We start from the raw sequence: 72089 nt of genomic DNA on the forward strand, positions 1-72089 counted from the left end.
TTGACATTTTTGACATTGGACGTTTCTTCCCTTTGAGGACACTTGGGAGAACTTGTCATCCCTGTCTGAGACTACCTTTTCCTCTTCATAGTAGGCTTGCATGGTATCCTCCTCTCTAAGAGAGGGGGGGGGGTAAAGGCTTAATATAAGGAGATTCTTCCCATAAACTAATGCCATTGACATGTAGAATGTTAGAACTATAACTTGAAATGTACATTGCCTTACCAAACCACTTACTGATAAATGTCTTTGGATCCTGGTGAGTTAACATGATAGATTCTTGGGGATAGACACATGGTATCCCTGATACATCCCAAAGTCAACATGCACAAACTATTTTCTCTTTGTTGACTCCATATGATTCAAAGCCATTTCTAACTTCAAATTCATTTTTCCCACTAGGGTGTACCCTCCAAAACCTACAAATAAAAGTTATTATTAGTAAGTTAGCATAAAAGATATTAATAACTTAGCATAAATGTATACAAAACATGGAGAACTTACTTCAAATCTTCACTAAATTCCTCCATTTTCTTAATTGCACATGGACACACATCACATTCCCATTTGGTCTGAAATTACACAATTCCATTGTATACTTTCCTGAAGTTAGCATAGATATGCCTTGCATACTGTCTGTGCTCAACATATGGTAACACCTCCTTTGTTGCCTCAAGCAGACCCTTATGTTGATCTAAAAATACACACATGCCCCTTCCTGCATCCATTCCAAGGTCAACCTCTAACAAATGAAGGAACCACTTCCATTTATACTTATTCTCAATGTCAACCACAACCCAAGCTATGGGTTAAACTTGATTGTTTGGGTCCCTACCTATGGCAGTTAATAATTCTCTCTTACACTGATCTTTCAGAAAAGATCCATCAAGCCCTATCACCATTCTACAACCCATATTCCACCCTTCTTTGATTGACATGAAACATATGTACGTCCTCTTGAAAGTAGTTGTACCATCATTGTTGTCTTCAACAAAAATTTTAATGGTGTTGTCTGGACTGGATCTTAGCAATTCACCACCACACCCTTGCATAGTGATCACTCAATTTTCCCTCAATCATGGACATTGCCATACATATATTCCTATAACTCCTTACCCATGCAATCTTAGTGTGAAATTTGTGTTAAACTTTTTCTTGAATTTCCTTAGCTTTTAGATTAGGTGTCCTAGTCAATTCTCTAAGGAATTGTCTAGCTAACCATGTTGGTCCCATAATTTTCCATTGTTAACATTCTTGACACATATATGATGTCGATACATTTTCTTTATTTGGAATGACTATTTAGTGCTCATCCAAGATGCTTTAATATAATAAGGATAACTGAAGTTCTTAGGATCACTAGCACACACAATGTAGTCTAACACTATCATATTTATTAAACCTAATCTGATAACCTTTATATATGGCATGATTTGTTAAACAGAGTTTAAGTTACTGTGGAGATTCATACCTTTCTCCCTCTTGAGGTTTCATTCTATTCCATTTCACGTTTGGATAATGGGTGGAATATTTAAATTCAGCCTAACTATCATTTGTCTCTTCAACCATTGCTTCATCTACATTTTCTTCCTCTTCCAATTCCTCATCCAAAGTTGCTTCTTCCATATGTGCTTCATCATCTTCAACATTCTCGAATAAAGGGATGAGGAAGTCTTCATCTTCATCGTCAAGACACAGTGAGTTCAATAAATCATTTGTACATCTGCTGCTCTGTTTCTTTAGAAGGTCTTCATCTAGTTCCACGCCTATTGTGCCAACGTCCAACACAGCTTCCATATTCAAGGCTCCAACTCGTATCTTCGTCAGACTCGAACTCGTATCTCCTTCACAGTAAAAATCCAAGATTCGTCGCAGTAGAAAGAGAGGGTTTTCCTTCTCGATTAACCCTTAGTCACCATCCAAGTAAATGTTAGTAGCCACATCAGCTCGATTATCGGCTACTAAATGAGTTACCGGCAAAAAAGGGCAATCTTGTCAATAAATGTCAGTACTTATGACTTTAGTGTAAAAAAATTAGTTTAGGACTTTTGCATCAAATCCATGAAAATATTGGGACTTTACTGTACATATCCCTGATTATAAACCAAATTACTCGGGTAAAATCCACTTAGATGATTAATACCAAAAAATAATTTGTTGTCATATTAAAAAATTAAAAATTAAAAAGACTAGTCACTTAGAGTGATAGTACCCATAGATTTGGCGCGTAACATTTATTTCATTACTGGCATTGGGTAGCGATCATCAATATATTTTGGTTGAAATATGGGCCTTGTGCTCTTCGACCTCTCCGACTTCTAAACCCGGGGCTTCCATCGATCTTAACCAACAAGCGTCTCCTCCAATCTAGTCAAACCATGTTTCAGTCAACCCATGTTCTCCCACTATTTCTTCGTCTTTTTTCTCCTCTGAACGGTCACACACTGTGAATGTCGGAAACAAATTAGGTTTCAAATTGACAAGGGCAATGTTGCGCTTTTAGATGTTGTCAGTGGAAGTGGTGGTAAAAAAACGGTGTCATGAATCTAATTTCCCTTAATATCAGGGGTTTGAGCAGTTATCATAAAATTGAGTGGCTCAAAAGACTTAAAATGGAGCATCGACTCTCTTTCTGTGGAATTCAAGAATCCCGTATGACCTCTTTACCTAATGAATTTGGTGACTAGCCGAGATCTTTAAATGTGGGTTTTGACTTTGTGGAATCTAATGGAAGATCAGGCGGTATCATCAACTTATGGGAGAGAAGCCTATTATAGGAAATTTCCATCATTAAATCTCGCTTCTTCCTAGCGGTTGTTGGTTATTGGAATGGTGTTGCGGGCGAGACGATTATTGTCAATGTGTATGCCGTTAAGCTCTAGTGAATGTGAAAAGTCTTTGGAAAAACCTCATCAATTTGATAAACTCCAGACCCTGTAATTGGGTAATCTTTGGCGACCAGTGTGTTCTAAATAACGCGCCATGGCGCTGATGGGTTTTGAGCATTACATCATTCCTATGGTGCACATGCAACCCAAATTTCTTTGGATCTAGGTTTTTCTCAAGTTATACAATAATTTTCCAAAGCATAACCCTAATCTAGCATACATATTTTTGAAATCAATAACTAAACCAAAGTTAGAAGAATACCTTTTCCTTGTTGATTGGTTGATCTTGACCTTCAAGAGCTTAATTCCTCAATTGTTGCACCTCTAATGGAGTCACAAACACCACAAGCAAAAGATGAACAAGATAGAGAGAGGATGGAGGCTTATTGAAATCGGTTAGGGTTCTCTTAAAAGCATAGGGGCTGAATTCTATAAGCCATGGGGTCTATTTATACTTGTGGCTGCTAGGGTTTTAGGTGGAAACCCAAATTTGATTGCTTAAGCCTTAAGTAACCCATGGACACCTTCTAGAATACTCCTTGGACGAATTCTCTATGAGCTTCCCATAGATTTCGTCCAAACTTATTCCAAGGTGATCCATCAGCCCAATTACAACTATCAGTTATTTGTAATATCAGTCTCCGTTCTTTTAATCATTCTCTTTTGATCACTAAATTAATTCCAAATTAATTTTTGATCAATACTAAGCGAATAATATGATTTCTCAATTAATATATTATTCTTATAATATATTAATAAATCGTTTATCAACCTCTTTCTCTTAATTCATCCTGTCGAGTTGCTATGGTGAAGGCAACCTAAAAGGACCATGCTATTATCGGGTCAAGTACATGCCAGTTATAGTTATGGACTTAGACACCTAATACAATAGTCTCCCACTTGGATAAGTCTAATAACTATAACTGCAAGTACGACTTCAAAATCCAATTAACAATTGTAGCTCTCAAAAGCTGCTGTCGAACTCTGACCTAGTCAATGACGCGTCCTTTAGATAAGTGATCATATAATCCTCCGTTCTGCAAGATATCGTGTGGAAAAAGAGATGGAACATAATCATTCTTAATGTCCAACAATTTGTTTCCTGACTTCTGATTTGTTTGAAATAGAACTTAATTGAACACATCGATTTAGTTCTGACCGGGCCCGGCACATAAGTCAACACAAAATCATCGAGGGTCCTAAGATATCGCTTCTATCCTCCTAGGATAAAAGGAACAAATAAACTTTGACTTATATGCTTGTACTATTTACTCGTCAAACCATACACAACAATACATTTTATAACATCAAGTTACTGATGTGTTTACGCATAATCAATGCACAACCAACTCGTAAACAACAACTCATATATCTTGGTTTAAAGATTATATGATATTATCATCTCATAATCACTCGTGATAAATTCCATGAAATGATTCAAGTGAGCGTGGGTTTAATCCAATACTCAAATCTCATTTCAAGAGTACTCATGAACATTGCAACAAACTTTTTCTATGTCTAAACACTTAGACAATCTACAAACCAATTCATGACAATCTAACCTCATAACTTACTCCCAAAGTATGATCGATCGTGGATAATTTGAATAATCTAATTTTTCTGGAAGTAAAACATGAAAAAGTGAAACAATAGTAAACAATTGACACAAGATAGTAAACTTTACTCATAAATAAATCTCCATTACTTAATCGTCAAATGTCAATTACATTTATCTATTACAAGTTTTAAAACATCTATCTAATCACTAAAACTAATATCGTCCTTCAGACCAATGCTCCTCGCATGCGGTAAGTGCTTAACCCTGCTCAGACCCTTTGTAAGGGGATTTGTTGGGTTCTCCTCTGACGATACCTGACTACGAGGAGTTCCTCTTCTACCCGATGTCTAATGAAGTGGTATTTTCTATCGATGTGTATGGATCTACCATGATCCCTTGGTTCCTTGGTTAAGAAAACCGCTCATTCGTTATCACAGAAAATTTCCATAGGCTCCTCTATGGCTGGTACAACTCCAAGGTGTCCAGTGAAGTTCTTCAACCATATAGCCTCCTTCGATGCTTCGCTTGCTGCTATGTACTCTGATTCACACATTGAATCAGCCACGATATCCTGCTCGGAACTTTTCCAAGTAATCTCTCCTCCATTCAAGTTAAATACCTAGCCCGACTGAGAGCAGAAGTTATCTCTGTTGGTCTGAAAGCTAGCGTCACTGTACCTTGTCACTCTCAAGTCATCACTCCCACCAAGTGTAAGAACCCAGTACTTAGTCCTTCGCATGTACTTAAGAATGTTCTTAACTGCAATCCAATGAGCTCTACACGGGTTCCCTTGATATCGGCTAACCATGCTCAACGCAAAATCCACATCAGGGTGAGTACATGTCATAGCGTACATGATCGAGCCATCGGCGGAAGCATATGACACTCGACTCATTTCCGCTATCTCGACATCTGTACTAGGAATCCGAGTCTTACTCAACTTGGTATTGCTTTGGATTGGCATTTCCCTTTTCTTGGATTTCTCCATGCTAAAACATTTCAGCACCTTGTCCAAGTGTAACAACGTAAATTTCAAAACAATTTTTCACATTTAAAAAAACACACTTTCATTGATAATTGTTATAAAATGTCATTGTATCACATAAAAACTCATAACATCACATCCCGAGATCATAATATGTAAAACTCCTCATGTGTGTGTACTGATCAAGTTGGCGCCTTCCCGCGATCCTCACTGGTACCTGAAACACATCACACAACACTGTAAGCATAAATGCTTAGTGAGTTCCCTAAAATACCACATACAACACATACGCCTTTCCAGGCCATAACTCTATGGAACCTTCCGGTCCAAGTGTCTTAGGGGACTTCCATCCCGAATCCCGGTAGACCTTCCGTTCCTACCCGTATCGACCTTCCGGTCCGTAACCTGCTGACCTTCTGGTCCATGTCCTCTTGACCTTCCGAGTCCATACCATCTTGAACTTCTGGTCCTTATCATACATAGCATACATAACACATACATATCACATATCAGCATATAACACATATATCTCATATCATATAAGACCTTCCGGTCACACATAGGTACCCTTCCAGGTACAATATAGTGAGAAGACTCACCTCGGTATCTCGGATAGTCTCGCACTCGATCAAACTGGTCTAGCCCCCGCCTAAACACATAACAATACTCTCAAATATATAACGTCGCTCAAAGGCTAGATTAAATCCATTCTACAATTTCCATAGAAGGGTAAAAGACCATTTTACCCCTCCCTGACCCAAAAGTCCAAAGTTTGACCAAAACCCTAAAAGTCAACGAAATTCAACAGGAGGCAGTACACAGCGCGTACCTTCTCTGTACGCGGGGCGTACGCTGTCGAACCACAATCGGGGTCTCAACCCCTTACGCTGCGTGTACTGAGAGTTACGCCCAACGTAAGTCTCAGTTTCAGCCATTCCATGGATTTTGGTCTTAAACGGTTAAGACATTCCTTCAACTTCCAGATCTGACCCTCCTAAAGCCTCTTATCCCATAAAGTCGGAACCTTTAAGCCCTTGCATGGCTGTAAAGGTCCCTACACCCTCTAACACCTTTCCTTTCTCCTCCAAAGGTCTAGATCTCATGCATGGCTCAATATTTACGTCCAAGATTGCATTTTTATGAACATACAACTCATATAGTCCTAAAATGTCACACCCCAAAACCAAGAACGGCGGAAACGTTCTGGGGTGGAGGACGTCATGTGAAGTATCATAACAGTGTAAAGTAGTAAACAAGCAACAACGTCATCCATTGCATTAAAAGTAAAGTTTTAATACATGTGTGTTCTTTCATAACGTACAACAATAAAATGAATAATCAAAAGAAGACGAGTCTTGTCTGTGCTTGGTCTTCTCAATACATGGCCATCGTACTTGTCTAACTGATGACCTGAGAATACAAGTTATTTTGAAAGAGAGTATCAGCCTAAAGCTGGTGAATTCATAAGTATTTAAGTGTCATTGTCTTGTTTTGGAAAGCTATTATGAATGCCATGTAAATGTTTAAATGAAACAGTTGATATAAGTATGAAAAACCCTAGAAAATCCCATGTTTCCTACTAGTATGAAATGTAGTCTTCTACTAAGACCCGAATGTTTTGCTATGATAATGATAGTTTTTCCTTCTTTTTGACTATTACAAACAGTACTTAGTCTAACTCATTGTTTATGTGAAAGTATCACAAAATAAAGTAAATAGGAAAAGAATATAATAGTCTTCTACCAAGACCCGAATGTTTTGCTATGATAATGATAGTTTTTCCTTCTTTTTGACTATTACAAATAGTACTTAGTCTAACTCATCGTTTATGTGAATGTGTCACAAAATAAAGTAATAGGAAAAATATAATCATGTAAGTGTTATCCTTTTGTATTAGGATTAACACAACATCGTGGTTTGCGAAATGTATAACCTTTGAACATCCGTAGATTGTTCAATTGTCCTCTGTAGCTACAGCAGGGGGGAGGAAGGGTTAGTCCCGTAATCGATATCCTAATATAAGTATTAACCGTAGACATCCGTAGATGTTCATCAACCTCTGTAGCGAACAGTAGGCTCGAGGAATGGTTAGTCCCGTAAACGTATGCTAATATAAGAATCAACCGTAGGCATCCGTAGATGTTCATCAACCACTGGTGCTAACAGCTGGGCTTTGGAATGGTTAGTCCCGTCTAGATATCCCGTTGAACTGGGATAGGCAGGACAATTTACACAGAAGGTACTAATAAATCATCCTAATGAATCGAGGTACAAGTATCCATGTAAATGTATATAGGAAAATGTATCTACGTAAAGGTACTCAAGTAATGTATTCATGTAAGGTACTCATGTAATGTATTCATGTAAGGTACTCAGGGAATGTATTCATGTAAGGTAATCATGTAATGTATTCATGTAAGGTACTCATGTTATGTATTCATGTAAGGTACTCATGTAATGTATTCATGTAATGTATAGTGTAGACTCATGAATGAACTGACTCTGATGTAATTCCATGTAATAGGAATAATGTTATGTATCTCCTAACTATCCCTATAATAGTTAACTAGAAGGTAATTGATTGTCCAAACAGGTTTACACACCCTTGCTACACAAGAGTGTGGGAAACTGAATGAAGGATGAAAACTATAACATCAATACATATAAAAGAACATAAGTGTAAAGATATAGTTTTGTTCAAGAAGGTAAAAATTGTTTTGTAAGACATCTAAGAGTTTTGAACAATAATTAACAATGACTTGATGTTATTTTAATAAACATTTCAAAACTGATACTTTTACTATCAAGGTATTTTTAAGATATAAAACCATTTCATGCATCACATTTTGTAGTATGTGAAATCTGCTAAATGAAAACACAGTTATAAATACATATGATTAAATTAATAACATGTTGTTTTCTACCTGTATTCCCCCCATTAAAGAATTTAAAATCATTTAAAACATTGATTAAGGGGTATGAACTCACCTGTTGTGAGTGGATCTAACGGGTATCCGTGTAGGGATGAGAGGTTCCACGAATGAAGTCTCGAGACACAATAAGTCCTAAATGACATATAAGGACACATATTGACATGAATATAGTGTTTATAACATCTATATGAAAGGAAACACCTTCCGGGACTAGGAAACACCTTCACCAAGTGTTGGAATCACATGTGATTCAACATAGGAAGGTATAAAGGCACTCACATGAGTTTACTACCATGAGTTCATGGTCCAAGGGAGTTTATGGCCGTAAACTCATGGCTACTCATGTGGGAATGCAAGTTTGAAGGCTAGGGTATGATTTAGGGACATTAACTCTAACCTGTGATGAAGAAAAACTCACTTTCTTTGGAGTTTTAAGGAGTTCACGGCCCTAATGAGTTTACTGCAGTAAACTCATGGCCATTTATGTTTATGAGCGTCCTTAAAGGTCATAAGGAAGCATCCTAATTTGAAGGCTAAGCCTTAGGAAGTGTTTGTGGTATCAAAACACCCTTAATTTGAGTTTACGGCCCATGGACCATTTGGTCATGTGTTTGTGGCCGTAAACACTCATGGGTGTTGGTATTTTCATTGTTTTGGGTCCTAGACACATCAAGGTAAAGTGCTATGTTTTTCTCTTGGATTAATGAAGGAATTTTGGGCATTTTGGCAACCTAAAATGGAGTTCACGGCCCAAGAACATCCTTGGACGTGAACTCACTTTCAACCCTTGATTCTAAATGTTTTGGATGTCTAAACAAGCTATGGGTAGTCTCAAGGTTCATTTTCAAGGTTTGGAGGGACATTGGGCACACTTTGGCCCTCAATTTAGTGTTCACGGTCCAAGAAGATCTTGGGCCGTGAACACCATTTCCTTGGTGTTTTGAGGTTGTTTTCTATCACTAAACTCATTAGTGTACAAGTCCAAACTAGTTTCATGGCTTAAGGAAGGACTAGGCACCATTTGGCCCTTATAAAAGAGTTTACTCTACAAGTGTTCTTGGGCGGTAAACTCTCAAATCTTGGGGTTTTGATCCGATTTTGATGTTATTAAGCACAATCTAAGCTAAATAATACAACTAGATGGAAGTACTCACGATTTGGGATGAAAACCCGAAGATCCGTGAGAGAGAATTCGGCTTTTTTCTAGTTGGAAATGTAACTAATGAATAAATATGGTTCAAATTTCTATATATAGTCCTGGGATTTTTGGCAGAAAATATTTTATTCTCGGATTGAACTCTAATATCATAGAGTTTTGGAATAACAGTGTTGCACTAAACCCTAGTGCATCCACTCTCCTGATATCTCCTTAAGTGTAAATCCTAAAATACTCAAACTTATACCCAAAAGTCTAGAATATCACTGTAACTGTTCTAACTTCTATTGACTTGATATGGTTTGTTCAGAATTGAAATTTCGGGTTGTCACATCATCCCCCTGTTAGAGGGAATTTCGTCCTGAAATTAGAATCTATGTAAGGAAGTAGGTAGAAGTGATCGAGTTGTGAGGTGGAAACTTCCTAATCGATTGGTTCTCGCGCTCATAAGTGAATCCGGGTACTCGGTTGGTATTCCAACGAAGCTTCACTAACGGGCGACGACGTTGCTTCGATCGCTTGACCTCTCGGTCGAGGGTCATTACAGTTGTAATACGAAGGCGAGGATCTCGTTAATCTCGATCTCGTCGAGTGGCTTACGAGAGTCCTAACGGAAAGGTACTGTTTCAAGTTCAAGACGCGAAGAGTAAAATGTACGTTACTGAGTTCGCGGAGTAGGTCTAGTTTGTGTGATACATGAGCTATTCTGCTAAGAATCCCGGAGGTCCTAACAATATTGGATTTAGCTTTCCATGCTTTACGAAGCGTATTAAGCCATTCCCAGAGTGAGACTTCCTAAAGAATATGGTCTCTCACTTGGAATTCCAAAGGTTCCTTCTCTCGCTTAACTTCCCAGTCAAGGGCCACTCCTTGATAGGTCAAAGTCGAAAGGATTTCTGTGATTTGCGAAGAGTTCTGAATGGACTACGATTGTAGGTCTGCACGACCTAGAATTTGGTGAATTTCTGCCGGCGTCTCTGGTGTTGACAAATTTTCAACGGTTTTGACAAATTGAAAGAGTACTCAAAAGTTCCCACAACACTAAGAGTGTGTCTTAGGAATCTAACTCTTCAATTTCAAAACTCGTGTTTAGAGAACTTCGCGAAAGTTCCTCTGAAGGTAAAGTTTCCATGGGTTTTTTATTACTATGAGGGTAGATAAGTAAGTCGTTACATGGAGAAATGACGACCTAATCCCAGTAAGAAAGGCGTACCCTACTCATTTAGCTCATGAATATTATGGGCGTATTGGTCCTATTCGAGGGGTATCACTATGGACTTGAAGTGTCCGCATCGAGTTTGGAGGCTAGTCTTCAGGACATCCTTCCCTAACACTCGAACTGGTGATATTCGGATTTCAGGTCCATTTCTGAAAGTAATTCTTTCCCTGCGTTTGCTAAATCAACTTATCTATGCGAGGTAGACATAACGATTTCTAAAGGAAATCGTAACAGAGTCCCCAATTGCCGAGGTACATATGATGCAATCCGTCGACTTCTGGAAGAATAAGATCAGAGCTCTCAATGGTGAGAAGCCTGGTCTTTCAATTCTATTGCTGAGTAGTTCGTTGAGTTGTCCGGGCTGTTCTTGTATCTCTGTAGGTGTTTAGACTGTAAGGCGATCTGGTTATAAGAGTCTTACTGGGTTCTAAGTTTGTTCTTGTGCCAATGTAATTACTCGTACTCTTGGGCAGTCTCCGTCCTGAAGTTCATATTAGAATTCATACATGGTTCAACGATCACAATCTCGTGTATACGGGTCGTATATAATTAAGATTGAAAAGGTAGTTGAATAACTGATTCTTACTCAAGCTCACATCCCATCAAGGGAAAAGAAGTTAAAGTGGAATCATCAATTCTAAACCTGTAGAACATTGATTATATATCACCCGTATGTATACATTCTTCAGTGATAGATCAACCGTATGAATCTTTGGATTGAACTTGACGTACTGCACGAGTGATACTGCGGGGATTCCTTCGGAAAGGAAAAGAACTATAATGTACTCCATGTATGAGTACTTTAGTGTTCTGATATGACGGCTTCGCTAAAAGACGTTTACTAAGAATGAGATGTACTTATGAAGCAGTTTTTGCGAGGATCGAATTTACTCGAGTCGTATGATAAAGTCGGAATCATACGGAAACTAAAGACATTAGATTTGAACATAATGCGTTACAGAACAAAACACAACAGTGCAATCTCTAACAAAGTTACTGTACTTTTAGATTTACTACAAGACTATAGCTTCGAAAAAGGTATACTAAAAAAGACAAGTATACGCAGCACGAGCATCCCTAAACGGACGAGATCTCGCAAAAGATAAGACTCTGGTTGTACTAGTTTTGGACAGTTTATAAGTCTGTTAAAACGAAACTCCTTAATTACATTAACGTGGATCCGGAGTAGTCTCTCTTGCGGCGGTGGTCGGTAGCATACTTCCGTCTATGCCATCATTTGCTGCCTCTGGGCAGTTCCTTCTGTAGTGACCTACCTTGCCACAACCGTAGCAAGCCTGGTTTACACTGGTGTTGGGCGCTTGGTTGTTCGGCCTTGTTAGGCTCTTGCAGTAATGCTTGGTGCGCCCCTTTCTGTTGCAGTTTGAGCAATGCATCTCCCCACAAGGTCCATGGTGGTGATAACTGCATTGGATGCATTTTGGGAGATTTCCAACATATTGCCTGGCTGGGTTAAGGACAACTGAGATACCCGAAGGGATGGTAGTAGGAGGTACCGATGTCGTGGCTGTGAAGGTTGTTACTGGTGGTTGTTTCCTGTTCGCCCTTCGAAGCGATTTGTCCTTGGATTTAGCCCAAGCCTTCCGTTTGTTACACTTGGTCTTGGGACTCGGGGTGTCATGATAGTTTGCTGTTCGTTGAGGTGCTTGATTGTTACTCGGATTGGAATCTTTGTTAACAATCCCGCTAACATTTGCGTTTTTAGCGTTAAGGTGGGTCAGAATAGCTGACACGGCAGCCGAGACTGCAGCTTGAAAGGTAGCTGAATCAATCTGAAGAGTTGGTGTTTGGTTGAGGGGTTGATTGTTTTTCTTTGGCGACATGATTTTGTTACACGGAAAGAAAATGAATTTGTGAGCGAGAATGGTTGAACCTAGACGTAGTTCGATTGCTCATGTAAAGAATAGAAGTATGTTCTCTAATGTTCGACCTACATCCCTATGATGCAGTCCTAGTACGGAATGGAAGTATGTTCACGAAGGTTTGACCTACATCCCTATGGTGCAACCTTAGTAAAGATCAGAAGTAAGTTCGTATAATGTTCTCAAGATGTTTGTCGTTCTAGCCGAGGTATCGTTGGTTGGTGAATAACATGATCCAACCATTAAAAGAGACTTGGAGATGTCTCCGGAGTCAAATTGCTATAGTCTAATGACTTGACAAGAGCATGTTTCAAATAGACTTTAATGAAAGTATGATAAGAGTATTTGAATAAAGAATGACACAAAAGTTAGCCGACTGTCAATATCTTTGATATTCATGACGTACAAGTTCGGGAAAATGACCTTGTAAAAAGGTCTTACATCATATCCAGAGAAGATAGTTCTTGACAGCATAAAGACCTAACCAAAAGTACTTACAATACAAGATAGTTTCATAGAAAATGCCACATCGGGCATAGACAGAAACACGATTCCTTTCTAACATGGAATATAAAGTAAAGTATCTACTACTAGCGACAGTCATCCCTCTGGTGAACTCTCAGTTCATCCAGTTGGCGTTCCACATCAAGTAGGTGTCTTTCGTACACCCCCTGGCGTACTCGAAGTTCTATGACTTCGGCTCGTGATTCAGCCAGTGCTTGCAGCAGGGCTTGATGGTTCCTCTTAGACCTCTCACGAGCATCTTCTAGACGAATGGTGCGGAGGGTATGCATTCTCGCATCGGCGACAACTTCAGTGATCTGATGTAGGGCTGTCCTGCCTTGAATCTCATTTCGGGCCACTCTGCGGACCAAGATTGACAAGATTCTGTCTGTTGAGCCCCCATTGCTCAGGTCATAGAAGCTTCGGTCAGCATTGAATGGCATGGGTTGATCTTGTCCTTGGCTCCATGTTTCCAAACATTCCACCCACTCAGGCGTCGGGCCATGAAAAGCCGGACGAGGGTTAGGAATTGGAAAGGGAGTTGTCTGGGGTAGGTTCTTAACCTCGTGTTCGGAGTTAGCACCATCATAAAGGTCTTCATCATGGTGATCATTCACAGGGATAGGATGATCATTCTCTGGTTCTTCTTCAAACCATCCAACAATGACCTCGTTCGGAAGGTACGGGTTGCCGTGGGGATGGAGTCCAACCATGTTATCTACGCGAGAATTTGGGTAAGGAAATAATTATTAGACGAACTATCTAGATAATTATTAGAAAAATCTTCATTAGTTATATTTCTATTTGTAAAGTGCATACCAGTTATATGTAATCAACACAGGATCGGCATTCGAATAAGTGACCTTAACTCCAAATTTACAAGGAATAGGGGTAAAGCAAAAATTTCATCGATTCTAAGTCTATAACATCCTAGTTACATACAGCCCTAGTGTATCCACTTAGCAACTATCAACTTAGTAATGAAGACCCGTTTTAGTTCTCAAGTAAGTAACTATGGTAACACAAAACACCCCTATGGTATTTTAAACTTAGGTTCTGTTATAATGTTCTCGTTGTGGTAATGTTGGTAAGTGTTTAGACTTGTTACCATATCACAACCATTCTTGGGCATGTGCTAATCACTCCTCGGAACAGCATAGTTGATCAGGCTATGCCATTCCCAAGACTGACCATACATCCCCGAGCTTACCTGTGATATTCAACAATCGTAATACTTTTGTTCTTGTCATTGTGACACTGATTTTAGTATGAGTGCAGGCACGTATACTTACTTAAATAATTTATTATTTAAAAGTATAACTCTTAGACAAAGTGTTTTAATCCCAATGTATTTATAGTTAGTATATCTATTATGGGTTGATATACTTAATTCACTATAAACAATGCTTTGATACCAATTTGTCACACCGCAAAACCAAGAACGGCGGAAATGTTCCGGGGTGGAGGACGTCATGTGAAGTATCATAACAGTGTAAAGTAGTAAACAAGAATCAACATCATCCATTGCATTAAAAGTAAAGTTTTAATACATGTGTGTTCTTTTATAACGTACAACAATAAAATGAATAATCAAAATAAGACGAGTCTTGTCTGTACTCCGTCTTCTCAATACCTGGCCATCGTACCTGTCTAACTGATGACCTGAGAATACAAGTTATTTTGAAAGAGAGTATCAGCCTAAAGCTGGTGAATTCATAAGTATTTAAGTGTCATTGTCTTGTTTTGGAAAGCTATTATGAATGCCATGTAAATGTTTAAATGAAACAGTTGATATAAGTATGAAGAACCCTAAAAAATCCCATGTTTCCTACTAGTATGAAATGTAGTCTTCTACCAAGACCCGAATGTTTTGCTATGATAATGATAGTTTTTCCTTCTTTTTGACTATTACAAACAGTACTTAGTCTAACTCATCGTTTATGTGAAAGTATCACAAAATAAAGTAACTAGGAAAAGAATATAATAGTCTTCGACCAAGACCCGAATGTTTTGCTATGATAATGATAGTTTTTCCTTATTTTTGACTATTACAAACAGTACTTAGTCTAACGCATTGTTTATGTGAATGTGTCACAAAATAAAGTAATAGGAAAAATATAATCATGTAAGTGTTATCCTTTTGTATTAGGATTAACACGACATCGTGGTTTGCGAAATGTATAACCTTTGAACATCCGTAGATTGTTCAATTGTCCTCTGTAGCTATAGCAGGGGGGAGGAAGGGTTAGTCCCGTAATCGATATCCTAATATAAGTATTAACCGTAGACATCCGTAGATGTTCATCAACCTCTGTAGCGAACAGTAGGCTCGAGGAATGGTTAGTCCCGTAAACGTATGCTAATATAAGAATCAACCGTAGGCATCCGTAGATGTTCATCAACCACTGGTGCTAACAGCTGGGCTTTGGAATGGTTAGTCCCGTCTAGATATCCCGTTGAACTGGGATAGGCAGGACAATTTACACAGAAGGTACTAATAAATCATCCTAATGAATCGAGGTACAAGTATCCATGTAAATGTATATAGGAAAATGTATCTACGTAAAGGTACTCAAGTAATGTATTCATGTAAGGTACTCATGTAATGTATTCATGTAAGGTACTCAGGGAATGTATTCATGTAAGGTAATCATGTAATGTATTCATGTAAGGTACTCATGTTATGTATTCATGTAAGGTACTCATGTAATGTATTCATGTAATGTATAGTGTAGACTCATGAATGAACTGACTCTGATGTAATTCCATGTAATAGGAATAATGTTATGTATCTCCTAACTATCCCTATAATAGTTAACTGGAAGGTAATTGATTGTCCAAACAGGTTTACACACCCTTGCTACACAAGAGTGTGGGAAACTGAATGAAGGATGAAAACTATAACATCAATACATATAAAATAACATAAGTGTAAAGATATAGTTTTGTTCAAGAAGGTAAAAATTTTTTTGTAAGACATCTAAGAGTTTTGAACAATAATTAACAATGACTTGATGTTATTTTAATAAACATTTCAAAACTGATACTTTTACTATCAAGGTATTTTTAAGATATAAAACCATTTCATGCATCACATTTTGTAGTATGTGAAATCTGCTAAATGAAAACACAGTTATAAATACATATGATTAATTTAATAACATGTTGTTTTCTACCTGTATTCCCCCCATTAAAGAATTTAAAATCATTTAAAACATTGATTAAGGGGTATGAACTCACCTGTTGTGAGTGGATCTAACGGGTATCCGTGTAGGGATGAGAGGTTCCACGAATGAAGTCCCGATACACAATAAGTCCTAAATGACATATAAGGACACATATTGACATGAATATAGTGTTTATAACATCTATATGAAAGGAAACACCTTCCGGGACTAGGAAACACCTTGACTAAGTGTTGGAATCACATGTGATTCAACATAGGAAGGTATAAAGGCACTCACATGAGTTTACTACCATGAGTTCATGGCCCAAGGGAGTTTTCGGCCGTAAACTCATGGCTACTCATGTGGGAATGCAAGTTTGAAGGCTAGGGTATGATTTAGGGACATTAACTCTAACCTGTGATGAAGAAAAACTCACTTTCTTTAGAGTTTTAAGGAGTTCACGGCCCTAATGAGTTTACTGTAGTAAACTCATGGCCATTTATGTTTATGAGGGTCCTTAAGGGTCATAAGGAAGCATCCTAATTTGAAGGCTAAGCCTTAGGAAGTGTTTGTGGTATCAAAACACCCTTAATTTGAGTTTACGACCCATGGACCATTTGATCATGTGTTTGCGGCCGTAAACACTCATGGGTGTTGGTATTTTCATTGTTTTGGGTCCTAGACACATCAAGGTAAAGTGCTATGTTTTTCTCTTGGATTAATGAAGGAATTTTGGGCATTTTGGCAACCTAAAATGGAGTTCACGGCCCAAGAACATCCTTGGACGTGAACTCACTTTCAACCCTTGATTCTAAATGTTTTGGATGTCTAAACAAGCTATGGGTAGTCTCAAGGTTCATTTCCAAGGTTTGGAGGGACATTGGGCACACTTTGGCCCTAAATTTAGTGTTCACGGTCCAAGAAGATCTTGGGCCGTGAACACCATTTCCTTGGTGTTTTGAGGTTGTTTTCAATCCCTAAACTCATTAGTGTACAAGTCCAAACTAGTTTCATGGCTTAAGGAAGGACTAGGCACCATTTGGCCCTTATAAAAGAGTTTACTCTCCAAGTGTTCTTGGGTGGTAACCTCTCAAATCTTGGGGTTTTGATCCGATTTTGATGTTGTTAAGCACAATCTAAGCTATATAATACAACTAGATGGAAGTACTCACGATTTGGGATGAAAACCCGAAGATCCATGAGAGAGAATTCGGCTTTTCTCTAGTTGGAAATGTAACTAATGAATAACTATGGTTCAAATTTCTATATATAGTCTTGGGATTTTTGGCAGAAAATATTTTATTCCCGGATTGAACTCTAATATCATAGAGTTTTGGAATAACAGTGTTGCACCAAACCCTAGTGCATCCACTCTCCTGATATCTCCATAAGTGTAAATCCTGAAATACTCAAACTTATACCCAAAAGTCTGGAATTTCACTGTAACTGTTCTAACTTCTATTGACTTGATATGGTTTGTTCAGAATTGAAATTTCGGGTTGTCACATGAAATATGATAGATCTAGGCCAATGTAGACCATTTGCTCATAAAGACTCCATCTTGGGACCAAAAACCCTAGAAATTTGTCCAAAAAGCACACAACACAAAAGACAAGGCAAGCTTTGAGCTTTTTACCTTAGGAAGAAGCTCAAACCTCTGAAAAGCTCGGATCTACTCTTTCCCACAAACTTCTAGCTTCCAAAATGGCCTCTTCTTCTCTTCCACCACCTTGAAATGACACTTAGAAGCTTAGAACACCAACACACTAGCTAGAAACGAAGGAGGACTCTCTTTTAGGGTTTCACTCTCTGGAATAGAGGCTGAGGTCAAGGCCATAGCATTCCTTTTACAGTGCACAAGCCCCAAATTAGGGTTTACACCTGGGCTCGATACGCCCAGCGTAACCCTGGGTACGCCCAATGTACCCAGGCGAGTGCGCGTCCAAATTAAGCGCGCGAGTACGCGCAGTGTACTCCTCAGTCTCCCAGCGTACACACAAGCCTAACATTTTACTTAAGGGACTTAACTTGACAACTTGGGAAAAGGAGAAGGGTTAAATAGCTTTACCTGAATTTCGGGATGTTACACCAAGTAAGTACTTTGACTAACTCCTATTAGTCTCCTACTTCTGTTTCTCAAAATCCTTATCCCAGAATATAAGCAGCTTCTCCTAGATCCTTCATAGGGAAACACTTCCCAAGCCAGGACTTAACCTCCTACAAGGTCGGGATGTCGTTTCCTATGAGCAGTATGTCATCAACATACAAAATGAGAAAGCTAACTAAACTGCCACTAGCCTTTACATACACACGTAACTCATATTCGCTTCTCAAAAATATAAACTCTTTGACTTTCACATCGAAACAAAGATTCCATCCGCGAGACGCTTGATTTAATCCATAAATGGATTTCTCAAGCACACTCTATTGGGATACTTAGAATATACAAAAACCCTCTGGTTGACACATGTAAACATCTTCAGCCAGCTACCCGTTAAAGAAAGCAGTTTTGAGATCCATCTGCCAAATTTCATAATCATGAAACACAATGATAGCTAACATAACCCTAATGGACTTGATCTTGGCCACTGGTGAGAAGGTATCATCGTAGTCAACCCTGGGGTTTGAGTAAAGCCCTTCGCAACCAATCGTGCCTTGAACATATGTACTTTCCCATCCATGTCGGTCTTCTTCTTGAAGATCCACTTGCACCCGACTGTCTTACGACCCAGTAGATTGTCAACCAAGTTCCAAATTTGATTTTTATACAAGGATTGAATCTCATTGTCCATTTATTCTTTCCAATTTGTAGACTCCGGGCCCGCCATGGATTCCTTGTAGTTGTTAGGTTCATCCAAATTTGTCAGTGTACTATCATTGATAAACGTATCAGCTTCAGCAGTTATATGGAAATCATACAACACAGGCGGAACACTAACTCTACTGGAACGTCTTAGAGGTAAGGACTCGTCAACTGGTTCAACAGGAATCTCTTTCTCAAGTTGAGCGCTAGTGTTAGAGGTTCCTTCATCGCTTGACTCTTTAAGCCCTTCAAGATCAATTTGCCTCCCACTGTCCTCTTGGTATACGAGTTCTCTTTGACGTAAAACCCCTCTCCTTTCTATGAAGACCACATTGTTACTAGGTCTGTAGAAAAGATATCCAAAAGACTTTTGTGGGTAGCCAATGAAAATACACCACTCACTGCGAGGTTTAAGCTTGTCGCGAGTCTCTCATCTTACGAAAGCCTCGCAATCCCAAACCTTGATATGTGCCAAAGAGGGAACCATCCCTATCCACATCTCGTGAGGTTTTTTTGCAACCTTCTTAGTTGGGACTAGATTAATGATATGGGCGGCAGTCTCTAACGCATACCCCGATAATGAGATGGATAACGAAGCTCAACTCATCATGAAACGAACCATGTCCAACAAGGTTCGATTGCGCCTGTCAGCCACACCATTGAGCTGCGGTGTTCTAGGTGGCATCAATTGTGAAACAATTCCACATTCCTTTAGATAGTCGTGGAACTCGATACTAAGATACTCACCACCCCTATCGAATATGAGCATCTCTATCTTCCTGCCCAATTGATTCTCCACTTCTTGCTTAAAATCTTTGAACTTTTCAAAGGAATCTGACTTGTGCTTGATTAAGTAGATATATCCATATTTGCTATAATCATCGGTAAACATAACATAGAAGCGGTTAGCATCCCTTGTGGAAGATCTGAATAGCCCACACACATCGGTGTGTATGAGATCCAACAATCCCTCACCTCTTTCACAAGAACCAGTGAAAGATGATTTAGTCATATTTCTAAGTAAACAAGATTCGCTCGTGTCATCCGACTTTAGGTCAAATGACTCCAAGACTCCATCCTTTTGGAGTTGGTCTATGCGTTTCTTGTTGACATGTCCGAGACGATAATGTCACAAGCATGCCTTGTCTAAACCATTAGACGAATCGATGTGCAACACATTATTCCCTAAGTTGTCTACAACCATCACAGTTTCATATACACCATTACAAGGCAATGCTTCAAAATATAAAGTACCATTATAGAAAGCATTAATAGAACCAATTTCATTATTAAATGAAAATCTAAAACCTTGTTTGTACAAACCATGAAAAGAAATAATATTCCTCGTCATATCTGACGAGTAGCAACAATCATTCAAGTCTAATCCTAACCCACTAATAAGAACTAAAGAATAAATATCGATCTTGGTGATAGGCGACGATTTCCTATTCCCCATTATCAGGTTCATCTTCCCATGCTCCACATCCCTACTTCTTCTTAGCCCATGCAAATCAGAACACATGTGAAAACCACATCCCGTATCAAGGACCTAAGAACTAGCATGTGATGATTTATTAAATTGAATAGTATAAATACCTGCAAAGGAGGGCTTTTTCTTCCCATCCTTGATGTCCTGCAAGTATTTTGGACAACTGCGTTTCGAATGCCCCTTCTCGTGACAATAGAAGCACATTGCTTCTTTAGGATCGGATGAGGGAGTGGCAGAACTGGCTTTACCTTTGGATCCATTTGAGGAGGAACCATCATGGGACTTTCCCTTGTGGTTCTTAGAGGCAGTTTTCCTATTCTTCATGTCCTATAGCGAGGACAGGGGCAACAACAGTAGGGGTGGACTTGACAGCTTTGCCTTTCAGTCCACATTCAACAGTTCTCAACAAACCTTGAAGTTTGCTCAAGGTGACTTCCTCCTTGTTCATATGATAAATCATCTTCTGTTGAACATACACAAGGAGGCAAAAAGTGGAGAAAGATATCAATCGCCAACTCTTCTTCATACTTGACATTCAACTTGAGCAATCAATCCACATACCTTTGCATTCTTTGCAAGTGGCTCGTGATGGAGTCTCCATCTTTCATCTTGGTTGTTATCAACGAGGTGACAATCTTGTACCTTTCTTGACACACACTTTGATGGTACTTTCCCATCAAATCTTGGAACATCTCGTAAGGCCACTAGTCCTCGTAGAACCACTAGAGCTCAGGAGTCATAATGGCTACCATTATACACGACATCTTTGTCGCATCTTTTTATGAGCCCTATACTCAACTATTTATTCAACAAAAGCTTTGGTTTCATCTATCTCTTTGAGCTTTTCGTCGAGGACGTATTCTTTGTCCTCATATCGAAGGGCCATGCGAATGTTGCGGATCCAATCATTAAAATTGGACCCATCGAAGGTGGCCCTCCCACAAATGTTCATAAGAGAAAAGGAGCTTGAGGAGTTCGAGCTAGAAGCGTTGTTTAAGCTAGACACCTGAAAAAGAAATGGAACAAAGTTTAGATTAGATAAGCAATCCTTAATATAACACCTAAATGAAATATTAAAGCTAGAAATTTACAATTTGGAAAAGGGATGTCGTAATCCAATTGCAAATTATATGAAGGTAGGTAAATGATGATTTACCAATTCCACCACGAAAAACAAAATGAACAATTAGGTTTTAAATGAAATGAAATTCCTATATTATTTTAAGATTCATTGAACTTTTCAATGGCATGCTTAATCTCGATTCTTCCCTTCAAGTTTGTGACTGGGATACCGAGGATCACAAATAAGCTGTCAATAACCATGCAAATTAGCATGGTACTCTCGTGTCATTTACCACCGAATCATTGTGCCGGTTAACCATAAACGCTCTATTAACCTATGATAATTCTCGAGTACCCTTCTCTAGCCTTGTTAGTCCAGGTTAGTGTGCTAGTTAACTACACACTCTCCATTAACGACTTGACAAGGTGCAAAGTGTATATTCATGGACTAGCATCATTTTCACATTTCCTAAAGTAACTAAGATTGGGAATTTATGAAACACTTAGTTACTTCATAATATTCATTATACTTATTAATGAGGAATTAATGTCTTATCCTACCCGTTCGGCTAACGATTCTCCACCAATCAAGGAAGCGGTGGGTGAGAGTGGACACCCATTCAACTGCCATTTTATAGGAAGTTTCCTTATACCCCCTTATAGATCATCTTCATTAATGAGACCTACTAACGGTAAGGCTGACTCATCTTATACATACATACATACATACATACATACATACATATATACATATATATATATATATATATATATATATATATATATATATATATATATATATATAACCTTTAGTATTATAATTGTATAAGGGTTGTATTTTAAACTTTTAAAATACTAGGGTTTTAGAATTTAATATTTCAAAATTAAAACTTTTAATCAAATTTTAAATTCCAAAACTTGAGGGCAAATTTTGAAACTATTCAAAACTTCTAGATCAAATTTTAAAACAATTAAATAAATCATATAATTTATCTTTATTATAAATTTGACCTAATCTATTTTACTTGGTAAGAAAATTCAAATTAAATTATACAAATAATTAATTTATCAAAAAATCTCATAATTATCTTAAAATTTGACAATTATCTTTCAATTAGACGAGGATATCCATTACCATATCAGAAAATTCGAATTTAATCAGTAAAAACAACTTATGGTAATTATCCAAATCTAATAAATCATTTATCACCCTCTTTCTCATAATTCATCTTGTCAAGTTGTTATGGTGAAGGCAACCCAAAATGACCATGCTACTACGGGTCAAGTACATACCAATTATAGTTTTCGGCTTAGACACCTAATCCAACAGGCGTGAGGCGTGAATGAGTCGTTACGAAAACATGAAAAACGTCTTTGTGAGGCGTGGCGACCAAAAAATGTGGTTAGATGCGCCTTAACACGTTATAGCACGAGTTTTTTCCAAAGTGCGATTTTTTTTTCAGATTATGCATGAAAGAATTGAGTTGTTTACTTTTTCATGTTAAGTGGTGATATAATACTTCTAAAAACTTGTCATATTTGATACAATTCTATAATTTTGTGATTTATCTTTTTCAATCTATGAAAACTTATCATGCCTTGAAAAACTCCATGACTCGTCATGGATTGAGGTTTGACCTTGCCGCCATGTCATGTCTCATGCCATTTAGGACGTTGTTGGCGGCTTTAATGCAGTTAGAAGGCCTAAGGAGAGGTTTAATTCAACGTTTTGTCCAAGCACTGTTGCTGCCTTCAATAAATTCATTAGGGATGCTGGTTTGCTCGATCTCAACATGGGTGTAAACTTAGCAAACTTGATCGCATTTTGAGTTGTTCAAACTTTATGAATGCTTTTCCTTCTGCCTCAGGCACTACTCTCCCTAGAGAATACTTGGATAATCTTCTATTCCGTTTATTTAACTCCTGGCTTTGCAGGGGAGAGTTTGATAATGTTGTTTTTCAGGTCTAGCATGATTTCAAGGGTGGTGGGGCTGCAGATCGATATCTTTCAAACAAACTCAGTTTTGTTAAAGAAGCCATTAAAACTTGGAGTCATGTCGAGTTCGAAAAAGAAAATAAAGAGATTTTTGATTAAAAAAATAAGATTGATGATTTTGATGTTACCGCGGAGATGAGACCGCTTTCAGTTGTGGAAATTGCTACATGGAAAGAAAGTAAAATGAAGTTGTTAGAACTTGAGAAGATGACGAAATTTGATCTCATTCAGAAATCAAGAGTGAAATGGATGAATTAAGTGATGGCGATGAGAATACCTGGTTTTTCCATAACTCAATCAGGATAAAAAAAAAACAGACGAACCAATATAAATGGGCTCATGGTTTATGGAACTTGGATCTCTAACGTGGAGGATATTAAGCAAGAAACTCTTAATTTCTTTGCTGCAAAATTTAGGGAGACTTATCGTTGTTGTCCCCTGCTCATCAATTCCAGTATTAAGCAATTCTCTATTGGTGATAGGAATATTTTGGAGAGCCTATTTGATCTCCATGAAATGAAAGACGCGATTTTGAATTATGGTAGGGAGAAGGCTCGAGGCCCAAATGGATTTACCTTCAAATTCATAAAATATTATTGGCCTATTATGCAACATGACATTATAAGGTGTGTTAGATACTTCGAGGAGCTTGGTGGCATTGCGAGAGGTAATAAATTTCACTTTTATAACACTTTTGCTAAAGGTTATGGATCCTCTCTCCTTAGTAGATTATTGGCTGATAAGCCTCATCGGTTGCATTTATAAAATCATCGCTAAAGCTCTCACTTCAATGCTTAAGAGAGTTATTGGTTTGGTTATTCATGAGGTTCAAACCGTGTTCATCGAGGGTCTTAATATTCTTAACGGACCCATGATTATCAATGAATTATGCACTTGGGCCAACAAAACCAAATCCAAAATATTTCTTTTTAAAGTCGACTTCGACAAAGCGTTCAATTCCATTAGTTCGAAGTACATGGAATCGATTATAATTGAAATGGGCTTTGGGTGTAAATGGATTTTGTGGATCAAAGGTTTCCTTCTCTCTTCAAAAGCTTCGGCTCTTATTAACGGATCCGCCACTAAAGAGTTGTCGACCACTAAAGGTGCCCGAAAAAGTGACCCTCTCTCTTCGTTCTTGTTCATCATCGTCATGAAGGGTCTCAATGTCGTAATGCACTCCGCATGTCAAAGTTCTCTTTTCCAAGGTGTCAAATTTCCCAAAGATGGGTCGTGATCTCTCATTTGTTTTACACGGATGGCACTTTATTTGAGGGGGATTGCTTCAGTTTCAACTTTATCAACTTAGCTAGGATCCTTAGATGTTTCAGAGTGTCTAAGCACGAGGTGACCAATTGTGCAAGAATTATTGGTTGCGAGGCTACCATGATTCTTTTCAATTATTTGGGGGTTCTGTTTGGTGCTAATATGTCGTTCAAACGAAATTGGTTGTCGGTTGTTGAGCGTGTCCGGAACCGGCCATCGTCTTGGAAATCCATGATGTTATCCATTGGAGGTCGTCATATCTTATCTAAATTAGTGTTCGGCATCCTTCCGATTTACTACTTTTCCTTGTTCAAAGCTCCAAAATCCATCCTTTACACTCTTGGAAAATATCGCAAAAGGTTCCTGTAGGGACGTGGTGATGATAAATATAAAATTTGTTTTGTTTCTTAGGATGTCGTTCTTAATTCCAAGGAGAAAGGTGGGCTTGATATTGGATCCTTGTTTGCGTTAAACGAGAATCTTCTTGTTAAATGGATTTGGCGGTACAAAACTCCACCGGAGTCGTTATGGAGTCGTGTGATATGCAACACTTATAACCTGATCAGAAAACCTGCAATGGTTTTAGCTAAAAAATCATTTAAAAGGGTTTGGTATTACATCTATTCCTTGGTCAATGAATTGGAAAAATTGAATATCACTTTTTCTGGTGTGTTCAAACTGCGTTTACGGGTTGGTTCTAACACCTTATTTTGGTACGACAATTAGACGAGCCATGGTGTGCTGGCCAATAAATTTCCGTTGCTTTTCAAGTTGGACAAATGCAAAACATGTTTTGTTTTTGAGAGAATGTAGGTTAATCAACTGAACTGGGTCTGGAAAAGGTCAATTTTGGAAGATTCTGAGATGGCGGAGCTGAACAGTCTAAATGGGTTACTTTCCTCAGTTCTTTTGGCGAATGGACTTGATACGTGGAAATGTAAGCTCTCAAAGGATGGAAAATTTTATGTCAATGATTTGAGCTATCTCATTAACTCTAAGGTGACGAGTTTGATTTTGCAATCCCATGACATGAATTCATTTGGTTCCCTCAAAAGTCATATGTTTAGGCTGGAGGGCTTGTCTTGATCACATTTCTACCTCCACTGCTTTGGCTAAGAGAGGGATTCACACTAGGAATCCTTCTTGTTAATGGTGCACCGTTGGAGTGGATTGGTCTGCCCCTTCGTGCGTGAGGCTCTGTCTTGGATTTGGAATTGGTGCAATATTCCTCCTCTGTCCGTTATCACGGTTGGTGAGTTGGCTCTCTTTGCGGCAAATTGGGGTCGTTTCCCAAAAAAAAAAGATTCTCATTGCTATCATCTATGGTTTCCTTTGGAATGGTTGGAAAGCTAGGAGTAACGAAGTCTTCAGAAAAATTAGGATCTCCCCTTGGCTATGGCGGACAACATTATCACAAAGGTTTTTGGATGGCTCAAATATATGGGTACTTTTGCAAAATGTAATTGGCAGGTTTGGTGTTGTAATCCGTTTCACATTTTGTAATCTCCTTCTTGTACTCTTTTTTTGCATAGCCTTTTTCCTTTTTAGGCTTTGACTTTTTAATATTATCCGCCGGTTCCAAAAATAAATATATATATTTCAATCAATTTTTTATATATCTTTTTGTATAGTTTTTGGGTTTCTAAAACTTTCCAAAATGTTCTCGTGATAGTAAGTGCAAAAGGAGTATGGAAATTCTTTCATACTTTTAAAAACATGTTCACAAATAACATCTTTAAAAATTTCCTATTAATATTCCATCGAATTTAGAAACATAATTACAATATCATATGAGTTAAATAATTTTATGAGCTCGAAAAATTTCCTACATTGACGCAATAAATATTATAGTGATACAATAATAAATCGTTTACTAACCGTTAAATAATAATCTATCATTCTATTTATATCTTATAAAGAATGTCATTCCAATGAATATGCTTTAAGATGTCATTTTCTTGAACCATATTCATTTGAAACTTTAAAGCACTTTACATTATGCTACTTAAATAAATATTTAATTGAAATATTTTGCCTATTGTAACGCCCTATTCCGAATCGTTTCTAATTTGAACCTGGGCGATGTAATTTGGATGATCCGGGTGTTCGTTTTGTATTTTGGAGTCAAGGGGTATTTTGGTAATGTGTCAGTTCGGGTTTTATGGAAATGAGATTCATGTTCGTGTAATTTCATGGCAGTTTTGAGACGAGGAAAGCGTAGAGCTTCTCATTACATTTTCATGGATATAAGAATTGTCGGAATCGGATTTGTAATGAAGAAGTTATGGCCTTCAGAGTGTTTTAGGGTTTAAGAGGAAAATCTAGTATGCCGAGCGTACCTAGGGAGTACGCGGGGAGTATTGGTTTGCGGAGGAGAGTACGCGAGGCGTAATGTGGTGTACGCTGAGCGTAATGCGAAAGGTTAAATTGGAATCTGAGGCCTTGTACACTGGGTGTATGAGGAGTACACGAGGCGTACGATGGGATTTAAGAAACCCTAATTTTAGGTGTTGGACACTATATTTGACAACCCAAAACTTTCCATTCTGTTCAACCATCCACTTCAATATGAGTCAAAACGATTTCTACTAACTTTCAAATTTTTTGGAATAAGTTTGAGCGTTTTAAAGTTAGTGCTTCATAAGATATCAGGAGTTTGGATACCCTAGGGTTTATTATGTAGCAATAAGTGCCCAAAACTTCAAGAGTTTTGAGCTTACCGTCCAAAATGGTATTGGGACCGTAAACCCAAAAGTCTATATAAGTGAGACTTAGTTATTTTATTCACTTTTTCACATTTCCAAAGACTAGGGCCATTTCTCTCTCAAGTATCATCCCGTTTTTCTTCAAGATCTTCAACTAGTAAGTGTTTCTAGCCCTATTATGTTTAAATAAAGTGTTAAACATCAAGAAATCATCAAAATCCCCCAAGAACAAGGTGTTCACGGCCCAAGATCTTCTTGGACCGTGAACACTAAAAGTATGGCTAAGTGCCCCTAAACTCTTGCCAAACCTTAGGAGCAAACATAGAACCTTCCTTTGATGTATTTAGCACAAGAAAGCCACAAAAATGTCCCATATTTAGGTGTTTACGGTTTGGGGAGCTCCCAAAACCGTAAACACCCCAATGAGGGTTTTAATGCCCCATTTGACTATAAACCATATGGGTTTACTACCGTAAACCCAAGGACATATGGTCCAAAAACCGTAAAACCCTATAAAGGGGTGATATGTTGCCATAATCACTTCCTAAGGCTAAGAATTGAAGTTAGGATGCTTCAAAATGACTTCTAGGACTTCACACCACCAAATGGTCAAAGTACCATTTGTTTACGACCGTAAACTCATGGATTTATAACCGTAAACTCAAGTGGAGTTGGTTTCAAAACCGTAAACACCAATTAGTGCCATTTCACTTCCCTTTGTTGAATCACATGTGATTCCGACACCTAGCCAAGGTGTTTCCTAGTCCCGGAAGGTGTTATCTTTCATATAGTTGTTTATAAACACTATATTCATGTCAATATGTGTCCTTATATATCATTTAGACTTATTGTGTCTCGGGACTTCATTCGTGGACTTCTCATCCGTACGCGCATAACCGTTTGAATCACCCATATTAGGTGAGTTCATACCCCGTAATGAATCTTTTAAACTATTTTAACTATTTTAAGGGGGGGGATACAAGTTGAACACAATGATAATTGTGTAAATGTTTGTTATAAACATCTTTCAAAATGTTACTTATGTCATTTATAAGTTTTCAATACATTTCAAAACTCTTTTAAAGGTTATGTTAATTTATAGTTGTACAAAACTCCGTTTTTAAAGTATAAGCATAACTTGGTAGATAAATGAGTCTTTTCAGTAACAGTATAGTTAGAACATTAGTAAACTATTATAGGTATAGTTTAGGAGAATGCCATTCATTACTTCTAGTACAATGAAACACACAAAGAGTCAATTCAAGTCATGAGTCTATACTAGTGGTATACGTTTACATAAATATGTTTACATAAATACTTTTACATGGATACGCTTACATGGAATACATTTAGATAAATACGATATCAATACACGATAACAAAACATAACATAATAAGGTGCTATAGCATGGAACGTTTTCAGGATCTAACTATACCAATGAATCACTTCTACATTTGTGATAGTTATATTGGGTATACGTGATCATAGTAATGTGGATGTTTGTGGCTTGCATTCATGTTGGGGTCGCATGTAGTTCCTAGAATCTCTTGACAAGGGAGCGTCTAGCATAGGATCTAGTCATCACATTATGCCTTAACCGTCAAATAAGGCACAGTAGTACTTAAAGTAGTCACTTATTACAAATACTACAATACTTACACTGTCATCACGACAATTACAGAAGGATATAAAATTCCAGTACAATATTATTAATACCTTTACCATGTGTCTTATTCACATAAACTATAAGGTAAATTAGATTTAATTAATAATAGTCGTACAATTGAGTCTTGGTAGAAGACTGCTTTCAAAACAGTAGAGTCTTGGTAGAAGACTACTTTCAAAACAGTCGAGTCTTGGTAGAAGATTACTTTCAAAACTGTAGAGTCTTGGTAGATGACTACTTTCAAAACAGTCGAGTCTTGGTAGAAGATTACTTTCAAAACTGTAGAGTCTTGGTAGATGACTACTTTCAAAACAGTAGAGTCTTGGTAGAAGACTACTTTCAAAACAGTCGAGTCTTGGTAGAAGACTACTTTGAAAACAGTTGAGTCTTGTTAGAAGGCTACTTTTAAAAGCTAGGACCATAATGCTAACTTTATGATTCCTTAATGTATATGCTATAGGATACATATATGTTAGTAGATTCCAACAGCTAATAGGATGTGTGCTCTTCGCTGTAAGTTCTGTTCCCGTTGGATGTGGGCTTACACCGAGGTCACCCAATCTATTATCTACCCGAATCTATATATATATATATATATATATATATATATATATATATATATCTATGCTTAGTATACATTAAGTCATCATATGGGTACCGGGTATGGATCAGGTCATAGGACACAGAGTCAACGCACGGTTATTCTAGTACAAAACTTACTTTTCAAAGTTAGTACTTTTGGTATACAAAACTAGAAATTTCCCAGTTAAGGGCTTAATCCATTTTATTAAGCCAGTACAGTTTTAAAGACTTTAAGTGAGTTAACTCTATAACACCTCAGTTTATACACCATGTTTATATATAAAACTAATATCCGACGGGTAGCTAAATGTGTGTTTCCCCCCGACGTCCTGTTCCCGTTGGATGTGGGCTTAGGGCAGATTCCCCCAATTAAGTATCTACCCGATATTAGATTATATATAGCAGTATAAACAAAGCTATTATAAAAGTAATCACCGTAGTCAATATTTTACTATAAGAAATATAGGTTTTCTTAAAGGAACACTCCATTAGATATAAAGGAACCATTACAAATAACTCCATGAGTAACAAGTGAATACACCAAGGTTATATATGACAACGATCTAACAACCAATGGAATGTGTGCTATCCGCCTTACTTACTGTTCGCCGTTGGGTTGTGAGTTGAGGGCAGATGCGCACAATCGATTGTTTATTTACTCCAAGTATATATAACTTGTACCCACTTAATATGCATAGAAAGGCTTGTAGTGTCATTTTACTTAACTTCCATTAAAGTAGGAAATATAGGATTTTCTAGAGGAACAGGGAAACTTTTCAAAACAGAACTTACAGCTTACATCACTTGTGCATATACATTTTCAACGACACTTTACAGCTTACTCACATCACTAAAATCTTATGATAAAATTGCATGATAAAATTGCGTGATTATATGATGCCTGCTAGCCTAGGGTTTCCTTCGTATGAAATTGACATCGTTACTGTAGTTATTTAGTGTATGCACACACCGACTCGGCGAGTTGGTCACTTAATTTGCGATCCAAACCCGCTCCGAATCGGCGAGTAAGCATACCTACTCGTCGAGTCCCTTCATTTATTTACCCTTAGCACCTTTCACTTCTTGTTCCGAACTTGGGATGTTACAATTCTCCCCCACTTAAATTAGGCTTCATCCTCGAAGCTTGCGGCAACACAAACTTCCGGATGATACTCCCACAATGCATCCACTGCTCTTAACCAACCCAGATTCCTTCAAACACTGCTGTCGAATCCTTAAAATTCATCTCTTCCCTTGCCGGGTCCTGATGATTGCTTCAAGCTGGCCACCGGCTTCCTTTCTCTGATAACAACACTCATCGACTAAATGCCACCAGAAGACAGTAGCTTACTTCCGACTTACGCATTCATTCGCCACCTGCGAAAACTGAATACCATTTTAAACCACCGGGTCTTGACCCAGTATTAGCTCACTATCTTTCGCCCAACTGGCGCTACCTTTTCAACTTGCACCAATGGAAACTCATCCCGTTTCCTCCCTGGATCAAATCCTTTACCGTGCTGACATGATGAAACCTTTCACAGCTTCCGAGAAACCTTCCCGAACACCCAACTATAAAGTTCATACACATCGTACCTGGCTCAAACAACCTCGGGCTGGAAAACCAGGCACGCCTACGATGGTCTAGCCATCCCTTGGATGGAACACCACTACATTCAGAGCTCATGACCACAACCATACTCGGAACCAAGGACCCTATCCTTGCGTCACCCTCGAACCCTTCGGTTCGATACAACAGAGTGCAACCCACTCACGCTTCCCTATCATGATCTCTAGGTCCTTGACCACTGACTGTAATATCCTTATACAGTCCTCAGCACCGGTCCAGATTACTCCCGAGTCTGTTAACCTGCTCTCTCATCTTCCTCTGTCCTTATCTCCAATCTGGAACCACTAACCTCCTCCTTTTTCAAGGAGATTGAAAACATTCCTGCGCATCATTCAACATTGCCACCACCTCAACGAGCAGCCAACCCGTAGGTGCTTCCATATATCTGGTACAATCCCAGTGCTTACTACCAATAACTGAAGCACTTCAGTCATCCATTTACTCCACTGCCTCCCTTTTCATAGGACCCACACTCCTTCCAGAGGTACATACCATTCCCTTCCAGGAAATCTACTCAACAACCCTTACCGCACCTATAAGTGCCACTAAACCAAATTCCACTCTACACTAACCATGCAGAGCAACTGCTGTTCTCGAACTCCCATATACTCCGAATCCGATCACATAACTAATTAGGCCCACACACGGCCTCCAACCAACTCCATCACCATGATCAATACTTGGGGCCAGACCATATCGATTACCATTGTATAGCGACATAATCACTCATTCTCTTCGTACCGATCCACTAACACATATAGAGTCTTCAACATGACCGGATCGCCTTTTTAGGCCTTTGTTGGGTTTTAGTATACTACAACATCCTATGGTGCACATACAACCCTAAATACCTTGGATCTATGTTTTCTCTATTATACATGCAAATATGAAGTTTCAAAGATATTACCCTATACTAGCATACAAATATCATATACTTGGGTAATAAAATAGATAGAATACATACCTTTTTTTTATGTAACTTGTCTTCATGAAGCTTGAGTGCCTAGTGCCCCAAGTGTGACACCTCAAATGGTTCACACAATACCATGAACACATAGAATAACCTTGAGAATAAGGATACTTTGGTTCTCTCTAGGGAAATCGGAATTGCCCTTTTGTGTACACACACTAGTGGCCGATTTTGGTGAATAATATGATGCTTATATAGTATGTTACAATTAGGGTTACACCATGTAAACCCTAATTGTCATGACCTTTCATTTCCATGACCCATGGGTTATGTAACCTCCATGGAGCATCCTATGGGTTTAACCCAACTTGATTATCCATTGAGCTTTGGCCCACTATATAAGTTATAGATGATTTACACAATCAACCCATATATTTAATTATTCTTCTTTTGATCACATAATTAATTCTTAATCAATACTAATTAAATATTGTTATTCTTATTATTAATATATTATAGCTATTAATATATTAATAACCATAAGTGTCTTATTTCTCTCATTTAGTCTATCCAAGTGCATGATGCCATGCAGCCCAAATGGACCATGCCGGGTCGGGTCAAGTACATACCACATATAGTTATGGACTTAGACATTAATCCAACAGTATCCCACTTGGATAAGTCTAAAACTATTATTGTGTATGACTTCGAAACCCAACTAGCAATCGTAGCTCTCAAAAGCCGTTGTCGAACTCTGACCTTGTAACCGAACTCTGGCCTTGTCAATGACTTGTCCATTAGATAAGGGATCATATATTCCTCCATTCTAGATATCATATGGACTGAGACATGGATTAATAATCATTCTCTCTGTCCATTTTGTTGTTTCCCGATTTCCGATTTATGACGACTGACTGATTGAATAGATCAAATCAGTCCTGGATTGGCCAAGCACTCACATGTGTCATCACTAAATCATCGAGGGGCCCAAAAATATCACTTTTATCCCAAAGGTAAAAGGAATGGATAAACTTCGACTCATATGGCTTGTTCTACTACTTGTTGAGTCATACACAAAGGCACGATTTATAACACCAAGTTACCAATGCGTTTTCGTGCAATCAATGTACTATCAACTCATAGTAACAACTCATATCTCTAGGTTTGAAGAATATAAGATATTATCGTCTCATGATCACTCTCGTGATAAAATCCATGAAGTGATTCAAATGAGCGCGGGTTGAATCCAATACTCAGAACTTATGAGCACTCATGAGTGTTGTAGCACCACTTTGTCCACCAACTTGGACCTCTACAAGCCAACCCATAACAATCTTGATTCATATCTACTTCCAACATATGACCAACTGTGGATGGTTTGAATAACTTAGTCATTCAGGAATAATAACCTAGTTTATTCTGGAAGTCAAAACATGCAAAATGAAACACAAGAATAAATGAATCTAATATGGTATCAAAACTATGAATATAAATAAAACACTTTTTATTTATCACCATACTGATTACTCATTATTCATTGTTTCGGTTTTATCAACTTTTTATTTGAATTTAAAAAACACTAGTTGTCCCATGCTCCAAGCATGTACACTATGTTTTCTAAGCAATAGCTATACCATACACTAAGTATGCACTCTATGTTTGTCTATGATCCTTACTTTGTGAAATAAACCAATTGAACATAATTTCAATGATTCTAATTTCACACTCCCAAATCCTTCTTGCATTAATTTTTCCTAATCTTACACAAATTGAACAACTTTCACCTATGGAATCATTTCCATATGCCCATTTTGACTATCACTTCTGAATAAGAGTTGCCTTTTTTCAGAATATGTCAATATGGTTCTTCCAAAAATTAACACTATACTTCCAACTGTCCCTGAGCAATCAATCTTTGGTAAACCTTAGATTGTCCTCGAAAATTTCTTAATCATTTTAGTCATATCCAATTCTAGACCTTTTCCCTTCTTAATGCTCCAGGAATTTGGAAAATTTTAGAAAGGATGAATATTATAACACATGCAATCAATCCTGTACCCAAAGAAAATGGGACACGATTCATGATGTCTCACATAAAGACATGATTCAAGACCAGTCTTTTGCTACAATATTTTTTATTTGCCATGTTCTCAAAATTTGACTATGAAGAGGGATGTTTTAATCATAATCGAATTTTAAGAACCCAATATATAGAATTTTCTTAAGTTGAACCAAACCAACATAAAATTCATATATATATTCTTGACTAAAGTGTTGGAATAGTGTCTAAGGCTGCAACTATATTATGCAAGTATTTGACCCGGTTATGCATGGTCCTTTTGGGTTGCCTTCACCATAGCAACTTGACTGGATGATTTATAATAAGAGAAGAAATATTATTAATATATTATGAGAATAATATAAGGAATAATAATTATTATTTGATTAATATAAGTCATAAATTAATAGGAATTAATTTGGTGACTTAAAGAGATTAATTGAATAAAGGGGCATAAACTGTCAATTGTATGATAGTTTTACTTTGGGCTATAATCCCTTAAGGATAAGGGGGGACGGTTTTGAGGGCTTTGGATAGACGTTGAAATCGTCCAAGACTTATCATTAGGGTATTGGATTGCTTAGGGCCTAAGTTATCCAATTAGGGTTTAAGGGTGAAACCCTAGGAGCCTTACAAGTATAAATAGACCCAAGGGGTCAAGGAAATCGGCACTCTTGCCTTTGGAAGAACCCTGGCCGATTTCTAGCTCCTCTCTCCTCTCTCTATAATCATCCTCTTGCTAGTTGGTGTTTGTAAGCCATTAGAGGAGTGACAATTGTGACTCTAAAGCTCCAAGGACAAGAAGATTCAAGCAAGTGATTCAAGGTAATCTTCCAAATCTGATTTCTTATGTTATTATACTAGAATTGTCATCAGAAGTCTTGGATTCAATGCATGTTCAATTAGAGAAACCTAGATCCAAGCATTAGGGTTTGTATGTGCACATAGGAATGTTCATATGGCTAAAACCCATCATAAAGATGATTAAAATCTCAATCTAAGCTTTTCGAATTGAAATGAAGTATAATTTCCTCTCCTTTAATGATAGCAAAACAACTTTTGAACCCCTGCAACTCCACGAATTGAAACTTTTGTTTTCTATAATTAACATTGCTAACTTGCAACCTCTATCATAATTATCATGCTCCCACTAACATGATGATTATTAGCATAACACTTATTCTCCCACTAGCTTTGACATGTACTCAGAAATCAGCTGGACTTCTAGAAATCAATACTTTATTGACTTTCTTACCAAAGTTCAGATTTCTGATACTAGATTGCTTGATAAGACTTTATCAAAATCATACACCTTATCTTAGATAGCTTATAGATGTGTCTAAACAATTTTAGAACTATAAAAAGGGATGCCATAATCATAGTCTCAATTGTTTAGATCTTTGCTATCTGCTTCAAATCTACTTGGTGTAAGTGTTTCCTCACCATCATTTTCATGAATCGGAGAGAAACCTTATGACCCTTAGATTTTATGGTGTATGTGTTCTTATCCATGTGAATTTGTCAAACCATAATCACAAGACTAGGTTAGTGACAAATCCTAACTCATATGGATTGAACTTGTGCAATCTTAACTTCTTGCCACCTGTCAGCTCAAGTGTCTGCCATTGCTTCCAAGTAGCTATGCAAACAATTGAGAACATGTAGAACTCAAATGTATAGCCAACTTAACTGGAATGGGCATAGAAATAGGAATATTTCAACACGATAGGTGATAAACCTCAAGTCGTGTACTAGTGATAAACTTCAGGTTTTATTCTTGATTAGTTCTTGAGACTTTCAAGACCTTTAAGACTCCCACTGTCCTCTTGACATATAAGACCCTCTTGCCAAATATTTAAGAGATAGTGCGGATTCTTTATCAATACAAACACTTCACACAATTGGACTAAGTTGATTTTTGTTTTATCCAAAACATCATAACTTACCAATCTCAAATGTACAAGAGTAGAAAACCTTTTACTCTTACATTTCACTAGTGTTAATAAACCTTCTTTAAGATGTGTCACTCAAGTTACATTTGTGGTAGGCTTGATAAGTGCACAAGAATGTGTACTCGATCCATTAGTCCTTTACTTGACTCACACATCCATGTGAACAAGTAATTAGTCTTAATTTTCCAATGCTTGAAAGTTCTCATTCATCATACTATACAACTTGCATGATTCCAAGTTTCTATCCAACTGAAACTTAGGTGATGAGAATCTTTCCTTATTTGGAAAATTTAGACACTACCACAAATGAAAGAATCAATTTCATATTTCCACTCTTTCTATTAATGGAATAATATAAGCTACAATTTTTTTCCTCAAATTCCATTGTAAGGATATTTTAAAATAAATAAAATCATCATTTTTTCCTTTTATTTTAAAAACTTTGTGGAAAAACTATCCTTACAGTGCAAAAGCACATGAAAAACTTTGTTGTTATCTATTCCTAAGCAATATATCATAACTCCTAAGCAACAGCTCAAAATTCTGATCACAAAACCATGCAATCGAGATCCATCTTCGCGATCAGAATTAGCATATACCTCCTTTAAGTTTCTTCACTTTTCTTTGATTCTTACAAACATCAATATGTGACCCAGTCACATCATGTATCAAGAATCTTAGTATAGAAACATAGCAGAGTTAGATAGTGGATTTTACCTGAAGTAGGGTCAAACTTATTGACTTTAACATCCTTAGGTAAAATTGGTAGCTTCGTAACTAATGCCCCTTCCTTTGGCAATATAAACATATGGACCTTTTGGTAATGGTACCGGTACTATCACAGACTTAGCTTTTCTCTTTACCATTTGGTCAACCGAGTTGACTATGGCCGATCCCTTTCCATTAGGAAGAGAATGTTTTTTTCTGGATTTCCAGTGTCTTCATTGTCAATGTCCATAAAGTTTTAGGAAGTTGATCTTAGCAAATAGATAAGATCATTAAGGGTCTTTTCATAGTCTGTTTCATAGGAGTCCCAAAGGAACTCACTATGTGACTTAGAAAGTGATTGAACCACCAACTTTCTCAAGAGTTTGACACCCAACTCTCTCGGCTTGTCAATATGTGACTTCATCTCCAAGATGCGATCACACATAGACCTTTCTTGCCAATAGGGCTTGAGTGACCTTGAATATGTGGGTTAGGGAGAATAATTGGAGGAGGTGGAGGAAGTGAAGTTCCAAGAGATTTGGGAGGATCATAGATGTTTGAACCAGACATCTTTTTGGGAGATATTCAAGATAGTTGGTCTAAAGTCCTTAATATAACACCCAATATGAAATATTAAGGCTAGGACCCAGCAAACTATTTTATAACTTGGAAGAGGGCTGCCGTAATCCAAGCTATAAAATATCTGAAGGTAGGTGAATGACGATTCACCAATTTCCACCAAGATAAACAAAATGTATTATTAGGTTTTAATTGGTTTTGAAACTCCTAGATTCTTTTGAGATTCATTGAACTTTTCAATGGCATGCTTCAATCTCGAGTGTGCCCTTCAGGTTTTGTGACTGGGATGCCGAGGATCACAAAAAAAGGTGTGAAGTAACCATGCAAATATACTTGGTACCCTTAAGTGTTTACCCCTCAATCGATGTGCCGGTTAACCACACACGCTCCACTAACCAACTTAAACAAAGTGCAAAGTGTAATTTCATGGATAAACACCTTATTCACATTTTCCTAAGTAACTACGATTGGGTATTTATAAGATTTTAGTTACTTAGTATTTATCATTAATACTTTTAATGAAGGGAGAATTCTAGTCTTTGTCCTACCCGTTCGGCTAACGACCCTCCACCGGTCAAGGAAGCGGTGGGTGAGAGTGGACACCCATTAAACTGCCATTTTATAGGCAGTAACCTTATACCCCCTTATAGACCGACTTCGTAAATGAGGCCTACTAACGGTAAGACTGACTTTACTCTTATACATATATATAAATATTATTAACTTATAATATTATAAAGTATAAGGGTTGAATTTTAACTTTTAAAATTCTAAGGGCTTAACTTGGAATTAATGTATTCATGGGGAAAACTTTACAAATTCCAAAACTTGAGGGCAAGTTTTGAAACTATTCAAAACTCTTGGATTTTCATAACTTATAAGTTTAATTAAAGTTTTAAAAACTTTAATGAAAAGACTCTTGAACATCCGTAACTTGAGGACAAGTTATGGAGTCATAAAACAATTTAATGAGGAAAAAGACTCTTCATTTTGTAACCTATGACAACTTTTATGAGTTTTAAGATTCATAAATGTGACTTTTAAGTTACATAAACACATTTTATGAACTTCTTTTAGATTAATTTGGATTAAAACCAACTATCACATTTTTTTTTCATTAATCTAAATTCACTCATAAAACAAGGTAACACAAAAAACTTTTGGTGATCCATAACTTATTCTTAAATTATGGAATTCTTTAAAACATTAACACCAAATTTTGTAACTCCACAAAAATTTTGAATCAATTTTTTTTAAAACCTTTTCATATCCATAACTTATGGAGGTTTCAAAAAATAAAACTCTTTAGATCAAACTTTTAAAACTAATAAAATAATCATATCATTTATCTTTTACTAAATTTGACCTAATTCAACTCATATAGTAAATTATTCAAATTTTACAAATAGTTAGTTTTTCATAAGAACAAGTAATTATCTTAAAATTTGACAAACTTCAGGTTTTTTTTTTCCTTTTTTTTTCAACTTTGAAATAAAATATTTGCATCAATATAACAGAAAACAACCTGGCTCTGATACCACTGTTGGGTTTTAGTATACTACAACATCCTATGGTGCACATACAACCCTAAATACCTTAGATTTATGTTTTCTCTATTATACATGCAAATATGAAGTTTCCAATATATTACCCTATACTAGCATACAAATATCATATACTTGGGTAATAAAATAGATAGAATACATACCTTTTTTTGATGTAACTTGTCTTCATGAAGCTTGAGTGCCTAGTGCCCCAAGTGTGACACCTCAAATGGTTCACACAACACCATGAACACTTAGAATAACCTTGAGAATAAGGATACTTTTGTTCTCTCTAGTGAAATCGGCATTGCCCTTTTGTGTACACACACTAGTGGCCGATTGTGGTGAATAATACGATGCTTATATAGTATGTTACAATTAGGGTTACACCATGTAAACCCTAATTGTCATGACCTTTCATTTCCATGACCCATGGGTTATGTAACCTCCATGGAGCATCCTATGGGTTTAACCCAACTTGATTATCCATGGAGCTTTGGCCCACTATATAAGTTATGGATGATTTACACAATCAACCCATATATTTAATTAGTCTTCTTTTGATCACATAATTAATTCTAAATTGATTCTTGATCAATACTAATTAAATATTATTATTCTTATTATTAATATATTAGAGCTTATAACATATTAATAACCATAGGTGTCTTATTTCTCTCATTTAGTCTATCCAAGTGCATGATGCCATGCAACCCAAATGGACCATGCCGGGTCGGGTCAGGTACATACCAAATATAGTTATGGACTTAGACATTAATCCAACAGCCTTCAGCCTATCTGGACCACTCTCCGAACCTTCAGCATGTCTGGGCCGCCCTCTTGGGCCTTCAGCCTGTATTGACCGTTCCCCGAGCCTTCGGCCTGACTGGTACGCCCTCCGGCCTTCAGTCTCTCCAGGCCGCTCGAAACTGCCGTACATTGCCCTGAACCTTTCTTCCTGGGAATCTCTCCCATGCAGTCTGTTCTAGCCCTCTTGGGGTTCCAAACTCCAGTTCCGTTCCCAAAATCCTTTCCCTGGCCTAACCTGGGCCTCACATCGACCAACTACCTTTTCTGAAACCATGGTCTGTTCCCTGTCCCACTTGACTATCACTTGCTCCAATCATGCCACACTCTCGGCTAACAACATTAATAAATCCATACAGCTAACCAACCCTGGATGCTTGTTGTTTCACCGGACAATTTTCCAATTCTCCCCACTTAGTGTACCCGCTACTAACTTCCGGTGACAAACCGACATAACACGATCGACCTTACTTGATAAAGTTTCCCCCTCTTCTCCAAGAACAAAACCCTCCAGAGTGAGCAACCTCCATAGGTCACTCCCCCGACATCGCACATCCATAACTCCAAGGAAGTTCGAATCTCAACTGAACACCTCTCGCAACGCAGTTGCTATTCCAAGCAATGAGATCATATACCTTATCTTTCGACCAAGAATCCTCCTGAACGCTAACCAACTACAACCCCTAACTACTAATATCCCCAATCATACTATGAAGCATACGAAAAGAAGCGAACATATTTACAATACCACATAATCAGCAAATAAAAAAATATCAGAATGGAAACATACCCGCAGCTGCATCCGGCCCTGACCTGACCTCCTCTGCTGTAGAAAGTGCATCCCTAAGCCCTCGGAGGCTCCGCTCCACCCATAATCCTCAAATGGGTTGGTGCTGGAGCCTGCACCGGTCTAGCAACAAGCTGTAGACAGTTGACCCTCAAGTGTCCAACCTAATGACAATGATAAAAATTCCTCATATCCTGAGCCAGGACCGACTGACGACAATCCCTCGCATAATGCCCCTCTTTCCCACACTTGCAACACGCACCACCGGACCTACAAACTCCGGCATGACCCTTCCCACACTTCTCACAAGTGCGGCTGCTCTGACCTCCGACCCTAGAGTCAACGGTTTTGGACCATTTCGGCGCTGGCTGCATTTGCACCGGGGCCTGCCTCTGCTCTCGCAACTGCAACTCCATCTCTAACTCCAGTCGCCTGGCGGCCTCCTGCAACTCTAACAAGGTATCACATCTCGACGTGGACACAAACTGCTTGATGTCCCTCTTGAGCATACTCAGATATCGGGACATCTGAGTCTGCTCCGAAGCAAACCCCGGGCAAAACATCGCCCTCTCAGTGAACATCCTGGTGATCTCCATCACCGACTCTGAATCCTGCTTCAGCTCCAGGAACTCATAATCCAACCTCTCTCTCTCTCTCTCTCAACCCGTGGAACATAACGAGTGTTGAACATCTCCCGGAACTGATCCCAAATAACCGTAGCCCGCTGCGCATCCGAATAAGATCCCATAGTCAACCTCCACCAATCCTTCTCCCCAATCCTCAAAAGGTTCAGAGCACACCTCACCCTCTGATCAGCAGGGCATGAACACGTGATGAAACAGCCTTCCACGTCTGAAAACCATCTCATAGCAACGATCGGATCTTGAACTCCATCGAAAGTAGGGGCTTCGTATTATCGAAGTCTCGATACTGAAAACCTCGACTGGTTCCTCCGCCTACCGCTGTTACAGCCGCTGAATCTGTTGTGACAGCCGCCTCTGCAAGTGCTGCATAACGCTCATTAAAGTACTCAATCATGGCGGTCTTGATCGACCCAAACATCTCCGGCAACCCAGCCTGAAACATAGTAGCAACCTCATCATGCAGGATCTCACGAATCCTGGCATCCAACTCATCCGTACTTATCTGACCAATGACCTCAGGTGGTATTGATCCCTCCTGACCACCCTGTCCTGATCCCGATCCCGAACTGGATCCTGCCCCGAGATGTCTCGTAATCGCCATACTGAAAATACTCTACAAGATATTAGGCATTCCTCATGATAATCTCGAGAACTAGCTCCCAAAAAAACCCTAGGGGTTGTGACTTCCTAGATATGCGTACGGGTCCTGTGCTTTCAGTAGTATGGGCCCATACTACCTTCCACACCTACCCATATTTGTATCGAGTATCACCACAACACCCTAACAATAGCATATACATAACGAACACTCAATCCTCACTCCTAGAGGAGCACCACTATCCCATAACCGACCTACCGGTCTCACGCAACCCTCCCATCCATGAAACTTCCCCCAACCCTGCAGCACTAGTGTATGCTAGTCATACATAACGCTGGACCCTATAGACTTTCGAATATCCAATCCTACCCTAAGCTCCCAATCATACAAGAACAGAACATAAGGCCAAATCAAACATTCTCAGACTATAAGATCTTAATAATGTATAACGATGATGCATACACTAAATAACTACAGTAACGATGTCAATTTCATACGAAGGAAACCCTAGGCTAGCAGGCATCATATAATCACGCAATTTTATCATGCAATTCCTGAAGATCCCTAGCCTAGTGCTAGCATGAAGTTCTAACATATCACATAATCAAATAACTTGTATGGTATTTTGGGGTCTACTTACTGGCTCTGGCTAATCGTACCCTCTGTATCCTCCTTTACTTATTTCAAAAAAACCTTTTGAAAATCCCTCCTTGATTTGAGATTGGATTCACATGAATGTTCCTCCAATTCACTCAAACCATGGCTCTAATACCAACTTGTAACACCCATAAAATTTGAGCCAAATTAAAACATTTTATCTCATTCAAAAACCAATAGGTTCATACATCTCGTTTTCAAAATAGTTTATACATCAGAGTATCCCCCAGAACCATATCACATAAATCATAAACATGAGGAGCGGTACGATCACGCCTTCGCCTTGCCACAATCTCCAGAAGTACCTGAAACAATACACTGAACTGTAAGCCCGAAAGCTTAGTGAGTTACCCCCAAGATACAAACCACACATAAACATACTCATAAAATATCACAAATAGAACAACCATGCACATCGGGTCTACTGTGTGACTGGTCCGCCCGCACTGGGCTTCAGTCCACCTGGTCCACCCTCCGAGTCTAGCCATGTACATCGAGTCTACAGTGTGATTGGTCTGCCCGCATCGGGCCTTCAATCCACCTGGTCCACTCTCTGAGTCTACAGTATGACTTGTCCGCCCACACTGGGCCTTCAGTCGGCCTGGTCCACTCCCTGAGCCTTGGCACGTCTGGTCCGCCCTCTTGGGGCCTTCATCCTATCCGGACCGCTTGTTGGGCCTTCGGAATATCCGGTCCGCCCTGGGTATGTTGGCTTATAGCACAAAGCAGGACCCGCCTCAACCCAACCCCCGTCAATCAACCATGTGCACATAAAACAATTAATCACATAGCAAATCCTTAACCAGACAAATAGTCTAACAGATCACATAGCATACCAGCATCCTAACCAGGATTCCGACCTAACCGGTCTCTAGCATAACATTACCTTATATACCTGGTAATGACCTTAACCAGGTCGGTAACATAACACCATCCTAAATACCAGGAATGCAGATCTAGCAAAGCAATAACATAACAAACAATACCTGGATTTCCATCAGATAAAGGGCCGGCCTTGGTGTCGTAGACCCTGTCGATATAGTGAGGATAACTCACCTGCAATTGCCAACTGAAGAGATAAGACCAAGCTGCTCCACCACATAACACTACCAAAGAACCAATTCCATAAATACCAGAATTACCAAAATACCCTTGGAAGTCAAACTGGTCAACTCTTGGTTAAAGTCAAAGTCAACCTTCCTGGTTGATTCTACTTGCCGAGTCAACCCGTCAACTCGCCGAGTTCCCATTCCCAGAAAACTCTCATTACACAACTTAACTCGCCGAGTCGCCCCAAGACTCACCGAGTCCAACGATCTCTGAGTCCCATCCTGTCCGACTCAGTGAGTCGCCGACCGACTCACTTAATCCAAGGCTTTAACCAAAAGAGGTTGGGGTCTGCGACCAGACTTGCCGAGTCCAAGAATAGAGTCGTCGAGTCCAAGGCAATCTTCAATAGACTCGCCGATTTGTTCTTCCAACTCGCCGAGTCCATGCACATCTTCATACAACTCGTCGAGTACACCCATGCGACTCGCCGAGTCTCTTCAGTTCTCAATCCATTCAGAAGCTTTTCGAGCCATGTAGAGGCTCCAATCCATAGATCCACCCTTCTAAAATCTATCCCTCACATAAAGTTGCAAAATTTACGTGAAATCAAGGAGATATAGGCCCAAAACACACTAGGGCTTGGGTTTTAGACAAAGGGGCTTCACCAATAACCCAAAGACTGAAGCTTTATGACATTCTAGGCCATCATGAGTTTAGATCTGGAGTAGCAACCCCAGATCTAACTCCAAATCCGAGATAGGTCTCAAAACAAGCTAAAGAACTTCCCAAATCAACCACCAAGGATGAACCACAAAGGAAATAGCTTAAGATAAAGGCTCCTTACCTCAGAGATGTGCCCAAATCTGATGTAGATCCCAGATCTATACAAGCCCCTTGATGATAGCTTCCAATTTCTCAAGCTCCTTCCAATAATTTCTTCTTCCAAGCCCCAATCTCCTCAACAATGAAGCCTCACACGAAATTAGGGTTTTCTGGAACTCTTTGGGGAAATAAGAGGTTGGGAGAAGGACATTACGTCCTTTAAATAGGGTGCAAGCTCTAAGATTAGGGTTTTCTCATTCTAGCACCAACTCGTCGAGTCCAGCTTCCGACTCGGCGAGTTGGTCACTTAATACGCGATCCAAACCCGCTCCGACTCGGCAAGTAAGCATACCTACTCGTCGATGAAGGGTCATGTAAATGGTTTGGGCTAGGCTTAGCATGTGATTTGTTTTGGTTCATGTCTGTATTTACATTTGTGTGAGTTTTGTGTTTTGTGGTGTTTACGACCGTAAACACGTTTACGGCCGTAAACGTGTTTACGGCAGCAAACTTGGTTTGCGGTCTTTGTCTAGTATAAATAGTCTACGTATTTGTCTTTTTGTGGGTTGGATGCTCTAGAAGTTTACTGCCAGTCTTTGAGTTGTACTTGACGATTTCTAGTGTTTAATCGTGTGCAAGCTCAATTTATTCATCTTATTGTGTTATTCTCGATTCATGTTTGTTTGATTATCAGTTTTAGATCCAGAATCGGACCTAACAATTGGTATCAGAGTAGTAAACTGATATCAAACTCATCCGATCGAGATTTTGTGTGTTCAAGCTGTTATTCTCACCGTTTGATCGTTAGATTCTACGTTCTAGGCATTGGAGGAACTATTTTCTTCTGGAAAATACGAATTTTAAAGGCTAATTGAGAGTTTACTACCAGCCGTGAACTTTGTTTACTGTCCACTTAAGAACCGTAATCTCTAAATATTCATACACCGTAAACAAGTTTGAAGAACAGTGAACTCATAAACCGCAAACATCTAAACCGTAAATCCCATACCGTAAACTCAGTTTACGGTTGCAATCACTTCAACCGTAAACCTAGTTTGCCTAGTTTACGGCCGTAAACGACTGCCTAGTCATATCAACCATAAACTCCTTTGGAACTGTTAAATCACTTTAAATTTCAAATGGATTCTCAAACTCATTTTCAAGAACTTGATGCTGTTATGGGCACTACTACACGCATTCTGAGGTTGATGTGTGCTGAAGGTTTTCCCGAGTGGAAATACAGAATTGAGAAATACATCAAAATGCAAGATTTCAAGATCTGCAGAAGTATCCTTAGAGGTCTTATCAGAGTCACGATGACAGTTGGAGGTCAGTTGATTGACAATGCCATTGAAAACTACACTGATGAAGAGTTTGAACTGGTTGAAGAACAGGAAAGAGCATTGGCTACTCTAACCATGGCATTATCTCCTGATATTGCTCAAGGTTTTTATGAATACACTTCTGCTAAAGCTCTATGGGAAGCTCTTATTGAGGTCTACAAGGGCAATGAAGATATGAAAGAAAGTCGGTAGGACATGCTAAGACAAAAATTTAACATGTTTAACTACATTCCAAGAGAAACCCTTAAGGCTCAATTGCAAAGGTTCACCGCTCTCACAACTGACATGAACATTTCAGGGATCTTTTTGTCCAAGTTAGAAATCAACAAGAAACTTCTGAATGCACTTCCTCGATCATGGGATATGAATGTTGCTGTAATTAAGAAAACCAAGGACTTGAACCGTCTCACTCTTGCAGAGATCATGGCAGTCATCAAAGCCTGTGACATTGATGACAAACAGAGAGAAATCAACCATATGAATTCATATTCTACTGCAAACCTTGGTGTTTCATCCAACAATGCAGCACTATCATCCTTCATGACTTCCTCAGGTCAATCTTTCGCAGTTCAACAACCTCAGATTCAAACCTTCAATGCTGCAACATCCATCCCTCAACATCAAACTTCAAGTGTGCCATTTCCACAAACTGTTCCTGCTCCCAATATGTCAGCCAAAGTCTCCTCTTCAAACCCCAAAGAATCTGATGAAAATCTGGCTCTAGCCACTGTGCTAGTTAATTGCTACAATGCCTTTGTAGCCGGAGATCTTCCACCTCAGCTATCCTTTGCTGAGTTGGACCAGATACATCCCGAAGATGTGGAGGAAATGGACATTACTTGGCAGATTGCCATGGCTGTCTTCAGAGCCAAACAATTCGCCAAGAAAACAGGGAAAAACAATTGGGCTATGAATGCTGACAAAAAGGTGGGATTCAACAAAACTATGCTGAGATGTTTTAACTGCCACGAGTCGGGTCACTTTGCTCGTGACTGCCCGAAGCCAGATCGCATAGTCAACAACAACCGGCAGATGGTTGCAGTGGGAAACAATCGTGCAGGAGCTACAACCAATGGAGAGACAGCTATGGTTGCTCAATCATTTGATTGGGTGGATCAAATTCAAACCTTAAACATCACAGGGTCATAGAATGCTCATCTAGCTCAAATTGATGATGCTGCTTCAAAGAACAATGATGCTGATCCCGAGGCAGAGATAATGGAACTGCAGCTTGCCCTAATGGTTTCCACCTCTTCCAAGCCCAAGAAGAACGAGGTAAATCTACTGTCATGTTCTTTTGCCTGCAAAGAATATGTTACACTTCTTCGCAATGAAATTCAAACCTTACGTAGAGAAGTAGAGGACCTTAAATATGAGGGTTATCAACTTAGGAAGGGACAGAAACCACTTAAGGCCCAACTAGAAGCGAAAAAAAAAGATTTTAGAAAAATTCAATCAGAATTCACTAAAAAGTGTGAAATTTATGATTATACTAAGAGACAACTTGATGTTATGACCAAAGAACTTAACGAATTAAAAATTAAAAGTGGAAAAACAGATATCAATTTCAAAAATTATTCTGCTTCTAGTAAAACAGTTGAGTCTTTATATGAAACACAATTGAAATTCAAAGAAAATCAAAACAAGGGTTTAGGGCATGATTGTGTTCCTCCTCCTTTTAATCATAACTACACATCAATCCCTTTGACATAGGACGAAACTGACAGGGAGCCACATCTTCGATATGGCAAACCTGCTGGTTTTGTTTCAAGAGGTTTTATTAACATTGAAAGTAATAATGTTTCTACTTCCTCTGCAAATACACCCTTAGATCAGGCCAAGTGTGAAGCTGGAGAATCTGTTTCTGTTTTTAATTCTGATTTTTCTATTGTGAACAAATTTGAGTGTGTTTCTGATGGTAAGACTAAAAAAGCTTCTTGTGTTAGCTCATCATCGGATACTGTTGAATTTAATTTTTTCGATATGTTTGATTAATTGTTTGGTAATTCTGATGCTTGTGATTCTCATGAGGAATCGTCAACTCCACAAGTCAAATCAAATGAGGCACCCTCACTTATTTCTCAATCTAATTCTCATGCATGTTCTTCTAAGAAGAGTAAGAGTGTATGTAAAGAAAATAAATCTAAAAAATGCAATACAAATTCAAATAATAAACAGATTTGTTTTAATTGTGGTGTTGGTGGTCACATAGCTAGGAATTGTCAAAATAGGATCTTTGTAAACTATCTGTCACCAAGAGGGGAGAATGAGTCTCGAGGAAGGTCTTTAATTAGAAAATCCTCAAGAACTCGCTCTCGAAGTAAGGATCAGAAAGATAGTAAGAACAGAAAAAGGGCTGGTTTTCAAACAAATAAAAAGGTTTTACTAACAAAACTCAAAACAGTTTGCCGAAACCGAACAAGGCTCAGCCAAGATCGGTTTCGTCAAAAAGCAATTCTAGATCTTCTACTAATTTTGGTAGAAAATCCAGAAGGTCTATGCAAACTCCTGTGAAGTCTATTTCAAAACCATCAGAGAATGTTGTAAAACCTAAACTTCAATGGAAGCCCAAATCACTTTCAAGTTCATTGTTACCTCCCTCTGAAGTGATTAGAAAAGAAGATCCTAATTTGCAAATTTTAAAATCTAAATCAGAAAAAGTGAAAAGGAAACCCAAGACAGTGATGACCTGGGTTCCTAAGTCTAAATGATTCCGCTCATTTTGCAGGGGCAGTTGCAGAGGAATATCGTTTGTCCTTGGTACGTCAATAGCGGTTGTTCCCGGCATATGACTGGAGACATCTCCCAGCTGAGCGAAATTCATTCTTTTAATGGGGGTTATGTTTCCTTTGCGGGCGGAGACGGTGGAAAGATCACACATCACGGAACTGTTACAAATGGAGTGTTGAGCTTTGAAAACGTCAACTTTGCACCTGAATTAAAGCATACTTTGTTGAGCGTTTCTTAGATATATGAGAAAGGCTACTCAACTCATTTTACTAATAAAGAGTGTATGATTCTCAAGCCTGGCATCGTCATTCCAGAAGAATGGATTCTAGTCAAATCGAAACGGGATGGGAACGTCCACATCATTGATCTGAACAGTAACCTACCTGAACAAGTCACTTGTTTATTCTCAAAGGTTTCCGAACACAATGCAATGTTATGGCATCGAAGACTTGGTCATGCAAATGCGAAAAACCTGAATCGTCTTGCGAAAAATGAGATGGTCCGAGGCCTTCCTGTCAGAGACTTTATCACGTTTGAAAAGTGTGTTTCCTGTTCTCAAGGCAAACATCATCGGAAACCACACTTGCCCAAGCAAATCAGCTCAATCAATCAAGTGCTTCAACTATTGCATATGGACTTATTTGGTCCGGTCAACGTCCTGAGCATCAACAGAAGCTCGTACTGTCTTGTTGTGATTGATGATTTCTCTAGATTTACGTGGGTCTTCTTCTTATCCAACAAAACGGGGTTGCTGATCTGATAAAGAAGTTCGTGGTGATGATTGAGAAGCATTCTAACAATCAAGTGAAGGCGCTTCACACTGATAATGGAACTAAATTCAAGAATTCGATTCTTGACCATTTTTGCGCAGAAAAGGGGATAGTGCATCAATATAGTTCTGCTCACACGCCTCAACAAAACAGTGTTGCTGAACGGAGAAACAGAACATTGAAAGACGCTGCAAGGACAATGCTTTGTGACTCCAAGCTACCTGTCTTCTTTTGGGCCGAGGCGATTAACACTGCTAGCTACGTGTAGAATCATGTTCTAATCAACAAAGCATAGATGAAGACACCATACGAGATTCTTTATGGACACAAGCCTTCCGTAAGCCACTTCCGTGTATTTGGCTGTCCTTGCACCCTTCTTCACTTAGATTCCAACCCTAAATTTAATGCCAAAGCTGATGACTGTTACTTTGTGGGGTATGCTGCACGCACCGCATATAGGGTTTACAACAAAAGGACTAAGCAGGTCATTGAATCTTATGACGTGCGCTGGCTGGAGGAGAATGAAACTGACGCTAGAGTGGGTCCCGACTGGTTATTTGATTACACATCCCTATTCATATCTCTCAATGTGTCTTCGAATAATTCAAGTGGATCTTCCTCTGGTTTGAAGAATGTTCCTGTGATTGAAGACGAAGATGAAGAGGTTGTTTACAGACCCCCAACGGTTGAAAGGGAATCCTCTGCTCCACTTGTGGGGGAGTTCTCTGCTCAATCTGAGGGGGAGTCATCTGTACAACCGACTAGTCCAGTGTCTGAGATTCCAACTGAAACTCCTAATGCTGAAGCTACACCTCTAACACCCATCGAGAGAGAGTTCATGTCTAGAGATGCTTCCGCTGTCAATCCAACATTTATGGGACTCCTCTTTCCTGAAGAAATTGCAAACGAATTTGTAGCAGAGTCTTCTAATCGGACTAATCCAACAGATGATGGAGGTTTCAATATTCACACTTTTCCATTTTCTATCAATGAGATCAGCCAAGACATACCCTCCCGAATTCAGTGCGATCATCTGATCGAAAATGTCATTGGCTGGCTGGGTGATGGAGTTAAAACCAGAAGTCAGAGTGGAGATGTTAATGAATGTCTTTACTCTTGCTTTATATCTCAAGTTGAGCCCAAAAATATTGAAATGGCTTTAAATGATCCCAGCTGGGTAGACGTGATGCATGAAGAGCTAAATCAATTTGAAAAGCTGGGGGTCTAGAAACTGGTTGAGTTACCAAAAGGCAAACGGTCTCTTGACACGCGTTGGGTCTATCGTAATAAGCAAGATGATTCTGGTGTAATCATGCGAAATAAAGCACGATTGGTGGTCCGAGGGTTTCGACAAATCAAGGGTCTTGATTATACTGAGGTGTATGCTCCCGTGGCTCGTCTGGAGGCTATTCGAATCTTACTCGCATATGCTTCCTACAAGAATTTCACGGTCTACCAGATGGTGTCAAGACTGCCTTCCTGTACGGCAAGGTGAAGGAAGAAATTTATTTTGATCAACCCCCTGGGTTTGTTGACTCAAAGCTCCCTAATCATGTCTACAAGTTGGACAACGCATTGTATGGGTTACATCAAGCTCCTCGAGCATGGTATGCAACCCTAACAAAGCACTTACTCAAACATGGCTACTCTCGTGGTACTATTGATCAAACTTTATTCATTAAGCATGTGGGTGATGATCAGATACTGCTTCAGATCTATGTTAACGACATCATTTTTGGGTCGACATGTTCAATGCTTTGCAAAGAGTTTGAAAGCGTGATGAAGAAGCGATTTGAGATGAGTTCTCTAGGTGAAATGACCATGTTTCTGGGGCTTCATGTCAATCAAAATTCAACCGGAATCCTACTACATCAAGCAAAGTATGTTGAATATATTCTTGAGAAGTTTGGATTTTCAGACGCGAAGCCTGCTTCAACTCCCATGGCTGAAAGACCCCTGCTGATTCCAGATATTTACGGTGAACCCGTAGATCAAATTCACAGCAGATCGATGATCGGTTCCTCGATGTATCTCACTGCAAGTCGTCCCAACATCATTTTTGCAGTGTGTCAATGTGCTCGCTATCAGGCTAATCCTAAACTTTCACATCTTATTGTTGTCAAAAGAATCTTTCGGTATATCAAAGGCAGTCGAAAACTGGGTCTTTGGTTTCCGAAAAATTCTGAATTTGATTTATATGCTTTTGCTGACAGTAATTATGGACGCTGTGAGCTTGACAGGAAATCAACATCAGGAGGGTGTCAGTTCCTTGGTGATAGACTGGTATCGTGGCAATGCAAGAAACAGCATACGGTATCTACTTCTACAGCAGAAGCGGAATACGTTGCTGCCTCGGCGTGCTCTTCTCAAGTTATCTGGATCCAACATCAGCTGTTGGATTACGGTCTGAACTATCTAGAAACCCCAATTCATTGTGATAATGAGGCCGCTATACAAATAACTAAAAATCCTGTCCAACATTCCAAAACCAAGCACATTGACATCAAAATTCATTTCATCAGAGACTGTTATGAGCGCTTACTCATCCGGCTAGAACAAGTTCCCATCGCTAGTAATGTGGCGGATCTGTTCACTAAGCCATTTAACAAAGCTCGATTCGATGTGCTTGTGGGATTTTTAAAAGTGATTTGTTTTGAGGATTAATTTTTGTTTTGGGTTAGTTTAAATTTGCGCATTTACTTTCGTTTCTCCTATGCACAAATTTAGGGGGAGAAATAAAAACAAAACAAAAATTTTAAAATTTTAAAAAATCCAAAAACATTAGAAAATCAAAAAATAAAAAAATAAAAAAATAAAAAAATAAAAAAATAAAAAAATAAAAAAAAATGTTGGTTATGAAGTGTGCTTGAGGGAGATGTTTTGGGAAGTGATATTATAAAGTGATAACAGGCAACCTGAGTCTGCGTAACGTACCCGAAGTTAAAGGGTCTATGCTCTGGTTTGATGCGTCGGTAGGCACGAAAAATTTTAAATGGACTTGACTAGGCAGAGTTGAACTTAGGAAATTTATAGACTTGACAAATCTTGACCTAATTAGATCCGTTCAGCCTGACAATACGACGCTCGGATAGGTTGAGCAGGGAGATATATATGGGAATCTACTCGTCACATTAACTGAACCCGTACTTGGAACCGTGGTTTAATTTTTCCTCGATGTGCGGATTTTGTCCTTAATTCCGATTGGATGGAGCAACTGGTAAATTCCGATAAATTAGGTCTGTAGAATATCATTTTCTTTCTTTCCGTCTGTTATTCATATGTTGTCTCCTTTGCGTGACTTCCTATCCGACCTGGTACACAACATATGCAACTCTATTTCTCTGCAGGTTATATATGTGAAAGACTTCTTATCTGTTAGCCATATGATGTCTCCTCTGCACGACTTCTAATCCGACCTGGTACACAGCATATGCAACCTTCTACTTCTCAACCCCTCTGAAGTAATAAGTAATAAGTAATAGAATTCTGAATCTATCCTCTCTCTGAATGGTTGTCTGCTCACCCGGTGTAAGGAGTACTCTGGAAGTTCTTGATGGCTAGGGCATATCAAGAAGCGGGAAACACGTTCTATTACACTTAAAATTGAACACATACAGATTGTCTATAGATCTCGCTGCTCAATTTAGTTGGACAACAATATCCCTGGTCGTCGTCAGATGAATGGTCCTTAAGATATAGTATCTAAGGAATTAGGATCAGATATAAATTTTAGGTTTTTAAGATCACTTTGTCTTGTAACAAATAGTATGTCCTAAATCTGTCATAATTTTTCGTGTTTAAGTGGACCACAAAACCGACGATCGACCAGACAAATATGTGAATATGGAAGGTACCGACAAGTGGATAAAGATTGTCTAACAACTTTGATCCTAGTATCTCAAGATGAAGTTAAAAAGTTTACGCATGTTGTTTAGTTAGAATTTTATTTTTATTTTTATTTTCATTTTATTTTATTTTATTTTTTTATATAAATTTTTTTAACTAATAGACAAATTTTTATTATTTGTTGAAATTAGAATATTTTTATTTTATGTTAATTTTAATTTTTATTTTACTATTAAATTTTTATTTTAATAATCCTCAAAAAGTTTTATTTTTGAAAATTTTGTTTGGAAATTGCACTGACAATCTAACAGTGTATGCGGTTTTGAAAAGTCAAAGGAGTATATATGTGGGAGTTTACTGCGGTAAACTCTCTTAACCGCCTCTCTCATTCAAAAAAAACATAAACTGCCTTTTCTCTCTCTAATCTTCGAAAATCAAAGTGTGAGTTTCCTCAAAAATTGTTTAGTCCTCGTCAAAGGTACGTTAATTCCGACCCTGAACTTGTAACTTGTTGTTCGAATCGACTTAGAATCATAGAAGAATTTTGCATTTGAAGACTGTCGGAGTTTACGGTGTTCGAATGTTCATACACCGTAAACTCATATGCGTAAACTCATAGACCGTAAACTCGTTTTGCTTCATAGACCATAAACCTGTTTTAATTCATGGACCGCAAACCCACTTTGACATTTGTGACCGTAAACGGTCCCTTGGTCTTACGACCGTAAACTAGGTTTGACCTTACAGCCGCAAACTCAGTTTACGGTCCATTGACCTTGCTTGACCGTAAACTCAGTTTACGGTCCGTTGACCTAGTTTGACCGTAAACTATGTTTTCTTACTTGGCTCGTTTAAGTGCAGATAATGGCATATCTTAAGACAGCTGAGATGCACAATCTTGCAATAGTGTTGGATGAGCCACCAGAAGCTCACAAAGATTTCATGTCCATGATGTATCACTTACGAGAATGTTGCTTGGCTTATGCAATCACAGTGAATCCTGTCATTTATGAATGTCTTATTCAAGAGTTCTGGAAATCAGCCAAGATGACCGAGAAGAACAAGGAAGTAATTATTGAAGCTGTGGTGCAAAACTGCAAGATCCAGATTTCAGAGCAATATATCAGAGACACATTGATTCCAAAGATTCTTGAAAGAATGGGATATGAGGGCTCTTATCCTCCTACCGTGAAAAAGCTCTTGCCTCTTTACTGGTGCTTCTTGGCTCACGTGTTCATTAGTTGCGTGTCAGGACGGAGATCGGGAGCGGGTGAGATCTCAATCAGAAACATAGGAACGATTGTATCCCTGGCAGCTGGCAACAAATTCAACTTCTCAAAGTATATCTTTGATGAGTTTCTTGTGAACATTGGTACATTGACTCGGGGAAACAGAGATGCATTTCTGATGTATCCCAGATTCATTCAAACTTTCATTGATGATCAGTTTCCTGACATGGTTAAATCTGGTGATAAGATGGATACTAAGTCCATAGGCCCTCACACCGTTGGGCTTATTAAACAAAACAGAAAGGGTAAAGTGGTATTTCAAGGTCTTCATCCCTTGGTGAAGTTCAGACAATTTGCTGAGATAAATGATTTTTCCGAATCCCATGAAACTTCTGAAAAGACTCTATCAGAACCGACTTCATCAGAAAAAGTGTCCTCTAAGTTTATTATCACTGCTTCCGAACATGAAGATGTTGAGACTCCTGCTCAAGTGATTCAAGTTGATGATGAACCTGAATTGCAATCTGTTCAGGTTCAGAGTGACTATAATGAGGAATCGAGAAAAGGTGACAATGAAGATGAGAACGTTGATTTATCGGGATTTGATCAAGGTGATATTCCATAGAACTTTGGTGGAAATAACGACTTTATGTCTGAGTTGAACCTCGACAGCTTGCTTGACAATGTCAATGAAGTGGCTCCTATGACCACTGAGACAAAGATTGAAGAAGACGTTTTTGTGATCTCTCCTCCTGCTTCAATTCCAACGGCAAAAATAGTAATTCCCACGGTGACAGTGTCAAGGATTCCTCCCCTTGACACTGGCCTACCTACATCATTGCCAATGAAAGAAGATCTTACCACCTCTCATGCCACTCCCCCCCTAACAAACGACGTAGACTTGTACTGAGGTTAGCAACTCAGAGTACAACGACACAAAGTGCTACAGCTCCACCAACAATCACACCAGTCATTGTCTCAACCGAACCCATTAGTGAGGCCCCCAATGTTGTATTTGAAGCTGGTGGTCCCTCATTTCTTGCAGATCCTTCATCCCCTAGACCAAACGGATATGATGTCTCAGTCAAGCTAGCTCATCTGTTAGCTGAGGAATAATTCTCGACACCACCTTCTCGTGGCAAGGGAAATCTCATCGGAGGTGACAACACAAGAGATTGCTCCCTCTCACTCCAGAGCCAGATTGATGCCATCAAACAGAAAAATGTTGAACTTGATCAGAGGAATACTGAGCTGGTCACCAAAGTCGCAGAACTCCATTCTGAGAATACCGAGCTCGGCATTGAAATGGCTGAACTTAAAGAAGAAGATGCTCTGAAGACAAAGCAAATTTCTGATCTTCAGACGCAATATGGTCGTCTGGCTGCAAATTTCCTGGAGTTACAAAAGAAGCTTGAAGACAGGTTTGGTGATAATTTCAAGACAACTGTTGATGAACCTCATATCGATCCCCCTGTTCCAGATGCTCCAAACGATGATGCTCCAATCTCTTCTCAACCAATCAGATCCACGATTGTTGTAGATCGTTTTGAAGTGGACCCAGAACAGGCCTCTAGATCTGCAAAGGCTAAAGGAGCCAAAAGAAAGAAAGCTGATGAGAAGTCGACTGACAAGAACAAATGGTTATTTAAAAGAAGTGTGGATCATAAAGCTCCCTAGGATAGGCCTCGAGTATCTTTCACTGACCTAAGCACTCAAACTTTCAGAGACATATATGGTGATAGGTCAGGAATTATATCGTGGGTATTTCATGATACACTGGATATGTTTATGGTACGAAGGAAGAGTGGGAATAAAGAATTGTATAGGGATGCTCATGATTTCAAATCCTTTACCAAGGTTGATATTATTGAGCTATCTAAAGCTCCCTTCTCAAATCCATCAAAGAATTCAAAGGCTAGCCAATTTAAATCTTTCTTGGAAGATCAAGTGGCTAAGGGTTTTCCATCAATGAAAACTGCGGAGTCTTTTGTTGCAGTTCACAAGCATGTTTTGGATAAAGAAACCAGCGAGCCTATTCAGGCAGTGATGTGGCCTGCCACTGCTCAAGTCAAACATATCCCAGTTCCTCAAAATTGTCCTGATGGATCCCTACACTCTATGCTTTATTGGGTGTATGATGAAACTTCAGATGCTGCAGTTATCAAGCTCAAAGAAGATTGCATTCGCCTGTATGACAAAAGGGATCTACTCCAGTTTGGTGAGCGAGACATTCATCAGCTTTCCAATCATCAGATTATTGATGCTGATGAGTTATTTGAACCTGCTGCAAAGGAATATAAAAGGATGGTGGCTACGATTATCGACAAGAGAATATGGAATGGAGCTATGGGGAGATCCGATGTGCTGGTTGTCGACAAAGACTAAATCCAAGCCTACTCCAAACCAGGGGGGAGATTGAAGGGTCATGTAAATGGTTTGGGCTAGGCTTAGCATGTGATTTGTTTTGGTTCATGTCTGTATTTACATTTGTGTTAGTTTTGTGTTTTGTGGTGTTTACGACCGTAAACACGTTTACGGCCGTAAACGTGTTTACGGCAGCAAACTTCGTTTGCGGTCTTTGTCTAGTATAAATAGTCTACGCATTTGTCTTTTTGGGGGTTGGATGCTCTAGAAGTTTATTGTCAGTCTTTTAGTTGTACCTGACGATTTCTAGTGTTTAATCGTGTGCAAGCTCAATTCATTCATCTTATTGTGTTATTCTCGATTCATGTTTGTTTGATTATCAGTTTTAGATCCAGAATCGGACCTAACAGTCGAGTCCCTTCCTTTATTTACACTTAGCACCCTTCACTTCTTGTTCCGAACTTGGGATATTACACCTACTAGGGTTTCTTTCGGTTGCCTTGGGAAGGTTGTGGTATACTCGGGACTGTGGTTGTGTTACTCAAGTGGTCTCTCATGTCGTGGATGGTAAGGAATGATTTCGAGGATGAAATTTAATTTAAGTGGGGGAGAGTTGTAATGCCCTGTTCTGAATCGTTTCTCATTTAGAGGAGGGTGATGTAATTTGGATGATTCGGGTGTTCAGTTTGTGTTTTGGAGTCAAGGGAATTTCGGTAATGTGTCAGTTCGGGTTTTATGGAAATTGGATTCTTGTTCGAGAAATTTTATGGCAGGCATGAGTTGATGAAATTGCAAAGCTTTTTGTTACCTTTTCATGGATATAAGGATTGTCATAATCGGATTTGTAACGAAGAAGTTATGGCCTTCAGAGTGTTTTAGGGTTTAAGAGGAAACTCTAGTACGCGGGGCGCACCTACGGAGTACGTGGGGTGTACTGCTGTGGTGGAGAGTACTCGAGGCGTAATGTGGTGTACGTTGAGCATAATACGAAGGGTTGAATGGGAATGCAAGGCCTCGTACATGGGGCGTACGAGGAGTATACAGGGCGTACGAAGGGATTTAAGAAAACCGAATTTTAGATGTTCGACACTATATAAACACATTTATGGCTCATGAAACCCTTATTTCTCATCCTCCTCTGACCTTTTAGCCTCATATTCGAAATCCTAAGCCTCTCCTTTGTGTTTTGAGCTCATTGTGTCCATTTTGGATTGTTGTAGTCCATATCCAAGAAGTAAAAGCTTGGTGCAAGGTGGTAGATCAAGGAAATCTCGTGCACGTTGATTATTTGCTTTATTTCCAACTTGTTTGAGGTAAAAAGCTATGAATATGTTTGTTTATGGCTTAGATCTATTATATATATATATATATATATATATATATATATATATATGAGTTTTAGTCCCTTTTTAGCCCATGAATGAGATCTAGTGATTTGATTGATGGGTTTTGTATACTACAACATCATATGGTGCACATACAACCCTAAATACCTTGGATCTATGTTTTCACAAATTATACATGCAAATGGTTTCCAGGGCATTAATCCTATAACTAGCATGCAATTGTCATGTACCATTTAAGATACTAGTTAGAGTAACATACCTTTTATGTAGCTTGAAGTCTTGGTATATTTGGCCTTAAGAGCTTAGCCCCAATAGTGTGGAAGCCTCAAATGAATTCACAACACATCATGGACAAAGGATGAAACTTGAGAGAGAATTCATACACACCAAAACCGTCCATATCCTCCAAGAATACATTAGTCTTGATTTTGGCTATGAAGTAACATATTTATATGTGGAATTCAAAAGGTCATGGGTATAACCCAAATCCATACCCGTGGGTGTTATGATCCATGGTTCATATGGCCCAACTCTTTATGTGTCCATACATAAACTTGGTCCAACATGGATCATAAGCCGAACACATATAAATATAACTAATTACCATAATTAGTCCCCATAGAGTTAATTAGTCTCTTTTGATCACTAAATTAATTCGAACTTAATTCTCTATCAATACTAATTAAAACATATGATTTCATATTAATATATCAGAACTTATAATATATTAGTAAATCATACATAACCTTCTCTTAAGAGTCTATCCTAACAAATTGTCCTGATGATATGTAACCCAAATGGACCACGCTGCTCTCGGGTCAAGTACATACCAATAATAGTTATGGGCTTAGACATCTAATCCAACAGTCTCCCACTTGGATAAGTCTAAAATTATTATTGCAAGTATGACTCAAAAACTCGACTAGCAATCGTAGCTCTTAAAAGCCGCTATCGAACTCTGACCTAGTCAATGACTTGTCCATTAGATAAGGGATCATATATTCCTCCATTCTAGATATCATATGGACTGAGACGTGGATTATAATCATTCTCTCTGTCCATTTGTTGTTTCCTAATTTCCGATTTATGACGACCGACTAATTGAACAAATCAAATCAGTCCAGGCCCGACCGAGCACTTACGTTTGTCATCACTAAATCATCGAGGGACCCACAGATATCGCTTTTATCCCTCCAAGGGTAAAAGGAATGGATAAACTTCAACTCATATGCTTGTACTAACTACTTATTGAATCATACACAAAGGCATGTTTTATAGCATCAAGTTACTGATGTGTTTTCGTACAATCAAGGTACAACCAACTCAAAGTCAACAATTCATATCTCTAGGTTTGAAGAATATAAGATATTATCGTCTCATGATCACTCATGATAAAATCCATGAAGTGAGTCAAATGAGCGTGAGTTTAATCCAATACTCGAATCTCATTCCAAGAGCACTCGTGAATGTTGTAGCAACTTATGCTATGTCTAAACACTTTAGACATCTACAAGCCTAATCCATGACAGTCTTGATTCATACCTACTTCCAAAGTATGATCGACTGTGGGGAGTTTGAATAACCTAGTTATTTAGGAAGTCAAAACATGAAAAGTGAAACACAAGAATAATCGAATCCAATATGGTCTTAGAACTTGTGAATATAAATAAAACACCTTTTATTTATCACCATATCGATTACACATTATTCATTTATCACCATATCGATTACACATTATTCATTTTGAGCTGAAACAATAGTCATGCCATGCTCCAAGCATGCACACTATGTTTGTCCAAACAATAGTTATGCCATACTCCAAGTATGCACACTATGTTTGTCTATGATCCTTACTTTGTGAAATAGACCAATTGAACATGATTCCAATGATGCTCATTTCAGAATCCCAAATCCTTATCGTAAATGTAAGAATACCAAATTCTTGCCATTTACCAAAATCTATTAGATTCTAAACTTGTATGCATTGATCCTCTTGTAATGACTATGCACAAAAGTCACAAAGACTTGGCAACAGACATTTACAAAGTATTCCAATTGAGAGCATTTCCATGGAAACGAAGTCTCACATTTAAAGTACATTCCTTTAAACATCATTCATGCATTAAGTTTTCTAATCTTACATAGATTTAATGAATAACTTCTACTTATGGAAAGATTTCCATATTCCCATTTTGAATATCACTTCTAAACAAGAGTTGCCTCTTTTCAGAATATGTCAATATGGTCCTTCCAAAAATAAACACCATACTTCCAACTGTCCATGAGCAACCAGTCTTTGGCAAACCTCAGATTGTTCTCGACAATTGCTTTATCATTTTAGTCATATTCGGTTCTAGTACTTTTTCCTTCTTAATGCCCTAGGCATTTTGAAAATTTAGAACGGATGAATATTATAGCACATGTAATCGATCCAATACCCGAAGCATATTGAACATGATTCATGATGTCTAACATAAAGACATGATACATGACTAGTCCTTTGCAATAATTTTTCATTTTCCATGTTCTCATAATTCATACTATGAAAAGGGATGTTGTAATCATTATCGAATTTTGAGAACGCAATTAATATTTCCATATATAGAATTTCCTTATGTTTAACCATTCCAACATAACATTCATATATATATATATATATATATATATATATATATATATATATATATATATGACTAAAATTGATCAAAATCTCAATCTAAGCTTTTAGAATTGGGATGAAGTATAATTTCCTCTCCCTTAATTATATCAAAACAACTTTTCAAACCCTGCATCTTTGCAAATTTGAAACTTTGTTTTCTATAATTAACATTGCTAACTTGCAATACTTAACATAATAATCATGCTCCCACTAACATGATAATTATTAGCATAACACTTATGCTCCCACTAGCTTTGACATGTATCCATAAATCAGTTGGACTTCTAGAAATCAATACTTTATTGACTTTCTTACCAAAGTTCAGATTTCTGATACGAGATGGTTTGATAAGAATTTATCAAAATCATACACCTTTTAATAGATAGCTCACATGTGTGTCTAAATTTTTTTGAGAACTATGAAATGGGATGTCGTAATCATAGTCTCAATTGTTTACACCTTTGTCATTTCTCACAAGTATATGTTAGTGTGCCGGTTAACCACACACGCTCCACTAATGACTTCGAGAATGCAAATATCACAATTCCTATCTACTTCAAATCTACTTAGTGAAAGTGTTTCCTCGCCATCATTTTCATGAATCGGAGAGAAAACTTATGACACTTAGTTTTTATGGTGTATGTGTTCCTATCCATGTGAATTTGTCAAAACCATAATCACAAGACAAGGTTAGTGACAAATCCAAACTCATATGGACTAAACTTGTTTAATCTTAACTTCTTGCCACCTGGTAGCACAAGGCCAAACATTGCTTACAGGTAGTTATGCAAACAATTGAGAACTCATAGAACTCATATGCATATACAACTTTAACTGGAATGGGAACATAAATAAGAATATGCCAACACAATAGGTTACAAACCTCAAGTCGTGTGCTGGTGATAAACAACAGTTTTATTCTTGATTAGTTCTTGAAACTTTTCAAGACCTTTAAGACTCCCACTGACCTCTTGACATATAAGATTCTCTTGTCAAGAACCATTCCTTGACAAAACAAATATTCAACAGTTAGTATGGAGACATATCAAGATAAACACTTCACACAATTGGTCTTAGTTGGTCTTTATTTTATCCAAAACATCATAATTTACCAATTTCAAATGTACAAGATTAAGAAAACATTTTACTTTACATTTGACAAGTGTTATAAACCTTCTTGAGATTATGTCACTCAAGTTACAATCTTGGAGTATCACTCTATGACTCAATTTTGGAACGAAGTATGATTTATCCTTTTGATTTAACCAATTCAACAATTCACGATTCCTATTCTTAGTCAAACAAATGCACTAAGATGTCCTTAGAGAATCAAACATGATATGGTTTCATAATCACTAAGACAATCATAAAACAAGATACTCAAGTACTCTCCCATCTTTTCAGATTGGAGAAACCATTATCTTTCTGCCTAATTTGATTCTTCTCATTCGTTCTGTCATACATTGAAACTTTTCCAATGTTTCATAATTACACTTAAACTTGTAAGTATAACCATATTCATTAAATTTTAGTAAATCATGAAAGATATCCTTATCGATCATTGTGGTGTACCTGACCAGCGCACAACCAAGTGTAACCGATCCTATAGTCCTTCACTTGACTCACACGAACATGTGAACAAGGAATTAGTCTTAATTTTCCAAAGATGAAAAATTCTCATTCATCATACAATGCAAGTTGCATGATTCCAAGTTCCTATCCAACTGAAACTTGGGTGATGAGAATCTTTCCTTATTTGGTAAATTATGACACTACCACAAAAGAAAGAATCAAATCCATTTTCCAATATTGCTATCAATGGAATCATATAATAACAATTTTTCACAAATACCATTGTAAGGATATTTAAAACAAATAAAATTAAACCTTTTTCTTTTATTTTAAAACTTATGGAAAAAACTTATCCTTACAATGCAAATGCATATGAAAACAATGTTGTTATTTATTCCTAGGCAATCTATCACAACTCTTAACCAACAACTCAAATTTCTGATCACCAAACCAAGCGATCGAAATCCATCTTCGCGATCAGAATAAGTATATTCTTCCTTTAAGCTTCCTTTTTTTCTTTGATTCTTAAAACATCAAAATGCGACCTAGTCACATCATGTAATAAGAATCTCAAAATAGGAACTTAATAGAGTTAGACAGTGGACTTTACCTGAAGTAGAGTCAAACTTTTTGACTTTACCATCCTTATGATCGTTCAGGTAAATAGGGAAGCTTCACAACCAATGCCCCTTCCTTTGGCAATAGAAACATATTGACTCTTTGGGAATGGTACACAGTACTATCTTAGACTTACCCTTTATCTTTACCATTTGGTCAACCGAGTTGACTATGACCGATCCCTTTTCCATTGGGAAGAGAAGACTTTTCTGGACTTCTAATGTTACCATTGTCAATGTCCATGGAAGTTTGGGAGGTTTATATTCCAATCACATTTGCTTTACTAGTGCTCCAAATCATTGCTGATTCTACAACATCAAACAAATAGGTAAGATCATTAAGGTTCATGTCATGGTCCGCCACACAGTAGTCCTTAAAGAACTCACTATATGACTCAGGAAGTGATTGAAGAACCTAGTTAAGAACCAACTTCCTCAAGACTTTGACACCCGACTCTCCCGGCCTGTCTATATATGACTTCATCTCTAAGATGTGAGCACACACAGACATTGCTTGTCAATAGGGATTGACTGACCTTGAACTTTTCAAGAACTTGTGGGTTAGGGAGAATAATTAGAGGAGGTGGAAGAACAGAAGTATGATTTCCATGATCCAACCACGGAACATCATCTTCATTAGGAAAGCTTGTTCCAAGAGATTTGGGAAGATCATAGTTGTTTGAACCAGACATCTACAATGGGAGAAATTCAATTTAGTTGATTTAAGTCCTTAACATAACACCTAATATGAAATATTAAGGCTAGGGCCCAACACAATATTTTATAACATGGAAGAGGGATGTTGTAATCCAAGCTATAAAATATTTGAAGGTAAGCGAATGACGATTCACCAATTTCCACCATGAAAACCTAATAGGGTATTGGGTTTTAATTGGATTGAAACCTAATAGGGCATGTTTAAATCTCAGTTATTACCTCTCAAGTTTGTGACTGGTATGCCGAGGATCACAAACAATGTGTGAATAACCATGCAAATTAACTTGGTACCCTTAATTTTTATCACCTAATCGATGTTCCAGTTACCACACGCGCTCCACCAATCTATGATAAACATTAAGTTACCCTTTTCCACACTTACTAGTCCATGTTAGTGTGACGGTTACCCACACACGCTCCATAACGACTTGGTAAGGTACAAAGTGTAATTTCATGGGTTAGCACCAAATTTACATTTTCCTAAAGTAACTAAGATTGGGAATTTAATAAGGTTTAGTTACTTTATATTTATCATTATACTTTAATAATGAAAGGAGAATTAATGACCTGTCATACCCATTCGGCTAACAACCCTCCACTAGTCAAGAAAGCGGTGGATGAGAGTGGACACCCATTAAAATGTCATTTTATAGACAGTAACCTTATACCCCCCTTATAGACCAGCTTTGTGAATGAGGCCTACTAACGGTAAGACTGACTTTGTTCTTATACACACACATATATATAAATATTAACTATTAATATTATAATAGTATAAGGGTTGAACTTTAAACTATTTAAAATTCTAAGGGTTTGGAACTAAAGTATACATGGGGGGTAACTTTACAAATTCAAAAACTTGAGGGAAAGTTTTGAACAATTCAAAAAACTTTGGGACTCTATAACATATATGGCTTTTAATGACAAGACTCTTGAAAATCCATAACTTGAGGACAAGTTATGGATGTCATAAAACAATTTATAGGAAAAGACTCTTCAAATACATAACTCTTGAATTTTAAAGACTCATTAACAAGAAAGACTTTTGGTTTTCCATAACTTGAAGACAAATTATGGAATCCATTAAAGGTCATTTAGATCATCTAATAAACAAATAAACATGTCAAGAAAAACTATGATCTAGATTAAACTCATATGAACAAGACAATTCAAATCAAATAATTTTCATGTAATTAGCCTAATCATTAAACTAATACAAAACATGAATCTATTGACAATTGTCTTTTGAAGTGGATAAGAATGATCATTACCACATCAAAAATAGGTTTATAAGTTCAAAAACAGCTTAGGATAATGATTTTAGTCTAATTCCAGCCTTAAAAGTCAAAAATCTGCATTCTAGGCCTCCTACTCATCGAGTGTATGAACCTACTCGACGAGCATGATGAATTTCTTCATGGACTCGACGAGTCCATCAGTGGACTTGGCGAGTCTACAGTCCAGACCACTAGAAAATCGATTTTTTCGGCAATTTGCATCAAGTATAATTGAAAACAAGCCTTGACTTTGATACCACTGATGGGTTTTGTATACTACAACATTCTATGGTGCACATACAACCCTAAATACCTTGGATCTATGTTTTCACAAATTATACATGCAATTGGTTTCCATGGCATTAATCCTATAACTAGCATGCAATTGTCATATACCATTTAAGATACTAGTTAGAATAACATACCTTTTATGTAGCTTGAAGTCTTGATCTATTTGGACATATGAGCTTAGCCCCAATAGTGTGGAAGCCTCAAATGAAGTCATAACACATCATGGACAAATGATGAAACTTGAGAGAGAATTCATACACACCAAAACCGTCCATATCCTCCAAGAATACATTAGTCTTGATTTTGGTTATGAAGTAACATATTTATATGTGGAATTCCAAAGGTCATGGGGTATAACCCAAATCCATACCCATGGGTGTTATGATCCATGGTTCACGTGGCCCAAATCTTTATGTATCCATACATAAACTTGGTCCAACATGGATCATAAGCCCAACACATATAAATATAACTAATTACCATAATTAGTACCCATAAATTTAATTAGTCTCTTTTGATCACTAAATCAGTTCCAAATTAATTCTTGATCAATACTAATTAAAAACATATGATTTCATATTAATATATTAGACCTTATAATATATTAATAAATCATACATAACCTTCTCTCAAGAGTCTATCCTAACAAATTGTACTGATGATATGCAACCCCAAATGGACCATGCTACTCCTGGGTCAAGTATATACCAATAATAGTTATGGGCTTAGACATCTAATCCAACATTGATACCACACCAGAAGCTATGTGTTGCTACTCTTGGTGTTTCTATGGTTCAAGGTCCATAAAGTTGGCACATTTAGGGTTTAGAATCACCCATGTATGAGATTATGTCCATTTATTGAAAGTAAAGTGCTATATCTTGAAGTTGGGTTCTTTTGGGGCATGCAAAGTCACCAAGTCAGTGACTTTATGGTTGTAGACACTTGTTAGGATTCAGATCTATGGTTTGGACTTCTGCTTTTAAGCATTAAGTTCTTAAGGAGGATCTTGGCTTAATGGCTGAGTACGTTGGGCGTACAAGCCAGACACCGTGTACGATTTGCGGAGGCCCACTATAAGATTTGGGCCCAATTTGGAAAATTGGGCCATATTAGGGCCTTTAGTGTTTAATTGGAATTTGGGCTTTTGGATTATTGAATTGGGCCTTGGCTTTGGACCAAGTTATGAAGAGGGTAAAAAGGTCTTTTGCCCAAGTTTGGACACTTAGTGTGGGTCGGATCCGATTATGATGGATGATTAACTAGTGATTGATAGTGCAAAGACTCTTACGGACCAGCAGCCAGAGATTATTTCTATTAGATTCGGCAGTGCAAGGTGAGTTTCCTCACTATGTTTAGCGAGTCGAAGGCACCAATGTCGGCCCATGTTTTGTTATGTAGGGTGCTAGATGTATGCGTGACTCTTTCATGTGTATGTGCTTGTACGCTTATTGGGCGGGCCCTGATGGTTATTTTGTATGTTACTATCTGGTTTTGCATATATGAATTTTATGTGGGCGGGGCTTGATGATTATACGGTATGCTATTATCTTTGTGATTTTCGCATGTATTTGAAAGTTTATGTGATTATATGGTTATATGCTTAGTGGGCGGCCCGCTATACTCGTTGGGCGGGGCCCATTATGCGAGTTAGGGTGGGACCCGTTATACTTATTGGGCGGGGCCCATTATATTCAGTGGGTGGGGCCCGAAATGCGAGTTAGGGCAGGGCCTGTTATTCTCATTGGGCGTGGCATGTTATATGTATGATATGTATGGTATGCGGTATTTTGGGGAACTCACTAAGCTTTGTGCTTACGGTTTTCAGTTTACGTTTTAGGTACTTCAGTTTTCAAATGAAAGAGCTCGGGGTGATTGCAGGGCACACACCACATAGTTCCACCTTTTGTGTTTTACTTTGATTCGAGATGATGTTTGATACACTTCTTGTGATGAGTTTGTATTGATGTTGTGTTTTGAATACTGGTTTTCTTAAATTAAGAATGTACTTTTTGGGTCGTTACACCTATATAAGAAATATTTGCTTCTTTTCTCTTTTCATTTTTTTTTATCTTCTATTTTTATTTTCATTATCTAGAGTTCATGAGATTGAAAAAGTTTCAAATATGTTTGCTTTCTTCTTTCCACATATTTTTTCCTTATAGTTTCTTAAAATTCCATAAAATGTTTTTTGTGTACATGAGCCAATGCAAAAGTTTATGATATTTAGAGATGAAGGAGATTTGTCTCAAGGTTGTATATTTAGATCTAAAAGAAAAATGTCTGTCAATTTTGATATGTAATACCTTGAAAGTGTGTTTGTGAATGAAAAAGGAAGCAAATGATCTCTAGCTCAACTGGGTGATGCACCCAGGTTTTTCCCTTGTGCGGTTTTCTCCTGGAGGTGGTGGGTTTGAGCCTTGCTTGGACGAAAGTGGTGAAATTAATTAATTAGGTGTGGGTGAAAGGGCGGCGATTTTGGGCAACCCGGCTTATGATCTAACGTTCTCGTGTACTCCCGTTTAAATTTAAACTCCACCGTTTCAAAAAAAATGAAAAGGAAGATAGAAACAACCTGAATTTTTTAGTTGAATGTTTTACATTTTGAGCTAAAAGAAAAAGGTTAAGAATTTTGAAGTTTTTGAAATGTGTTTAAATAGTAATTGTGTTTTGATGAGTTCTCTTCACATTAATGAAATAAGTAAGAAAAAACTACGAATGTTAATGTGTTTGAAGTGTGTTTTTGAAAAAAATATATATGTTATCTATGATATTGAGTGTTTGATATAATATTAATAATTCATAAAAACTACCATTAAGATGGTCGAAGTAATGGAAATGATGTTTTTTATTTTACTTGATATTTATAAAAAAAAATGTTTATGAGTAATTTATTATAAATATTTTAAAATAAGGTTTTTAATTAGTTAACTATAATAATACTTAAAAATAAAAATCAATGAAATAAATATTTTTTAAATTAAATAATCATAACATCAATTAAAAATAACATTAAATCAAAAGTTATATTTAATTTTATTCATACATAAACATCAATTAAAAATAACATTAAATCAAAAATTATATTTAATTTTATTCGTGCATAAACCAAATATATAGATCATTATTTAATTTGATTGGTTTTATCGTATCGTTTAAAAAACCTATTTTATACATCAAATTATCTTAATGCGCGAGAATTATGTTCACACACCCACCCCTTTTCTCCCTGGTTATATAACCTGGTCCGACACTTTCAACCTTATTTTATTTCATTTCAAATATTTGATGACGACAATGATATATATTTAAGTTAATGGGGGGGATAAATCACATATATTTAAGTCAAAATAATTATATTTCTTCTTTGACTGTTTATATTTCCAGTATTAATTTATTATTGATGAATTTAAAGATATTTTTAGGATACCGATAAATTTGTTAAATTATGTATTGATCAATTCCGACAAAAAAAAAAAAAAAAAACAATTCACTAGTGATCATGATTAGGACTGTAAACGAACCAAACGAACACGAACAAGGTCTTGTTCATGTTCGTTCGTTTAAGTTAGCCGAACAACAAACGAACACGAACGGATAAACGAACGGGATTTTCTTGTTCATGTTCGTTTGTTTAACAAATTACTTTGTTCATATTCGTTCGTTTATGTTCGTGAACATGCTAAACGAACATAAACGAACAAACATAAACAGACAAAGATAAAAAAAACAAAATTGAACATATATGAACATAAAAGAACATATAATATAAGAATATAATAATTTTTTTTTGAATATAAATGAATATAAATAAACCTAAATGAACGAACATACATGAACATAAATGAATATCATAAACGAATGTTCACGAACATAAATGAACGAACGAGACAACTGTTCATGTTCGTTCATTTTACTAAACGAACGATAATTTTTGTTCATGTTCGTTCGTTTATTGAATAAACGAACATAAACAAACTTCCTGCTGAACAGTTCACGAATGGTTCGTCGAACGTTCAGTTCGTTTTACAGCTCTAATCATGATAAATAATTTTGACTAATTGAAAGATAGCATAATTTTAAATTTTTTATGAGATGTCCTTTATAACTAACTAGGGTTTGGACCCTCCGCACGATGCTGCGGAAACCCGTATGTTGAAAACACAGTGCGATATGGATAAGGTTTCGTGGAAGAAATTTTGTCAACATAGTTTCAACCTTCAAGCGTGTTTGATAGTAGTTTTATTTTTATAAGATTTCGAACCAAAAAAATATGTATGGAGGAGACAGACAAAAATAAACGAAAACTATAAAAAAAATCATATAAATGACCAAAATTATAACTTTAAAATACTGTACGGGACCAAATTACAACTTATAAAATACTAATAATTTGACTTTAAAATTATGAAGATTAAAAACTGTTAGATCAAAACTATTTTAGGAGAAAAAAAATGTAAATATACAAATCTACTTTTACCAGAGTAAAAATTATGAAATTGTGTATGAGTCCAGCTCAAAAATTAACATCGTATTAAAAAGAAATAATTACTTAAAAGATAATATATTTTTTGGTTTTTACATATTTGGTTACTGAGATTTTTTCGTTTATATTACTCTTTCAACTTGTTAAACTGTAAACATTCAATCCTTATAACCGGCTACTCCAGATAAGCCGGTAAAACCTAAAATGTAATATATTTTTTATTTTATACACATTTAATTCTTAATATTTATTTTGCACATTTAGTACTTGATATTTTTTGTTGCAAAATAATATTTTTTTTAATTGTCAGCACTTTATACAGTTCAACTTGAAGGATTCGTATAGTCACAATAGTCAAAACCAAAATTTTCGATTCTGCCAAAAAATCAAACCTATGCGAATAGAACCAGACCGGATTGTAACACGGTTGGGAGAGAACCATTTTTTGATAATTGTGAAATATGACTAGCCCACAATAAAGAAGTCCATTTCTTTTTTTTTTTTTTTTTTTTTTTTTGTGTGTGTGTGTGTCTTAGCCCACAGATGACAGCCAAGGAGAAATAAAAAATGAAATGAACGTAGAAGGCAGAAGAGTTGAAGACATCAACATTTTTAGAGCAATTTTCATATTTTTTTATTGGTTTTAGAATCATGAAAATACATAGAACATTAAATTAATATATTTTCAAATTGAAAAACATAAAACATCATTGTCATCATAATGATTTTCCTCACCTTTTTTTTTTTGTGTGTGTGTGTCTTAACCCACAGTTGAAAGTCAGGGGAAAGCAAAAATGAAATGAAGGTAGAAGGCAGAAGAGTTGAAGGCATCAACATTTTTGGAGCAATTTTCTTTTTCTTATTTTTTTATTGTTTTATAATCATGAAAATACATAAAACATTAAATTAATATATCTTCAAATAGGAAAACATAAAACATCATTGTCATCATAATGGTTTTTTTTATTTTTATTTTTTTTTTTTTATTTTTTTTTTGTGTGTGTGTATCTTAGCCCATGTTAAAATCCAAGGAGAAAGCAGAAATGAAATGAATGTATAAGACAGAAGAGTTGGAGGCATCAACATTTTTGGAGCAATTTTCCTAATTTTTTTTATTGATTTTATGATCATGAAAATACATAAAACATTAAATTAATATATCCTCAAATAGAAAAACATAAAACATCATTGTAATCATAATGGTTTTTCTCATTTTTTTAGTTTTAGTTTTTTTTATTGTTCATAGTCATTGTCGTTTGAATTTAGTCATCCTCGGGCATGTTGCATAATTCCGATTCATATTCAAGCCCTTGTATGGTAACTGGTACCGACATTCTCATCGATATTTCTTGTCTATCGAATTTCTGTTCGACCCTCAACGTTTCTCTTTCAAGCTAGGAAACATTTTGTATTTGTTCCATGCTGTCTAAGTGGTCTTTCAAGCATATGCACACTTCCATTGACAAATGAGTAAGGTGTTGTTTGTTTTTTTTTTTTTTCTAAAAAAACCACTTCTGACCACTTTTTGTTGCGCCGCACAACACTCTTTCTCCTTACAGTCAGACCCACACCTACCAGTGGTGAAGCACCACCATCGCCACTATAATTTTCAGATCACCAACCACCGCCATTGTTGCTCTGTCTCTCTCACAATTATACCTGATATAAGCCTCAACATCATCTGAAAGATGTCATACTCTTGCAAGATATGTAACACCAAGAAGGTCGCCAAGGAGGTACGACGACAAAACCCACCACTGATCCATTACTCACTCAAGTCAACTCAGTCCCACCGCCATTATCGGAATTCGAAATAGAAATGCTCTTGATTTTCCGACCCCATATTGGTTCTCCTTTCTCCGAATCCTTCTTAGATTTCACGAACTGGGTCACGTCGAAACTCGCCGAAATCAAAATCTAAATTGGTAAGCCCAAATCAAAATCTAAAATTGAAACCTAGATTCAAGCTCTGTGTGTAATATTTGACATAATCGAAAGCATCATCTCCATTATCGCCTTCCTCTAAAAGCTCTGCATCTGCAAGCTTCGTCAATACAATCTCACCAGGTTGGGATCTTCCTCCATCGATTTTAATAGGAACCAATCAATGGAGAAGAGGGAAATCTAAGGGAGAAGAAGGAGTACAGACAAGAGAGAGGCGACTTAGGTAGAGTAAATGACGATCCATGGGTTTTTCAATGGGTTCTGGTCGTGTTTCTGAAGGCTCCAGTGACT

Source organism: Lactuca serriola, chromosome 7 (assembly GCF_051521515.1).
Source record: "Lactuca serriola cultivar US96UC23 chromosome 7, Lser_US96UC23_V15, whole genome shotgun sequence".
Classification (NCBI taxonomy): Eukaryota; Viridiplantae; Streptophyta; class Magnoliopsida; order Asterales; family Asteraceae; genus Lactuca; species Lactuca serriola.